The sequence below is a fragment of the Aquarana catesbeiana genome, linkage group LG11 (assembly GCF_042186555.1).
Source record: "Aquarana catesbeiana isolate 2022-GZ linkage group LG11, ASM4218655v1, whole genome shotgun sequence".
NCBI classification, from domain to species: domain Eukaryota; kingdom Metazoa; phylum Chordata; class Amphibia; order Anura; family Ranidae; genus Aquarana; species Aquarana catesbeiana.
Genome location: NC_133334.1, coordinates 135785785 through 135857873, shown reverse-complemented (window position 1 = coordinate 135857873; position 72089 = coordinate 135785785).

Sequence of the window (72089 nt, the reverse complement as noted above, 5' to 3'; positions counted from 1 at the left end):
TGACCAGCGTTTCCTCAATTGATCCTTGGATCGTTGTACCCCAAAATTCCTGTGCAGACTTTTCACAACTTTAGCCATGATCTTGGCCTTTCTGACATTTGGGTTTGGGTAAGGCCCTGCTTCCCATCATAGTCGGCCCTCTTCAAGATGTCCACCATTTCCACCATCTCTATAAAGAACATATTTGAGGCCTTAAATCTCCTCTGGGATCGGGACGTTAGTGGCTCTGGGCTTTCGTTGTTGCTGCTGATGCTGTCTGCATGCACTTGCTCTCTCTCCGCCATGTGCTCTTCCACTGCACCGAAAGACAAGAGGCAGGGAATAGACTAGAAAGAACATCAGGGGCGGGTGGAGTTTCACGCATGTGCAGCGTATATAAAGCGTAACACGCGTGCTTCGTACGTATGATCTGTGAGAGGAGGAAGGAGTATCGGAAGTGCCGATCGTTAGAACGAAGGTACAATTTTAACTTGGTGCATCAGTGGCCTATACTGCTTATAGATTGAGGCCTATATTGGGACAAGATTAGGAGAGTTTAGCCTGACATTAGGGTTTGTTTTGTGTTGTGTCTTGCAGAGAAAATGGATATATTCAATGATGAGGAGTTTATCCCCATATTCATTGATATGTATAGGGAGCTGCCCTGTCTGTGGCAGGTAAATCACCCCTTTTATAACAATAAAACAAAGAGAAAGGCAGTGTTGGATCAATTGCTGGAATTTGTGAAGCCGGTGATCCCCACAGAAGACATCCCCTATTTGAAGGCCCTAATTGGTGGCATGAGGAGCACTTATAATAGGGAGTGCAAGAAGGTCCAGGATTCCCAGAGATCAGGAGCTGCAGCAGATGACATTTATGTTCCCAGGCTGTGGTACTATGACAGACTGCATTTTCTGACAGGCCAGACTGAACCCAGGCCAGCACTCTCCAGTCTTCCTTCAAGGCTTCCTTCCACCTCAGCTGAGGTTTCCGACGTCCAACCTGGGCCTTCCAGCCAGGAAGAAGTGGAAGAGCCCAGCTTGAGCCAGGTATAGCATTCTTCAACAAATTTCTAGTCAAATAATTAATGATGTTAACTAGATGTTATTATTGATCAGTAATTTCTGATTTTACAAAGTGTTTTACATATCAATAGACAGTAGTGGCCACAAATGATTGGGCCAAGAATGTAAAAAGCTGGGGTCAGAATGATAGTTTTTTCTATTTATTAACATTCAATTTGCAACAGTCATGAGCTGAAAATTGTGTGTGATTGATGAACCAAAAACTAAAACTATGTCCCTTTTTCATACCCAGGAAAGTCTCAGCCAGGAGGAGGCTGTGGAAAGTGGCAGCCAGGAGGTGGCCGGGCCCAGTAGCCTGCCCGAATCCCAGATCCCTCCCCATCGCCTTCCAAAAAAAAGTCCCAGGAAGAGGAGTAACCTGGAGGAGGCAGCACTTGGCCTATTTTGGAAGGCTACTGCGGCCCCCAGAACCCCCCAATAATCAAGACGACTATGCCTACATGGCAGCCTGCAAAATGCAGGAAATGGAGGAAGGCCAATGCCTCTTATGTGAGGAAGTTATCTTACAAGCCCTAAATGAGGTGTTGAGGGGCAAACTCACAAGCCAAAGCCACGTTTGTGAGTTCAACCATGGTCCTCCTCCTCCACCTCCTGCCACAACTACAACACCAGAGCCACAGCTTGGAAGCAAGCTTGGAAGGAAGCATGGAAGGAAGACAAGAAAGTGATGGCCTGGGTTCAATCTGGTCTGACAAAAGACGCAGGCTGTTGTGAGACCACAGCCTGGGGACAGATATGTCATCTGCTGCTGTTCCTGATCTCTTAGTAGTAGTAGTCCTGGACGGGATTGTGCTCCCTATTATAAGGACTCCTCAGGACACCAATTTTGACTGTAAAATAATTGATGTCTGCCCTGGGCTACAAAGGCTTTGCAAATTTCTCCAGTTTCTCCAGCGTTGCCTTCCTCTTTATTTTGTTATGACCCATAATAAATGGCTATTTATTTTTCACAAATACTTGCCTATGTGTTTTACTTCAAAAAGGACAGTTTGTTTGTGAGTAGGCAGGTACATTTCAAAAATACAATGTCAAATTAACAAGGGACACCAACACCAACCTCCTTGAGGTTAAAAAATACAAGATAATAATGGTGTTGTGGTAACTTGACACAAAACGAAAGAAAACATTATGGAGATCACTATAAAAAAAAAAATAAAATATGGGCTCTGGATAAAAAAAACTAAAATACTATAAACAAAAATTCTAAACATTATTATGGAGATCTGACGAAAAAAAAAAATTGATTCATGAGATCACGAGAAATAATAGAAATCAGGTTGTCAGAACTCTGTGTGAATATCAGCAGCAAAACAACTTCATTATTGTAGTATTATAAAGAAGAAGAGAATGCGCTCCATTACAAATGCTAGTTTTACCAGAATGAGCGCTTACGTCTCGTAATTGATTCAGAGCATGTGTGGAACTTTGTGCGTCGGAATTGTGTACAGACTATTGGAATTTACGAGAACGGATTTTGTTGTCGGAAAATTTGAGACCCAGATCTCAAATTTTGTTTGTCGGAAGTTCTGACGGAAAATGTCCGATGAGCCTACACATGGTCGGAATTTCCGACAACAACCTCCAATCGAACATTTGTTGTCGGAAAATCCAATCGTGTGTACGCGGCAATACAGTTTAGCACCACAGCCATTAACCCTTTTCACTACCTTCCCGCTAGGACATTTTATAGATTTTCACGCTGTCACGCTTTGAATGACAATTACTCAGCCATGCAACACTGTACCCAAATGCATTTTTTGAGACAGATAACAGAGACAGAAAACACTGTTGCAGATTTACACCGGTGTGGTGACACTGCGACTGGTGTGGCAGTGATAAGGAACACTGTTGCTGGCATATATGGGTCTGGGGACACCGGGACTGATGTGGCAGTGGTCAGGTAAACTGTTGCTGCACTGGTCTAGTGTGAGGGCAATCTGGAACACCAATTCTAGCTACACTGGTCCAGCAACACTGTGGCTAGTGTGGTTATCAAAGAACTGTGACTAGCTGCAATATTAGGGCTTGTTCACATTTGTGGTGGGAGAGCAGTAAAAAGTCTTTGTTGGGCCATGGTTTTACTGCCCCTCAATTGCTACCCCATTTGGCTGCAGAGGCAGTGGTGGCATACATATGCCATGGCTGTGATGCTTTGCTTTGCAGTTGTAGCAGGAATTTTACCCCCTGGATGCCCCCCATTCAAGTAAATGGGGTGCTTATGTGGGGTTCAAGAGATTAAAGCAGGTAGTGAAGAGGCAATATAATGCCTCCTCATTGCCTGTCAAATGCTCTCTGAAGAGTGATCTGAACATGGATCGATATTCAGAAAGCATCACACATGTGATCAAGTCCTTATGGTGACACCGTGACTGGTTTGGCAGAGATCAGGGACTCAGGGACTGGTGTGGCAATGATCAGAGAAAATGGGACTGGTGTGGAGGTGATCAGTCATGCAACACTGTACCCAAATTAAGTTTTTGTTTATTTTTTGAGACAGATTCATGAAAAAATACTGAAAATGTTGAAAAAAAAAACATGTTTTTCTTAGTTTTTGTTATACAATTTTGCAAATATTCTTTAATTTCGAATTTAGGCCAAAATGTAAAATGTATTCTGCTACACCATATCAGCTCAGTAGGTTGTTTTAACAAAGGCCTGGATTCTTTCCCAAATGCACATAACGGGATACTTAAAAAGGAGTTCTGTCCCCCCATGAAAAAAATGAAAAGTCCACAGCTACAAATACTGTAGTTGCTGACTTTTAATATTAGGACACTTACCTGTCCAGGATTCCTGCGATATGGGCACCCGAAGCCGATTTTCAGGTCAGCTCTCGGTTGCTGCCGGCCCCATTCAAAGTAAGGGAAACCAGCAGTGAAGCCTTTCAGGTTCACAGCCAATTGCATACTGTGCATGCGTGAAGTGCGCTGTGCTTTCTAACTGGCCCGGTGGCGGAGGAAGGAGGAGGGGGGGCCAAACTTCCGAGGGACGGAACCGCAGCACTGTCTTCCGGAAGTGGAGATGGGTACCTGTCAAAAACAGGTACCCGTTCCCCTCTCCCCCCGAAAAGGTGACAAATGTGGCACTGGATGGGGGGGGGAGGCAGCATATAAGGAAGCATACAAGCGGAGGTTCCACTTTGTGTGGAACTTCGCTTTAAATATATATATTGTGCCTTGTGAGCTGCTGTGATCAAATTCCTTAATATTAAGCTGCCAACACCTATCGCACTCCCATATAAGCGTTCTGACATGAGTAAATACAGCTTAATAAAACAAAAATTGTATATGTCTTCATTTCAGTCTGCAAAGCAACAAAATGTTAATATTTTAAAAGGGGTGATTGTTTTCTATACCCACTGTGTTTTGTAAAACTAACCAAAATCAGTGTATATTATTTAGTCTATGTGAAGAGCCCACAAACTGTATATGTATTTGAAAATTGATAATTCCTGATGTAATGACTGCCTATCTCATTTCTTTAGGCCCTAAAAAGCCAGGACAGTACAAATGTACCCAAGATATTTAGTATGAGGCATGGTGATTTTTTTAAGTTGTCAATTTTTGTCACAATTTTTTGGAAAATGAAGAAATTTAATAAAATGATAACTTTGTGGAAAAACACATTTTAACAAGTTATTTTTCACAAACAATATAAGCACAATACACCCCTAAACACAATCTGCTACACCTCCTAACTATGATGCCACATGTGTGTGACTTTTTTACAGCCTAGATGCATAGAGGGGTCCAAAATCCAAGGCACACCTTTGGGCTTTCAAGGAGCATAAATTAAGCATCTAAATTCCCGACTACCTTTTATTATATCTTGGGTACCAGGATAAATGCCCAGAAAATGACCCCTTTTTGGAAAAAAAAACAGTATTTTCTAAAAGGCATAGTGAGTCTTTTTAAAATGTAAATTTTTACCACAAGTTTTTGGAAAATGCACACAGTTGTCATTCAATAAGATATTTCTAACACAGATTATAGACATACTTATGCCGCCTACAGACGATCGGAATTTCTGACAACCAAACCGTGGATTTTTTTCTGACGGATGTTGGCTGAAACTTGTCTTGCATACCCACGGTTGCACAAATGTTGTCAGAAATTCCGATCGGCAAGAACGCGCTGATGTACAACACTTACCACAGCACTAGAAAAAGGAAGTTCAATAGCCAGTGTGCCACCCTTTGGGCTCTTTCTGCTAATCTCGTGTTAGTAGAAGTTTGGTGAAAGACGCTTCGCGCTTTTCAGCCTCATGCTTTTCAGTTCATTACTGCTCTTCAGTTTGTGCTTGTGGGTTTGTATCTGTTTTTCAGTGTGTGTAGTCAATTTGTATCTGTTTTTTCAGTGCGTTCTTGTCCACTCATTTCTGATTTTCAGCTCGCTCTTCTCAGGCCTTTTTGATTTTCAGTGCGTTCTGTTCGTTCTGACCAGCCGACCATTTTGAAGCCATGTTGCGTTTACGTGCTCGTCATAGAGTTCGTGCTATGCAGGGGCTTGGTGTTGGGGTTCTTACTTTGACCCAAGCCCAGTCCATAAACAGGGGGAGGAGGAGTTCATGGACCAAGAATTGGTTGCTCCAGCGTGACCAATTCTCGCACATGCCTTTGTTGCAGGAAGAAGAATAATCCTGATGATTTCAGGAATTATCTCCGAATGACGGACCCCGTTTTTCACCATCTGTTGGCTTTGCTGTCCCCCTATATTACCAAGCAGGATACCTGCATGCGGCAAGCCATCACTCCGGAGCAAAGGCTAGTCGCCACCTTGCGATACTTGGTGACGGGGAGAAGTCTGCAGGTCATCAAGTTCTCAACAGGCATTTCCCCCCAGGCTCTGGGAATCATTATTCCAGAGACCTGTTCTGCCATCATACAGGTCCTACAGAAGGACTGTATTAAGGTAAGTTTTATCCTTTAACATCACGTTATATGTATTTAATGTTTGCTAATGTATTGGATTTATTTAATCATTCCCTAAATACCATGATTGTAATATGCTGTGAATGTCCTCTTTGTCCTCATGCATGCTGGAAGCTTTTAATGCTCCTTTTTTGTCCTTCATGCATATTTGACTTCACTAACCTCCCCAGCATGCTATCCTGGGCCCACACACACCTAGCCTAGTCACTTAACAATGTATTTTGTCAGCTCCATTGTAGTGCTTTACCCTAAACACCCCTTAAAATGTGTACAAATTTTATTTGTTTCCTTAAATTCATGCATAGTGCAAGAGGTTTTTTTGGGGGGGCCCAAACTCATTTGGAACCCTCCGTCCCCCCCAACCGCTAAGTCAACTGATACCAATCCTCTATCTGCTGACTTTGCCAAACCCATACACACTATACCTACCTCTTTTGTGGTCAGATTTATAGATTAATTCACCAAAGCATGTAGTGCAAGGGCCTGCCTGAATACTTTCAAATGGTACTGTTTAAAGTTCTGTTATCCTATTATCTTGATATGTAATTGCAGAATGTAAATTGTACTTCAATTTGGACAGTGTGTATTCATATTTTTGTATTATGACACTTCTTACCTGTCCAGTTGGCTGCCAATAGTGTAAGTAAGGAGGGGCTGGCCAAAGTAACACACATTATTTATGCATTCAGCTCTCAATGAAGTGGAGAGGGTTACCTGTCCAAAACATCTCCCCCCCCCCATAAAATTTTTACACTGGCCTATTAGAGGGGAGGAGGAATCTGATAAGTGGACCTTATACTTTTGTCTTTAAATACTCCTTAAAATAAATGTTATACTTATGTTGGCCAAGAATGTTTGTGTCTTATCTGCTTGCAATGTTTATGAGAAAAGGACTATTTTTTTTCTTCTTTGACTCCACAATTTCCTTTAACCCCACAGGAATGGCAGACTGTGGCATCCCACTTTGCCCAGCGGTGGGACTTTCCCAACTGCGTAGGGGAAATCGATGGGAAACACGTCCACATCATCCCACCCCCAACTCGGGGTCATACTATTATAATTACAAGGGGTTTAATAGTATAGTGATGTTGGCGGTAGTGTCGGCGACATACGAGTTCCTGTATGTGGACGTGGGGAAGAATGGCCGGATGTCGGATGGTGGAGTCATCGCCCAGATGGAGTTTTACAGACTGCTCCAGAATGCTGGCTTGGACTTGCCACCTGCGGAAGACAACGTGGCTGGTCTTCTGTTTGTGTTTGTCTCTGATGAAGCATTTGGGCTAGGTGATCATCTCATGAGGCCATTTCCGAGGAGGACCCTCACCCCGGACCAGAGGGTTTTTAACTAGCAGCTGGCTAGAGCCAGAAGAGTGGTGGAGAATGCTTTCGGCATAATGGCCAGCTGGTTCCGCCTATTTCTAACACCCATACACATGGCGGAATATAAACTCAACCATATAGTGCTTGCCTGCTGCATTTTGCACAATTTCCTAAGGAAAAATGCTATGAACTATGTGGCCTCTTCTTCAGCTAACTATTATGTTGTGGGTCTGCTACACACACACATTGTTTTTGTTGTTAATGTATGTGATGCATTAATGATAAAAATAATCATCCTTTTCAGCACCATGAATTAATTGTTTGGAGTCCCTAAAATGGCCTGATTGGGGCCAATTTTAGAGCACTGTGTGGGTTATATACTAAAGGAAAATCCACTTTGCACTACAAGTGCACTGTAAGTGTACAGTGCACTTGTAGTACAAAGTGGATTTGCCTTTAGTAAATAACCCCTATTGTCACTATAAACACAAACTTACTCAAAAAACTGGTATTGAGAATTGAAAGAAGAAGCCACGCATTATTGAGTATAAAACATTTTACTCTGTGCACATTCACATGTGCGTTAGAAAATGGTTTTTGAACAAACCAACATCTTTGGGGTATAACATTTTTATGGTTGACATTATACATATCCTTTTTTGGTTAAGCAGGCATGTTTAAAACCATTACATACAAAACTCAAGAACTTACAAAGTTCAACTTTGAAAAAGTGAAGGCAATATCAGACATTAATATGTTAAAACTGTGCTGATCTTGCCTTCATCAGATGGGGTGATGTCACCCCTGGAAAAGCCAAATTTTGAAGATGCACACAAATTGGGTGTGAAAATGTGGATTTCCCTCCTGATCCCATGCCTAATGTCAACATGTGCTAGCTCCCATCATGGGGGATCAATGGACGTGTTTTGGGGGTGTAACCCCTTCCTCTCACCTACTTGAGTTGCGAAGAAGGGGTTGCACCCCCAAAATGCATACCTTGATATCCCGTGATGGCATATAGCACATGTTGACACACTGTGTGCATCTTCAAAATTTGGCTCTTAAAATTCTTTAAAACTTGAATTAAAATAAAAAAGTCCTTGACAAAAGGTACAATTTTTGTGTGTTTTAGATTCTGCCTAAAACATCAATGATGTTCTTCATTTTTTGTTGAACATCACTGATATTTTCCTTTATCTTTTCTAAATCACGATTGCACACCATGATCTCCCAGATGAGGACGTGTGTACTTGCACTTGTGAAATGAATTTCTTCTTCCACAACATCCACAAAACCTAAAAAGAATAAAACACACCATGTATTATAAATATGCAGGCATACATCTATTACTTGAGGCTGTGGTCTCAGGCACTCACCTGTTGTGGTCACGATTTCAATCACGTCATGAACCTCTCCTCCCTCCACATCCTCAGGTTGTGGTGTGGTGACTTCCCCTTCTTTAGGAGGTTGAGGATCCCTGGTGTCCTCTGATGTCCCGAGTCTTTTCTCCCCTATGTGAATAAAAAAAGTTATACTTAGCACACAGATATTTGAGGCAAGAAATATGAATATGAAACATTGCTTGAAGTGTCTTACAATTGTCTGTTTTGGCAGAGTTCCAAGCTGAAGACATGATTTTTCCCTTTCTTCAAGCTGGAATACTTACCTTTTTTGGTAAAGTTTCCCACGTGGAGACACCCCTAGTATCCACTGGAGCACCTGTGTGGGACACCCTAAAAAGGGTGTTCTGGTGTCCCACACTAGTGCTCCTGCGTCGAGATGTGTAAACAGCTGCTGAGTGTCCTCTCCTTACACTGAATCAAGTTTGCATTTCATTCTAGTTACAAACCCATCTAGACAACAAACTTCTTTTAATATAAATAGGCCTGAACAAATGTAGTTAACCTGCACCTGCCAAAAACATTGTATTAGTGAGCGAACAAACGATGTTTACTATGAACGATTACTGTGCCCACGAACCTGAAACTTGCCATTTTAAACACCATTTTAAACTGTACAACAGTAAAGAAGAGCACATGAAGCAGCATTAAAGTAATAATTATAATAGGAACACACGACAAAATACTTACTTTTTTGCAGCACTCTCTTGATTCTTCTGTACTAATCCTGCTCCCTCAATTTGAGGTCTGACCATCGTTTCCTCAGTTGATCCTTGGATGGCCTTACCCCAAAATTCTTCTGCAGACTTTTCATAATTCTACTCATGATTTTGGCCTTTCTCACATTTGGGTTTCTGTACGGTCCATATTTCCCGTCATAGTCGGCCCTCTTCAAGATGTCCACCATCTCTACCATCTCACCAAAGGACATATTTGAGGCCTTAAATCTCCTGGATCGTGACATTTGTGGCTCCGGGCTTTCCTCGTCGTTGCTGCTCTCCTCTGCATGCACCTGCTCTGTCTCAGCCATGTGCTTTTCCCACTGCGCTGAAAGAGAATATACAAGAAAGAAGGTCAGGGGCGGGCGGAGTTTCACGCATGCGCAGTGTATATAAAGCGCAACATGCATGCATCGTACGTACGATCTGAGAGTGGAGGATGGAGTAGCATAAGCGTCGATCATGCTAATGAAGGTACAATTTTAACTTGGGGCATCGGTGGCCTATACTGCTTATATTGGGACAAGATTAGGAGAGTTTAGCCTGACATTAGGGTTGGTCTTGTTTTGTGTCTTGCAGATAAAATGGATAGATTCAACGATCATGACTTCCTCCCCAACATCATTGATAAATACAGGAAGCTGCCCTGTCTGTGGCAGGTGAAACACCCTTTTTATAATAATAAAATAAAGAGGAAGGCAGCACTGGATCAATTGCTGGAATTGGTGAAGCCGGTGATTCCCACAGCAACCATCCCCTATTTGAAGTGCAAAATTGGTGGCCTGAGGAGCACATATAATAGGGAGCGCAAAAAGGTCCAGGATTCCATGAAATCAGGAGCAGCAGCAGATGACGTTTATGTCCCCAGGCTGTGGTACTATGACAGACTGCGGTTTTTGTCAGACCAGACAGAAATCAGGCCATCACTCTCAACCCTTCCTTCCACTCTTCCTTTCACCTCAGATGAGGCTTCAGAAGTCCAGGAAGATGTGGAGGAGCCCAGCTTGAGCCAGGTGTAGCATTGTTCAACATATTTCTTGTCAAAAATGAATGATGTTAACTAGATGTTATTACTGATCACTAATTTCTGATTTAGCAAAGTGGTGTACATATCAATAGACAGTAGTAGCCAAAAATTATTGGGACAAGAATGACAAATGCTGGGATCAGAAGGATAGTCTTTTCTATTTGTTAACATTCAATTTGCAACAGTCATGAGCTTAATATTGTGTGTGATTGATGACTAAAAAACTAAAACTATGTCCCATTTTCATACACAGGAAAGTCTCAGCCAGGAGGAGGGCGTGGACAGTCTCAGCCAGGAGGAGGCCGTGGAAAGTGGCAGCCAGGAGGTGGCCATGGAAAGTGGCAGCCAGGAGGTGGCCTTGCCCAGTAGCCTGACTGAATCGCAGGTTCCTCAGCTTCGCCTTACAACAAAAAGGCCCAGGAAGGGGAGTAACGTGGAGGAGTCAGCACTTTCTTTGATTCGGCAGGCTACTGCGACCCTCAGAACCACCTCCAATCTTCAAGAGGCCTATGCCTGCATGGCAGCCAGCAAAATGCAGGAAATGTAGGTGGGCCAATGCCTCATTTGTGAGGAATTCATGTATCAGGCCCTAAATAAGGGGGCGATGGGCAAACTCACAAAAAAAAATCACGTATGTGAGTTGGACCATACTCCTCCTCCACCTCCTGCCACAACTCCAACACCACAGCCACAGCCTGGAAGGAAGCATGGAAGGAAGACAAGAGTGTGATGGCCTGGGTTCGGTCTGGTCTGGCAAAAGAGTGTGATGGCCTGGGTTCGGTCTTGTCTGGCAAAAGACGCAGGCTGTAGTAAGACCACAGCCTCAGGACATACATGTCATCTGCTGCTGCTCCTGATCTCTCAGAGTCCTGGACCAGATTATTAATTTTTAAATGGACTCCTCAGGCTACCAATTTGGCCTGTCAAATAATTGATGTCTGCCCTGGGGTACAAAGGCTTCGCCAATTTCAACAGTTTATCCAGCGTTGCCTTCCTCTTTATTTTGTTATGACCTCTAATAAATGTCTATTTTTTTCACAAATACTTGGCTATGTGTTTTAGTTCAAAAAGGACAGTTTGTTTGTGAGTAGGCAGGTACATTTCAAAAATACAATGTCAAATTAACAAGGGACACCAACACCAACCAATCTCCTTGAGGTTAAAAAATATAGGATAATAATGGTTTTGTGGTAACTTGACACACAAAAGAAAAAAAAATATTATGGAGATCACTATAAAAAAAATTTTAAAAAAATCAGGAGATCTTGATAAAAAAAAAAGGAGATCACTATAAAAAAATTAGAAACATTATTCTTGAGATATAGCATTATAAAGAAGAAGAGAATGCGCTGCATTAAAAGATTAAAAAATTTGCAGCGTGACAAACGCTAGTTTTACCAGATCGAGTGCTTCCATCTCGTACTTGATTCAGAGCATGCGTGGAATTTTATGTGTCAGAATTGTCTACACACGCTCGGAAGTTACGACAATGGATTTTGTTGTCGGAAAATTTGAGATCCAGCTCTCAAACATCTGTTGTCGGAAATTCCGACACAAAATGTCCGATGGAGCCTACAAACGATCGGAACTTCCGACAAGCTCACATCAAACATTTGTGGTCCGAAATTCTGATCGTGTGTACGCGGCATTACAATTACATCCCAAAACACATTTGGCTATTCCTCCTGGGTATGGCGATACCACATGTGTGAGATTTGTATCCCTAGCCACATAGAGAGGCACCACTACCTATCACATTTTTGTAGGCCTTGCAGAACCAGAACAGTAGTAACACCCACAAAATTCCCACATTTTGGAGAGTAAACATCTCAAAGTTATTTTTAAGAGGCACAGGGAGTCTTTTGAAGACTTCATTTTTTTGCTACAAGTTTTTGGAAAATGCAGAAAGAAAATGATTTTTTTTTTTAACCAGTTGTCAATTTAATAAACTATTTATTTAGAAATACTTTGAATTATAACCCAAAATACATTCTGCTACTCCTCCTGAATATGGCTATACCATATGTGTAAAACTTTTTTACTTTTTGGACTGATAATATACTGGACATTGTATCTTGGCTATCACACAAATCAACCAATTATATTAAAACCAATGTACTGCAATGGTCACCTCTATATATAATTGCATAGTCAGGTTGAAAAAAGACACAAGTCTATCTAGTTCAACCAATAAAAAAATTCATATAATCCCATATACACAATTCTTCACCCACAGTTGATCCAGAGGAAGGCGAAAAACCCCAGCATAGAATGATCCAATTTTCTACAGCAGGGGAAAAAATTCCTTCCTGATCCCTGAGAGGCAATCGGATTTTCCCTGGATCAACTTTACCTATAAATGTCAGTATCCAATTATATGCACATTAAAGAAATAAATCCAGGCTTTTTTTTAAAGGCAATCTACTGAGCTGACCAGAACCACCTCTGGAGGGAGTCTATTCCACATTTTCCCAGCTCTTACTTTGAAGAAACCTTTCCGTATTTGGAGATTAAATATTTTTTGTCTAGACATAAAGAGTGCCCCCTTATCCTCTGTGATAAGCTTAAAGTGAATAACTTAACACCAAGTTCACTATATGGACCCCTGATATATTTGTACATGTTGATCATATCCCCCCTTTATCTGCTCTTCTCAAGAGAAAAAAAATTCAGTTCCTCTAATCTTTCCTCGTAGCTGAGTTCCTCCATGCCTTTTATCAGTTTGGTTGCCCTTCTCTGCACTTTCTTGAGTTCCCCAATATCCTTTTAGAGAAACCGCAGCTTGGCATTGCATGCTATTATTAAACTTATGATCTATCAGAACCCCCATATCCTTCTTCACTATGGATGCCCCTAGTTGTACACCCACTAGTATGTATGATGCATGCATATTCTTAGCCCCTGAGTGCATAATGTTACATTTATCAACATTAAACCTCATTTGCCACACAGTTGCCCAATTAAACAGTGCATTGAGGTTGGCTTGTAAGTTGGAGACATCCTGTAAGGACATTATTCCACTCCATAGCTTGATGTCTTCTACAAACACTGAAATGGTACTTTTAATCCCGACCCAATATCATTTATAAAGATATTAACAAGTAAGGGTCCCAACACTGAACCTTGGGGTATACCAATGATAACCTTAGACCATTCAGAGTAAGAATCATTAACCACTACTCTCTGAATTCGGTTTGTTAGCCAGTTTTCTATCCATTTAGAAATCGATCTTTCCAAGCCTGTATACTTTACCTTACACATTAGCCGTGTGTGGGGAACTGTGTCAAACGGTTTTGCAAAAGCTAGGTATACCACGCCCACAGCCACCCCTCTGTCCAAGGTTTTACTTACCTCCTCATAAAAAGAAATGTTTTTTTTTACAACTGTCTTTCATGAATTCATGCTGTATGATGCTTAAAATATTTTTTTCCAGCAAGAACTCATCAATGTGGTCTTTTTATGAAACTCTACAGTATCTTTCCAACTAGGGATGAGCTTCATGTTCGGGTCGAACATGAGTTTGACTCGAACATTGGCTGTTCACCCGTTCGTTAAAAACCGAACATTGTGGGACGTTTGCGCCAAATTGGAGCGCTGCGTAATGCCCCATAATGCACTGTGGGAGCGCAGTGCATTGATGTATGATGATTGGCCAAAGCATGCACCATGACCTGCATGCTTTGGGCAGTCCCAGCGCCCTCAGCTAAGAGAGCCATAATTGGCCAAAGGCAGGGTGCCTTTGGCCAATCATGGCTCAGGGGGACTAAGTCCACCCCCCACACTATATAAGGCTGCCTGCACGTTGGCCCCGTGTAGTGTGTTGTTGGCATGGATGGAGAGAGAGTGTCATTTAGATTGACAGGTTATTCAGTTAGCTGCAGTGTGTTTAATATATATATATATATATATATATATATAGTGACAGCAGGCAGGCAAAATCACCTGGTTGTATCCAGGATGGAAAATATGTATGCCCTAGGTTCAGGCTTTATGCTGACTTATACCACTAGGGGGGAGTGCTGGGAGTCCTGCAGGGGAAGCGTTAATGAGCCCAGCTGAAGTAAGTGGGCTCATTAAGACCTATAGAATACACCCCAGCATGCTTAGGGAGATGCTCCATCCTGGAACCAGTTCTGTGTTTGTGTAGACTGGGGAGTGTGGTATCTATCCTGTGCGGTGAGTCAATGCCTGTGTGGCAGAGTTCTGAAATAGGGACTGGAGCAGCATAAGGCTGCACCTGGTTGTTAGATAGGGAATCTACGTGTGTAGTAAGTGGTCAAGCTGACCAGGATTTCTTTTCATGTTTCTGTTTGTTTTGCTGTTATTTTTCAATGCATATAGCCTAAATAAACCGCACCTTTGTTTTTTTTTTTCACCTATAACGCTGTCTTCTGTGCCTGATTTTGTGTGGTGAACCCATCCAGGGGGTCACACACACCCTCTGCCGAGCTAACCCCCTCACAGTTGGTGGAGAATGCGGGCAGTTTTTTTTTAAGGCCAGCATGGAGGAGATACTGATACAGCTGGCTCTAGCAAATGCAAATCAGCAGCAGATAAATGCGGGTTTGCAAAAGAGCCTTGCAGCTCAACAGCAGACAAATGCAACTTTGCAACAGAGCCTCGCAGCTCAGCAGCAAGCTCACCAGCAGAGTCTGGAAGCTCAGCAGCAAGCTCACCAGAAGTGTCTGGAAGCTCAGCAACAAGCCCAGCAGCAATCTGAGTCCCACTTCATAGACCTGTTGCAGAAGCAAGAGCAGAGACTCCAACAACAAATAGAGACATTAATGCAGCAACGTCCGCAGACCAGTGAGGCAAGTGGTTCCACTAATACCGCATCCTTTGGTGTGAGCCGTTTACTGACAAAAATGACTGGAGAGGATGATCCGGAGGTGTTTTTGACCACATTTGAAATGACTGCTGAAAGGAAAAAATGGCCTAAGGAGCAGTGAGCTGGACTGCTGGCCCCTCTGTTAACGGGGGAATCGCAGAAAGCCTATTATGACCTAGAGCCTGACCAAGCAAAAGACTATGTGGTGCTAAAAACTGAAATATTGGCATGGCTGGGTGTCACCCTGGCCGTCCGGGCTCAGCGTGTACATAACTGGACTTTCTGGCTTGGAAAACCCCCCAGGTCTCAAATGTATGATCTTATTCACCTAAGCAGGAAGTGCCTGCAGCCAGAGACTTTGACCGCACCAAACATTGTGGAACGTGTTGTCATGGATCGTTTCCTGAGAGCTCTTCTTACTGCTATAAAAAAAGTGGCTAAGCCATGGAGACCCAGAAACTGCAGATAAGCTTGTGGATCTGGTTGAGAGGTACTTGGCTACAGAGAACCTGACTGACTCTTCCAGGGACTCACAGACTTTCCACCCTAAGACCAGACCATCCCCAGTGGCGGGTAAGATGACTCCAAGGGGTGAGGGTGCAGAGAGTGAGAGGGTGGGAGTTCTACCTAATGTCTGGCGGGAGCAGCCAGGGAAGCCAAGGCCGCAAGAGGCAGCGAAAAAGATTATTTGCTACCGCTGCAGGCAAGAGGGACATATTGCAGCCAATTGCCCAGTTGTGGATGAACCTATGCAATGTGACTTTATAAGGGACAGACGTCAGTCGCTGTTTGTGACAGTTGCATGCACTGCCATTCGGGGACCTGAGAAACATTTATGTAAATGTGTATTAATGGTAGAAATGTGTTGTGTTGCTGGATTCAGGTAGCCTGGTGACATTGATAAAAGCTGAATTAGTTACTACAAAGGTCTCTGGGAATAACAAGGTGGCTGTTATTTGTGTGCATGGGGACACCCGAGAGTATCCTGTGACTACAGTGGTTTTTGAGACCCCCAAAGATAACCTCTCTCATCAGGTGGGATTAGTGTCTCACTTACCACATGATGCCATTGTGGGAAGGGATTTTCCAAAGTTCTGAGAACTCTGGGATTGTCCTGAGCCCCCCACTGTTGCCCCCATAGACCAAGAAGATGATGACCAGAATTCCTCTGAGAATGGTGAGGACTCTCCAGAATTTCCCTTGTCAGTACTGGCGGGAGAAACTGGGGAGGAGCCAACATCCTCCGATGAAAACATGCCATCTGTGGAGTTTTCAGATCTCGAGGTTCACAGGGAAAATTTTGCCACAGAACAGTTAAAAGACCCCACCCTAATAAAGGCTCGGGAAAATGTGGTGAAAATAGATGGTGAGTTAGTGAACCCAGATAAGACTTGCACTTACCCGTACTTCACTGTGGAAAGGGATCTGTTGTATCGAGTGGCTCAAAGGGCAGAAGAAACCATTGACCAACTTGTGGTGTCCAAACCTTACAGGAAGTTGGTGTTAGAATTGGCCCATGGGCATATTCTTGGAGGTCATCTGGGGACAGAGAAAACCAGAGAGAGAGTATTGCAGAGATTCTATTGGCCTGGGGTCATGAAGGAAACAAAAAATTACTGTTCCTCCTGCCCTGTGTGTCAGAAGTCGGCACCTATGCCACATTTCCGTAACCACTGGTACCTCTTCCTATCATTGATGTCCCCTTTGAGAGGATCTCAATGGATTTGGTAGGTCCGATAATGAAGTCCGCTAGGGGGCATCAGTACATTTTAGTTATATTGGACTATGCCACCCGTTATCTGGAAGTGATTCCTCTTCGAAATACCTCGGCCAAAACCATAGCCAAAGAGCTATCTCTTGTTTTTAGCCGTGTGGGTATTTGTAAGGAACTGCTTAGAGACCAAGGTACAACCTTTATGTCCTGGGTTATGAAAGAACTATGCAAGTTGTTCAAAGTGACACAATTACGTACATCTGTTTATCATCCCCAAACAGATGGGTTGGTTGAAAGATTCAACAAAACCCTTAAACAAATGTTAAAGACATGCTGGTAGGTTAATTGGATCCTGTCTAAATTGTCCCTAGTATGTATGAATGTGAGTTAGGGACCTTAGATTGTAAGCTCCTTGAGGGTAGGGACTGATGTGAATGTACAATGAATATGTAAAGCGCTGCGTAAATTGACAGTGCTATATAAGTACAATAAATAATAACAATAATAATAAAGAAGGTGGTGGATAAAGATGGAAAGAATTGGGACTGTCTAATACCATATTTGATGTTTGCCATTAGAGAGATACTTCAATCCTCTAAGGTTTCTCACCCTTTGAGTTACTCTATGGGAGACACCCAAGAGGGCTGTTGGATATCGCCAAGGAAACTTGGGAAAATGAGAGTTCTCCCCACATGAGTGTGATTGAGCATGTCGCCCTGATGCAAGATAGAATTGCACAGGTAATGCCAATCGTAAAGGAACATTTGGCCCAAGTGCAGTTAGCACAGCAGAGAGTGTACAACCTTGGGGCCAAGACCCGTACTTTTTCCCCAGGGGATAGGGTATTGGTGCTAGTGCCTACAGTTGAAAGCAAATTCCTGGCCAAATGGCAAGGTCCATACGAAATAATTGAAAAAGTGGGTGAGGTAAACTACAGGGTCAGACAGCCAGGAAGGCGAAAGCCAGAACAGATGTATCACGTCAATCTGCTGAAAGCCTGGAGAGATAGGGAATCCCTAGTTGCAGAGACTTTGTCACCGGTCCAGTCTGATTGCTTAGTTCCTGAGGTTGGAATCGCAGTCACCTTATCAAAACCCCAACAACAGGAGGTTAAAGAGTTTGTACTTCACAACAAAGAGATTTTCTCTGAGCTGCCGGGACATACATCTGGCGTAGAGCATGATATTATCACCCCGCCAGGAGAAAGGGTAAAACTAAAACCTTATAGAATACCAGAGGCCCGACGGGAAGCAATACGTGGGGAGGTTGAAAGGATGCTGGAATTGGGTGTGATAGAGGAGTCCCAGAGTGACTGGTCCAGTCCTATCGTACTAGTGCCCAAACCTGATGGGAGCTGGCAGTTTTGTAACGATTTTCGACAATTGAATAAAGTTACAAAATTTGACACCTACCCCATGCCTCGTATAGATGAGTTGATCGACCGGCTGGGAACAGCCCGATACATGACAACTCTTGATCTCACCAAAGTGTATTGGCAAATTCCCCTGGCCAAGTCGGCCAAGGAGAAAACTGCATTTGTAACCCCAGATGGACCGTTCCAATATAAGAGAATGCCATTTGGGTTACAGAATGCACCGGCAACATTTCAGCGGAAAATGGACAAGATTCTGAGGCCCCATCTGAAGTATGCTGCAGCTTACCTGGATGATGTGATTATCCATAGCACAGATTGGGTCTCACATCTGCCAAAAGTGCAAGCAGTCTTAGACTCTATCCGGGAACCTGGGTTTATGGCCAATCCAAAGAAGTGTACCATTGGACAAGAGGAGGCCAAATATCTTGGGTACACTATTGGGAGGGGAGTGATAAAACCCTAAGTCAATAAAGTCGAGGCCATACAGAGCTGGCCACGTCCCAACAGCAAGAAGCAGGTATGAGCCTTTCTGGGAATCGCTGGCTATTATCGGCGACTCATTCCCCATTTTGCTTCTCAGGCTGCGCCCCTCACCAACCTGACAAAAGGGAAAGAGTCTGTCATGATTAAATGGTCCCCAGAGGCTGAAGCAGCATTCCAGTCCTTAAAAACAGCCTTATGTAGCCAACCAGTGTTGTACTCACCAGACTTTTCTAAGGACTTTGTTGTACAAACTGATGCATCGGATGTTGGGTTAGGAGCAGTGTTGTCCCAGGTCTGGAACGGGGAAGAGCACCCGGTCATTTACCTCAGCAGGAAATTGAAGTCCCATGAGGTAAATTACGCCACGTTTGAGAAGGAGTGTTTAGCGGTGAAGTGGGCTCTAGATTCCCTTCGGTACTATCTGCTAGGTAGGCACTTTGACCTGGTTACTGATCACGCTCCTTTAAAGTGGATGGCTCAAAACAAGGAGACCAATAGAAGGGTAAATAGGTGGTTCCTGGCCCAACAGGAATTCAATTTTACAGTAAAGCATCACCCTGGCATTAAAATGGGGAATGTGGATGCTTTGTCTCGGGTACATGCGTGCCTGACTGCATGTGTTCCAACCCCGAGGTTGAAACAAGAGGGGGGGTATGTGACAGCAGGCAGGTAAAATCACCTGGTTATATCCAGGATGGAAAATATGTATGCCCTAGGTTCAGGCTTTATGCTGACTTATACCACTAGGGGGGGAGTACTGGGAGTCCTGCAGGGGAAGCGTTAATGAGCCCAGCTGAAGTAAGTGGGCTCATTAAGACCGATATAAAACACCCCAGCATGCTTAGGGAGATGCTCCATCCTGGAACCAGTTCTGTGTTTGTGTAGACTGGGGAGTGTGGTATCTGTCCTGTGCTGTGAGTCAATGCCTGTGTGGCAAACTTCTGAAATAGGGACTGGGGCAGCATAAGGCTGCACCTGGTTGTTAGATAGGGAATCTACATGTGTAGTAAGTGGTCAAGCTGACCAGGATTTCTTTTCATGTTTCTTTTTGTTTTTCTGTTATTTTTCAATGCATATAGTCTAAATAAACCGCACCTTTGTTTTTTTTCACCTATAACGCTGTCTGCAGTGCCTGATTTTATGTGGTGAACCCATCCAGGGGGTCACACACACCCGCTGCCGAGCTAACCCCCTCACAGTATATATATATCCACTGCATCCAGTTTAGCTATATCTGGCTGCAGGCCATTCCTGGTGTACTTTTTCTAATATACTTCAGGCAGGTTATTCAGTTAGGTGCAGTGTATTTAATATGTATATTTAGACAGTCTCATATATATATATATCCACTGCATCCAGTTTAGCTATATCTGACTGCAGGCCATTCCTGGTGTACTTTTCCTAATATACCTCAGGCAGGCAGGTTATTCAGTTAGCTGCAGTGGATATTAACCTTTAATTTTAATGGTTAATATGCAAGTTATTATCATAAAAATTATTTGGGGACCTGGGTCCTGCCCCAGGGGATGCAACGGAAATTCTGCATTGCATCAGAGGGGGGCGGGGTCACCCATACACATCGCTGAGAAACCCGGCGTTTCCCCTTGTCAGAGGGGGACAGGGTCACGTGATGAGTGGCCCCGCCCTCAGCTACATAAGAGCTGCCAAGCTAGCGCCGCCTCATTGGCTGGGTGCCTCGGGTGGAGGCAGGATCCTGTGCGTGTTCCTCGCTGGAGTCGCTGGAGATCATCCATCGCTGGAGATCAAGAATTGGATTAAATCACTGGAGTAGGAGCATGGATTTATTGGATTACATCGCTGGAATCTCTTTTTTATTTTTAATTTTTTTATTTTGAATAAAGGACTTGTCCCAAGCCGTCTCCTGTGGTTTTTTAACATTTTGACACTTTCTTTTTGTGAAATGGTAGGGGTAAAATGTACCCCTTACCAATTCACATGGGGGGGCGGGATCTGGGTGTCCCCTTTGTTAATTGAATTGTTTGATTCTGATAAGCCCCCCACCCGCAGACCCCCACAACCACCGGGCAAGGGTTGTGGGGATGAGGCCCTTGTTCCCATCAACATGGGAACATCCTCCCCATGTTGAGGGCATGTGGCCTGGTCTGGTTCAGGAGGGGGGCGCTCTCTCGCCCCCCTCTTTTCCTGCGGCCTGCCAGTTTGCGTGCTCAGATAAGGGTCTGGTGTGGATTTTTGGGGGAACCCCACACCATTTTTTTTTAAATGTTGGCATGGAGTTCCCCTTAAAATCCATACCAGACCTGAAGGGTCTGGTGTGGATTTTTGGGGGGAACCCCACGCCATTTTTTTATAAATTTTGGTGCGGAGTTCCCCTTAATATCCATACCAGACCTGAAGGGCCTGGTAATGGAATTTTAGGGGACCCCCACACATTTTTAAAAATTATTTTTCAATGACTTTCAATGACTTTTATGTGTATTGTCGGGACCGAAAATTCATTAATAGCCGCCACTAGAGTTAGTACTTTTAAATGACTTTTTTTTCCTTTAGAAATGTAATTTTGCTCTCGGACTGTTATAAACACAGGAAACATGCGCTACTTTACAGACATACTATAGACACCCCCCAGGTATGAAATTTAAAGGAATATTTCACTTTATTGTTTCACTTTAAGCATTATTAAAATCACTGCTCCCGAAAAAACAGCCGTTTTTAAAACTTTTTTTTGCATTGATATATGTCCTCTGGGGCAGGACTCAGGTCCCCAAACACTTTTTATGACAATTGCATATTGCATATTAACCTTTAAAATTAGCACTTTAGATTTCTCCCATAGACTTTTAAAGGGTGTTCCGCGGCTTTTCAAATTTGCCGCGAACACCCCAAATTGTTCGCTGTTCGGCTCGAACAGATAGCCCATCCCTAGTGGTGTACACAGTACACAATACATACAGTACACCCATAGTTGTTATTACACTTCTGTTGGTGTACAGAGTACCGTGCACCCATAGTGCAGTTGCTACTATTTTTCTGGTGGTGTACACAGTACACAATACATACAGTACACCCATAGTTGTTATTACACTTCTGATGGTGTACACAGTACCCTGCACCCATAGTGCAGTTGCTACTACTTTTCTGGTAGTGTACACAGTACACAATACATACAGTACACCCATAGTTGTTATTACACTTCTGATGGTGTACACAGTACCTGCACTCATAGTGCAGTTGCTACTACTTTTCTGGTCGTGTACACAGTACACAATACATACAGTGCATCCAAAGGTTGCTATTAGACTTCTGGTGGTGTACACAATACCCCTCGCCCCTAGTGCAGTTGCTACTGCTTTTCTGGTGGTGTACGCAATACATACAGTGCACCCATAGTTGTTATTACACTTCTGTTGGTGCACACAGTACCGTGCACCCATAGTGCAGGTGCTACTGCTTTTTTGGTGGTGTACACAGTACAAAATACATACAGTACACCCATAGTTGTTCTTACACTTCTGTTGGTGTACACAGTACCGTGCAGTTGCTATTACTTTTCTGGTGGTGTACACCGTACACAATACAGTGTAGTGTGGTTTTGCTAAACACAATTTATAGGATGTCCGGAAGGCCACCAAGGAGAGGCAGATGCTCACAGGCCACTAAAAGAGGGCAAGCAGGCTCTGTGTCTACAGTCGACAGTGCTTGTTATGGACACGGTGCATCCTCAGCACATGGCCGTGTGGAACGCTTGTCCTTTTTTCTTCAGGTGGCTGTGTTATTGAGCCACAACATGCAGAAGAGTTGGTGGAATGGATAACAAAGCTGTCCTCATCATCCTCATCCGCTGTTACCCAGTCCTGCAAGTGCACCTGCCAAAGCGGCCTATTCTATCAGCTCCATGTCAACAGTCACTCCTTCTCTAACCCCACCGTCATGCACAGAGGAGTCCCCCGAACTATTTGACCACAGTGTCGGGTACATGCTGCAGGAGGATGCGCAGCGATTTGAAGGCCCTGATGATGGTACCCAGGTTGAGGAAGGGAGTAACGTGAGCCTAGAGAGAGGGGGTGCCCAAGAAGGTCAAGAAACTGGCAGTCATGTTCCCCCAGCTGCAGCATACTGCCAAGTTTGCTCCAGTGACGAGGAGGGAGGGGATGATGAGATCACTGACTCTACTTGGTGCCTGATAGAAGAGAGTTGGAGGAGGCACATCTCCAATGAGGTAGGATGCCCTCCAGGGGGAAGCTTAAGGGCAGCCACCCTATTGCATCACACCGCAGAGGTAAGCAGGTGCAGGGCGCTGCTGACTCCCTGCATATTTTGAAAAGTTCTTTGGTGTGGGCCTTTTTTGATACATGTGCAGCAGATCGCACCGTTGCCGTTTGCAACATATGTCTGAAGCGTACCAAGCGTGGCCAAAACAGCAGCCACTTGGACACCACATGCTTGACCAGACATATGACGACCTCCCATGCAGTCCGTTGGCAACAGCACTTAAAAGACCCACATCAAAAAACAAGGCGGACCTCTCCTTGCTCCTCATCAGCTGGGATCTCCAACCCCACTATACCTCCAGTCCTCTCAGAAACTTGCACTGAAAGGAATGAAGGTATAGAAATAAGTGTCCCAAGTACTTGCTAGCTGTACACCAACATCTGATTTTAGCAGGCAAATTTCCCTACCCCAGTTACTAAACCGTCAAAAGAAATTCGGTCCCAGACCATCCACATGCTGAGCGTCTGAATGCTAGCTTGGCCTAATTGCTAGCACTGCAACTGCTGCCTTTTCAGCTGGTAGACTCTGCCCCCTTTCGTGAATTTGTGGAATGTGCGGTACCTCAGTGGCAGGTTCCCAAATGCCATTTCTTTTCATGGAAGGCCATTCTGGCTCTCTACCAGCATGTGGAAGGCAATGTCTTATCCTTGTTGGACAGGGCGGTCAGCAGTAAGGTGCATATTACTGCTGACTCATGGTCTAGCAGGCATGGACAGGGAAGTTACCTTTCTTTCATGGCACACTGGGTAACTCTGCTGGGAAGGATGCAGGACAGGGTTCAGCATTGTTGGAGCTTGTTCCGTCACCACGCCTCCAAAATGCTAGTAGTGGTGATTCTGCCACAGCTCTCTCCTCCACCCCTCCTCTTCTTCTTCCTCTATGGCCTCTTCCTCTGCATGAATGAATTAATTAATGAATAATTTGTACAGCACTGCAAATGCGAACTGAATCGCTTCAAGGCGCTAGATCCATCCTGTGTTGTCCAGCTTCTTAGAAGAGGTAGGTCTTGAGTTTTTTCTGAAGGCCTGATGGTTTTCTTCCATGTGGATGTAAGTCGGTAGAGCGTTCCATAGCCGTGGTCCTTGGACTGCGAATCTTCGTTCTCCCTTTGATTTGTAGCAGGATCTGGGAATGAGGAGGAGGTTTTGGTTAGGTGATCGAAGATTGCGATTCCGTGTGGAGTGTTTTATTTTCTCGTGTTGGTATTGAGGAGCATTCCCTTGTATGCATTTGTGGGTGAGGCAGAGGGTCTTGAATGTGATTCGATTCTTTACGGTTAGCCAATGTAGGCTCCTCAGGGAAGGGGAGATGGTTTCCCTGGGTTTTTTCTCTGTTAGCAGCATTGCCGCCGTGTTTTGGATGAGTTTTAAGCGTGCAAGCTGATATTGGATTAGTCCTATGTAGAGGGAGTTTGCGTAGTCAAGTTGGGAATTAATGATTGTTCCAACTACTGCTGCTTTGTCCTCTTCTGGAATGAAGGGGATGAGTCTATGTAGCAGGCAGAGGAGGTGGTGAGATCCGCTGACTACTGATCCTATTTGTGCATCCATTGACATTTCTGAGTCAAAAATGACTCTGAGACTCTTGGCTTGGGTGCTTGGAGAGATGGTCTGTCCAAAGATGGTGGAAGGTGTCCATAGGGTCTTAGTTTTGGAATTTTGGTTTGCGTGTAGGAACAGAAGCTCTGTTTTTGACCTGTTGAGTTTGAGGGAGCTAGTGGTCATCCAGTCATCTATCAAAGTGAGGCATTTTTCTAGTTGCTGATGATGGTCTTTTTGTCCAGTGATGCGAAAGTAGAGTTGAGTGTCATCAGCGTATGAGTGGAAGCAGAGGTCCGATTTCTGATGATTTTGAGGAGTGGGCGGATGTAGATGTTGAAGATAAATGGTGACAAGGGTGAACCCTGAGGGACTCCACAAGAGATTGCAAGGGGTTCAGAGGTGAATGCTCCTAGTTTCACTGTCTGAGAACGATTTTCTAAGAAGGATGCGAACCATTGTAGATCTAAATCTGTGACTCCTGCTACTTCTGTGAGGCAGATGAGTAAAGTATTGTGGTCCACTGTATCGAACGCTGCTCTGAGGTCCAACAGTACCAGGAGACATGATTCTCCGTCATCAGCTGCTTCGAGGGCGTCGTCCCAAATTTTGAGAATTGCTGTTTCTGTGCCATGTCCTGGGCGGAAGCCTAATTGCAGAGGGTCTAAGAGTTTGTGTGTGTCCAGGTGGCGTTGTAGCTGTTGTACTACTGCTTTCTCCATAATCTTGGAGATGGTGTTAAGGCTTGTTATCGGTCTGCGGTAGTTAGGGTCCTTAGGGTCGAGGTTGGGTCTCTTTAGCAGGGGTTTGATGATGCCTTGCTTGAGGGCGATTGGAACAGTCCCTTCTTTGAACAACTGATTTATGAGGCGTGTTATAGTAGGAGCCAAGACGTTGCAACATTCTTTCAGGAGTTTTATGGGAATGATGTTGTTTGGTGATGTGCCGTCTCTGAGGCTTCTGATGATGTTTTGGTGATGTCAGTGGTGATTGGAATCAGCAAAAAATTTGGTGATTGTGTGGCGTTCGTATCGATTTTTTCTTTTTGTTTTAGTTGAATGAGAAAAAAGGCATAGGTCTGGTTTACGGTACAACACCTAGTAAAAAAAGGCACCTCATCCCTAAGTAATAGTAGGACAGAGAATGAAAATTGAGGGGACTTTTGCGGTGGCAACAAAGAATATGTAATGACTTAGAATTAAAAAATGGATTTTATTAATACAAATTTTTTTTTTTAAAGAAATTTTGTACAGAATACATACATTACATTAGGTGCTGGGAATGGTGCAGTATCGTAGGGTCTGGCCGAAGGATTAGACTCCATCGAGCGGTGTCTACGATACTGCACCATTCCCAGCACCTAACATCACGCAGGTTGTTTAAAGCTGCTTCAAAACTGCCCATATTCCATGTACTTTAACAAAACAAAAATGATATTACTCAGTTCTGACCCTTCTGTCCTCTATGACCACAAATTTGACCATCTCCCTTGTATTGGGGGGTTTGGGAGGGAATGTTTGAATCCGGCTGTCGTTTGCTTTGGTGGTGATTTTTGTAGGTCTTCTATGCCAACCTTTCTCTGAATTGCACATCCCCTGAAGAAGCAATCAGCGAAACATGTTGGGTTAGTGTGCAATCTTCATTTAGTTGAATGAGGTTTGTTTTTTTTTCTGTTAAATTTTTTTCCGGATGTTGTCGATTTTGTCGATGAAAAAATCCGATAACTCATTGCAGAATTCTTGAGTTTCGTTTCCTGGGGGCTCTAGGCAGGTAGGGTTTATAGTCTTGGCGACTATTTTGAAAAGTTCCCGAGGGCGGTTTAAGGCTGTTGAGATGGTGTTTGAGAAATGCTCCTTTTTTGCTTTGAAGATCGCTTTGTGATATTTCTCCGTGAGTGCTTTGTAGTTTGTGTGGTTTTCCTTTGTAAAATTTCTTCTCCAGGCTCTTTCAGCTCTTCTGCGTTCCTGCTTTAGTAAAGTAAGAGTGCCATTAAACCATCCAAATTTTATTCTGCGGATGAGTGTTCTACGTTTTGGAGCCACTGAGACTGCTGTTTGTAGTAATGCCTTGTTTAAGGAGTTGAGTGTTTGTTGCGTTGAGTGGTTTAAATTTAGCATTGCTATTTTGCTTGATAATGTGGTTTTGAAGAGTTTGGAGTGTAGTTTCTTCTGAGATCTTGTCCAGTAAGTTGTTATTGCGTGTTTTCATTTTTGGAGGGTGGTGTTGGTAGCGATTTTAAATTTGATAACGTGGTGATCTGTCCATGGTAGCGGTAGGTTGTTGAATATGTTGATGTCCATATTTTGTTTGAAGATGAGGTCCAGAATGTGTCCTGAACCATGTGTAGGAGCATTTATCAGTTGCTGAAGACCTAATTCTTCCAGTTGGTTAATGCAGGCGGTGGCGATGGGGTCTTGGGTGGAGTTTGCCCAGAGGTTGAAATCTCCAAGTACCAGAAAGTTTTTGGTTTTCAGGGTGTGAATTAACATGAATTCCGTGAAGGGTGTAAGGAGATTGGTCTTCGGTCCTGGTGGTCTGTAACATAGTAGTATGTGAATGGTGTCTTGGGGTGTTGTTTGAAGATGTAGGGTGAGTGTCTCCATGAAAGGCACTGTACTGAGTTCTGTACAGTTGGTTTGATGAGTGCGAGGTGAGATTTGAAGATCTCTGCTAGGCCTCCTCCTTTTTTTCCTATTCTGTGCTCAGTTAGGATCCTGTAGTTCTCAGGCACTAAATCGGTTAGGATGGCCTTGCAATTGGGTGTTAGCCAGCTTGAAGAGGCAATAAAGAGGCAATCTATGTTGTTTTGGGTGATGAAGTCCTGGACTTCCAGTCTGTGATTGACTGCAGATCTGGTGTTGATCAGAGCGCATGCTAATTGTTGTGGTTGAATTGTTGTCTTCCTGTATTCGATGGTTGATTGTAGGTTGGTCCTTAGTAATTGTTCTTTCTGTAGTATTTTTTGAATGGAGGTTGGTAATGTTGAGGTGGTAGTTCTTAGCCTGTGGAGAGCGTCCGCTGAGTATTTGAAGCTGCACATGACGAGAAAAAAATTGCTGAATGTAGGATGATATGGTGATGATACTGATGTGGAGACGGTGAGGTTGCTGAGAAGATGGTGGTTCTGAAGGATGCCGCTGCTTCTGTTGCTGAGAAGATGATGGTCCTGAAGGATGCCGCTGCTTCTGGGGTGGCGTTGCTAAATGGTGCGAATGGACTGTAGGTGGTGGTGGAGGGGGGCCACACAGGCCTAACCGCCCTCCTGTTGATCCAGAGGAAGGCGAAAAACCCCTAGCTGAGCTAGCCAATTGCTGCAGCAGGGGAAAAAATTCCTTCCTGACCCCCGGAGGCGATCGGACCCAAGGACCCTGGATCAACTGCTGTGGGTGGAGCCCCGAGTACTTACCTGACCCGGGATGGTCGGTGATGAAGAGAGAGAAGGGAGAGGAGTGGTGGGGGAGTGCAGGGGGGTGGACTGCTGTCAGACGGGAAGGAGGGGGCGCCAGGGTAGATCTAGGCCACTACTTACTGGTACTGCAGCTGCGTCTGGAAGGATCGAGATGGATGCCGGGGCAAGGCCTGAGCCGAGGATTTGTCTTGCTCTCGGTATCACCCCGTGCCCTTGTCCCCCGAGTCTAGCAGCTAGGGACGAGGTGACCAGACGGCGGCTGTGGAAGGTGCACTGGTGAGCAAGGGCTGAGCAGGGGGTGGGTGGGACGGGGGTCCCGGTGGAATACTGCTGTGGAGTCTGGGGATGAGCTTCGGGCGGCCGGCGGAGTGCAGATTTCTTCTCTGAACCAGCGGTGCTCCGTAGGCGTTCAAGGGGCTATGCAAGCACTCAGGCAAAAAAATGCCATGCGGTGCTTGAGTTGGTCTGCTTATGGGACAGGAGCCACACTGGGGCAGAGATTCTGGCAGCTCTGCAGGGGCAGGCTCAGAGGTTGACGCCACACCAGCTTCTGCCAGGAATGGTTGTATGCGACAATGGCACCAACCTCCTCTCCACCCTCTGACAGGGACACTTGACCCATGTTCCCTGTTTGGCTCACGTCCTGAATTTGGTGGTACAGCGGTTCTTGAGCAGATACCCGGGCTTACAGGATCTCCTGAAGCAGGCCAGGAAAGTCTGTGGTCATTTCCGCTGGTCATATAATGCCAGTGCTCGGTTGGCTGACATTCAAAGAGAATGCAACCTGCCCATGAACCGTCTCATTTGTGACATGCCCACCAGGTGGAACTCAACGTTGGCAATGCTGCAGCAGCTGCACATGCAGCAGAGGGCCATCAATGAGTACCTGTGTGAGTATGGCACCAGGACAGGGTCAGGGGAGCTTGGCTTTTTTTTTCGCCATGCCAGTGGCTACTTATAAAGGATGCATGCACTGTCCTGTCACCATTTGAGGAGGCCATGAGGATGGTGAGCAGTGACAGTGCATGCATCAGTGATACTGTCCCTCTTGTCTTCCTGTTAGAGCACATGCTTTGTGGAATAATAGACAGGGCACTTGAGGCAGAACAGCGGGAGGAAGAGGAGGACTTCCTTACATCTCAAGGCCCCCTTTATCTAGATAGTATTCCTGTGGGCCCGCCGATCACACAGGAAGAAGAAGAGGAGGAGGACTGTGTCAGTATGGAGGTGGAGGATAACACTCAGCATCAGCTCTGGCTGATGGTGTAGTTGTGGCAGGAGGAGGAGGAGGAGGATGTTCCAACTCACTCAGGTGGGTATTGGGTGTGATTTCGCCCCTCACCCCCTTAGTTAAGACTTTATAAAGAAGGTCCTCACACAGCTGGCGTTGACCCTCCTGCATGCCCTGCAGTTTAGTGGTAGTCATGCAGGCAAAGGCCTCTTCAGGAGTTGGGGTGGCTCTGAGGGACGCAGAAGCCTCCTGAATCAGCCTGAGTGCTGAATCCTGCACGTGACTCCCCTTCCTGGGTCTTTTGGTTGGAAGGCGGAGGGGAGGAACCTGCAATTCTGTCAGCCTCCTACTGGGCCCAGGCTTCTCCTGGCTGCCACTTAGCCCCGCCCCCTCCTGGCTGCCACTAACCCCCACCTCCTTCTGGCTGCCACATTCCACAGCCTCGTCCTGGCTGAGGTCTTCCTGTGTATGAAAAAGGGACATAGTTTTAATTTTTTAGTCATCAATCACACACAATTTTCATCTCATGACTGTTGCAAATTGAATGTTAACAAATATAACAGATTATCATTCTGAGCCCAGCATTTTTCATTCTTGTCCCAAATATTTTTGCCCACTACTGTCTATTGATATGTAAAACACTTTATTAAATCAGCAATTAGTGATCAATAATAACATCTAGTAAACATCATTTATTTATTGACCAGAAATCTGTAGAAGAATGCTATACCTCACTCCATCTGGGCTCCTCCACTTCTTCCTGGCTGGAAGTCCCAGGTTGGACATCGGAAACCTCAGCTGGGGTGGAAGATAGGGTGGAAGGAAGAGTGGAAAGAAGGGTTGAGAGGGATTCCCTGACTTCAGTCTGGTCTGACAGAAATCGCAGTCTCTCATAGTACCAAAGCCTGGGGACATAAACGTCATCTGCTGCAGCTCCGGACCTCTGGGAATCCGTGACCTTCTTGCGCTCCCTAAGATAAGTGCTCCTCAGGCCACCAATTTTGGTTTTTAAATAAGGGATGGTTGCTGTGGGGACCACCGGCTTCACCAACTCCAGCAGTTTCTCCAGCGCTGCCTGCCTCTTTTGTTTATTATTGTAATGGGGGTGTTTCACCTGCCACAGACAGGGCAGCTCCCTGTATTTGTCTATGAACAGGGGGAGGAAGTTGTGGTCATTGAAGCCATCCATTTTATCTGCAATACACAACAGAAGACAAACCCTTATGTCAGGCAAAATCTTTTACAATATAGGCCTCGATCTAGAAGCAGTATAGGCCCAAGTTTTGCTCTACCTTCGTTATCACGATCGGCGCCTCTGATACTCCTTCCTCCGCTCACAGATCGTACGTACTACGCATGCGTGTTATGCTTTATAGACGCTGCGCATGTGTGTAACTCCGCCCGCCCCTGACGTTCTTTCTAGTCTATTCCCCGCCCCTTCTCGTTCGGCGCAGTGGGGTAAGAGCACATGGCAGAGATACAGCAGGTGCGTGCTAATTACAGCAACGAGGAGGAGGGGGAGGAAAGCCTGAAACATCCCGATCCAGAAGGAGAAGATTTAAGGCCTCAAATAAGTCCTTTGGGGAGATGTTGAAGATGGTGGACATCCTGAAGAGGGCCGATTATGACGGGAAGTATGGACCTTACCCCAACCCCAATGTCAGAAAGGCCAAGATCATGGCGAAAGTGGTCAAGAGTCTGCACCGGAATTTTTGGGTACGACAATCGAAAGATCAGCTCAGGAAGCAATGGTCAGACCTGAAATTAAGAGAGCATGAGCAGTACAGAAAGATCCGGAGAGTGCTGCAAAAAAGTAAGTAGTTGTCCTGTGTTCCTATTCTTTATGTTTATTACGTTCGTGCTGCTCCATGTGCTTTTTCTTAACTGTTATCCAGTTTCAAAAGGCAACTTTCATGTTCATGGGCACATTATTCGTTCATATAAAACATTGTTCCTTCAGCCTAGAAAACACGGTTATTTTGGCCATATGCATTTGCCAACATTTTTTATGGCCTACTTGTCTGAAAATAATTTGGTTGTGTAGATGGGTTTGTAACTAGAATGAAATGCAAACTAGATTCTGTGTAAGGAGAGGACACTCAGCAGCTGTTTACACATCTGGACACTGGAGAACTAGTGTGGGACACAAGAACATCCTTTTTATTAGGGGGTCCCACACAGGTGCTCCAGTGGATACTATAGGGGTGTCTCCATCTGTGAAGCTTGTACAAAACAGGTAAAGTATTGTAGCTTGACAAAGGACAATAAAAATGCAACATCTTGGAACTCTGCCAAAATAGACAATTGTACCCCACTTCCAAAAAATGTTTCATATTCCTATTTCTGCCATCAAATATCTGTGTGCTAAGTATACATATTTTTTTTATCATAGGGGATCAAAGGCTCGGAGGACACCCCTCATCCGAGGAGACCACAGACCCCCCACCTCTGGAAGAAGGGGAAATCCACCCAAGCCAAGCAGAGCAGGAGGAGGAAGGCGTGGTGGAAATTGTCACCACATCAGGTGAGTGTCTGCGACCACAGGCTCAGGTAAGAGATGGATGCTGGCATATTTATAATACATGGTGTGTTTTTGTTTCTATCTTTTTAGGTGATCGTGATGTTGTGGATTGAGGGCATTTCACCTTGGAAAGTGCACAGATCCTGATCGGGGAGATCATGGGGTGTAATAGGGACTTGGAAAACATCCAGAAAAACATCAATGATGTTCAACAAAAAATGAAGAACATCATTGATGTTTTAGGGAGAGTTTAAAACCCCTCCAAATCCCTTTGGTTTTTTGTGTGCTACAAATTTTAGACATTTTTGGACAAATTGCAGAAAAGCCAAATTTTGAAGATGCACACAGTGTGTCAACATGTGCTATCTGCCATCACGAGAGATCAATGGACGCGTTTTGGGGGTGCAACCCCTCCCTCAATAATAAAGTAGCTGTGAGGAAGGGGTTGCACCCCCAAAACACGTCCCTTGATCCCCCGTGATGGCAGGTAGCACATGTTGACATTCGGAAATTTGTGTGCATCTTCAAAATTTGGCTTTTCCTGGGGTGAATTCACCCCATCTGAACGCAATATCAAACACAGTTTGTAAATACTCATGTCTGATATTGCCTTCAAGTTCTACCAAATGTGAACTTTGTAAGTTCAAGATTTGTGTCTTTCTTGTTTGTTTTAAACATGCCTGTTTTATCTTAAATGGACATTTATACTTTTTCTAATGTGACACCAAAAATTGTTATACAACAAACATGTTGGTTTGTTTTAAAAACCTTTTCTAAATGGACATGTGATTGTGCTGGTATTAAAAAGATTGCTAATCAAGAATGTGTGGATTATTGTTTCAACGCTCCAACACTTTTGTTGTGCTCTAATTGGTGTTTTCTGTGACAATCTGTGTTATTTCCTAAGGGCAAATCCACTTTGCACTACAAGTGCAGTTTCAAGTGCACTTGTAGTGCAAAGTGTCTTTGCTTTTAGTAAATAACACCCAACAGTGCTTTGTAAGGTTACACAATCACGCCATTTTCAGGACTCATCACATTTCTGTCAGGGTCAGCTAAAAGAAACACAAGCAGTAAATGTCACCAAAGATTTGAGTAGTTTTTTGAAAAAGGTTTCAGACATCGTCTGCCATATTAATAGCCCCCCTACCCGCAAAGTATTCAAGGTATCTTAGCCGGACATCACGGGCACTCAGGGGGGGCAAGCCAGGACGGCCACTTTCAAGCACTGTTAGGGTTGGTTCATTTTGAATTCCAGCCTCAGGCCCAACTGAGGCGGCATAGTTGGCAGAATGTTGCCGTAAAAAATTGTGTAGAACACAGCACGCCAGGATAATATGATTCAGTTTATACTCCGCCATATGTATGGGTGTAACAAATAGGCGGAACTGGCTGGCCATGATTCCAAACATGTTCTCCGCCACTCTTCTGGCTCTGGCCAGCCGGTAATTAAAAACCCTCTGGTCCGGGGTGAGGGTCCCCATCGGGAATGGCCACATAAGATGGTCCCCCAGCACAAACGCTTCATCCGCAACGAAGACGAATGGGAGTCCTTCCACATTGTCTTCTGGAGGTGGCAAGTCCAAGCTGCCATTCTGGAGATGCCTGTAGAACTCCGTCTGGGCGATGACTCCACCATCGGACATCCGGCCATTCTTCCCCACGTACACATACAGGAACTCGTAAGTAGCCGACACCACCGCCAACATCACAATACTATTGAACCCCTTGTAATTATAATAGTATGACCCCGAGTTGGGTGGTGGGATGATGTGGACGTGTTTCCCATCAATTGCCCCTCCGCAGTTAGGAAAGTCCCACCGCTGGGCAAAGTGGGAGGCCACAGTCTGCCATTCCAGTGGGTTGGAAGGAAACTGTGGAGTCAAACAAAAAAAAATGTAGTCATTTTGCACATAAACAGGGAAAGATGATTAGACACAAACATTCTTGGCCAACATCAAGATAACATTTATTTGAGGGAGTTTTTAAAGACCAAAGTATATGGTACAACTATCAGATTCCCCCTCCCCCCCTCTCATGGGCCATTTCTAACATTATAGGGGGGGGGAACTCTTGGACAGGTAACCCTCTCCACTTCATTGAGAGATGAATGCCTAAATAATGGGTATTACTTTGGCCAGCCCCTCCTTAGTTACACTATTGGCAGCCCACTGGACAAGTAAGAAGTGTCATAATACAAAGATATAAATACACACTGTACACATTTGAGCACATTTGGACATTCTGCTATTACCTATCAAGATAGTAATAGTATACAGAAACTTGAAACAGTACCATTTGAAAGTATACAGGCAGGCCCTTGCACTACATGCTTTGGGGAATTCATCCATAAACCTGACCACAAAAGAGGTGGGTATAGTGTGTATGGGTTTGGCAAAGTCAGCAGATAGATGATTGAGGATAGATAGAGAATTGGTATCAGCTGACTTACCAGTTGGGGGGAGGTAGGGTTCAAAATGATTTGGGGACCCCCCCAAAAAAAGCCTCTGGCACTCTGCCTGAATTTGAAGCACAAATCACATTTAAAAACATTTTAGGGGGTGTTTGGGTAAAGCACTACTATGGAGCTGATAAAATACATTGTTAAATGACTACATGAGGTGAATATAGGCCAGGAGACCATGCTGGGGAGGTAAGTGAAGGCAAAAAAGTATGAAGGACAACAAAAATAATTACATAAAAATCCAGCATGCATGAGGACAAAGGGGACATTCACAGCATATTACAATCATGGTAATTAGGGAATGAGGAAAGAAATACAATACATTAGCAAACATTATATACAATAAAATGTGATGTTAAAGGATAAAAATCTTACCTTAATATACTCCTTCTGCAGGACCTGAATGATGGCAGAACAGGTCTCTGGGATAATGATCCCCAGAGCCTGGGGGGAGATGCCTGTCGAGAACTTCAAGTCCTGCAGACTTCTCCCCATCGCCAAGTACCGCAGGGTGACGACTAGCCTCTGCTCCGGAGTGATGGCTTGCCTCATGCAGGTATCCTGCCTGCTGATATAGGGGGTCATCAAAGCCAAGAAACAGTGAAATATGGGGTCCATCATCTGGAGAAAGTTCCTGAAATCATCAGGATTATTCTCACGGATCTCACGGAGCAAAGGCATATGACAGAACTGGTCATGCTGAAGCAACCAATTCTTGGTCCATGAACTCCTCCCCACCCTGTTCATGGACTGGACTTGTGTCAAGGTAAGGACCCCAACACCAAGCCCCCGCAGAGCACGAATTCTAGGAGGAGTATGTATAAGCAACATGGCTAGAAAACGGTCGGCTGCTCAGAACGAAGTAACAGAACGCACTGAAGAACAGCAAGGCCTGTGAAGAGCGACCTGTAAAACAGTAACAAACGAACAAGAACACAATGATAAATCAATGGTACTTACTGCACGCACTGAAGAGTAGGGATGAGCCGAACACCCCCCGGTTCGGTTCGCACCAGAACCTGCGAACGGACCGAAAATTCGCACGAACGTTAGAACCCCATTGACGTTTATGGGACTCGAACATTCGAAATCAAAAGTGCTCATTTTAAAGGCTAATTTGCCCCAGGGGACATGTATCAATGCAAAAAAAACGTTTAAAAATGGACGTTTTTTCGGGAGCAGTGATTTTAATGATGCTTAAAGTAAAAAAAAAAAAAAAGTGAAATATTCCTTTAAATATCGTACCTGGGGGGTGTCTATAGTATTATGGAAAAAATCTTGCGAGCCACAATCATCCAGTGCCTTAATGGAAATTCAACCAAACAGCTACCCGGCTGCAGACGCGGATCACGTATTCATGACCGTGCGATAAATTGAGTATGAAAAAATGCGCCGCGCCTAGGGGTGTACCTGAATAACTGTAAAACTGAGTACAAATTACAAATAATATAACGTGCAAATCAAATAGAGCTTAAAAACTGTGATCACTTGCTAAGATCACCTGCTGTGTAAATCCTATAACCATGCACATTAAAAATGTCTAGTGCATTAAATCACAAAGTGCAATGTGCATAGAAAACCATAATGTGGTAAATATAAAATCATCAGTGATCAAAATAAAATCATTCCTCGTGAGGTGTACATACTAAAAAATGTTACACATATATAGATCCACTGTGATTAAAATAAAAGAGAAAAAAAAAAAAAATAAAACAATGTATATAATCGTAAAAAATGGTGAGAAACACAAACAGAATAAATCAGTCACATGCGTGGGAAAATTGAAAATATAATCGCCCTAATTAAGGTGTTCAAATCACAATCGTGAAAAAATCTTCCAATCCAGTAACATAAAGTGACCAAGTTCAAATAAAAGTCAGCATAATGGTGATGGTTCAAAGAAAAAGTTCCAGTTTTGAATCAAACGTGCCAAAAGAAAACATGCTGTGAAGTGCCTTGGTGACCCCCAATGTGATTGCGCTCACCTTGGAGCATGTGACACAGGTTTTAATTGTGTCAATACACGCTTTTGGAGCCACCCCTGGGCTCAGTTATAGGTACAGCTGATTCCCACACTAGGTTCTTTATGGCTCCACTCATATCAGACCATATAAAAGAGAAAGGCTAATATAGTGTAATACCGTAGGATACTTTTATTAAAATCAAAACCAATCCCCACATGGGGTACTCACATTTATAAGGTGCTCATGTGTACCAAACATAACATTGGAAAAAACGGCTGTGCGGCGTGCTGCGGGGTGTGAGAGCTCCACAACCCAGCTCTGTGCTGATCGCTCCGTCCTGGCCCCTCCCCTACGCGTCTTCGACACAGGGAGTCACGTGTCTTCATCAGGGGGATATGATTGGACGGGCGCTCTACAGTTTAAATACACTTACGGCGGCCATTTTGCGTAAGACCGCGGACATTAATATGCTGGGCTCCGCTCCTCCTAGTGAATTTAAAGCCATTAACAGCGGCCATTTTGCGTTGGACCACAGACATATATACAATGGGCTCCGCTCTAAATAATCACAGCACAGAGATAATGTGTCTATACGACCTCCAAATATAACTATATCCTGTAATAAAAATACCCAGGACGGAGCTAGGAAGGGACTAGAAACTCACACCGCTCAGCATACCCTCAAACCAAGTGAATATTAGTAAACATGGGAAGGACTGTAATGATGGTTAATAAAATAAATATTATTTTAATGCAGACATGGTGATTAAATGTATTACCTAACCTTCAGACAAACTCCATAAGAATATATGCTAAAAAACAACTATCTGTATCATCATAGTAAAAATCAATAATCTTTAATAAAATTGGGTTATAGGGCAAGCTGATAAATGCCCATCAATCGCACGACATGCGAGTCAAGCATCATAATCGCATGGTATATGAATATAGATCAACATTGAGAACTAATTTTAAAGCCTTGGTCAGGCTCATACATGCCCAACAATCGCGTAACATGCGACTAAATATATTTAATCGCATGGTGTAAAATATAGTAAAAAACATTAATAATAAATTAAAAACATACGATATCAAACTCCTTGTTCGATCCAACAGATGACAAGGAGCCGAATTGATTAAGTCTAAGGTCAAGCTCGTGTATGACCATCGATCGCACAACTTGCAACTAGGTATATTAAAACGCATGGTATATAAATACAGTAAAAAACATCAAAAATTGCTTAGAAAACATGCGAGATCAAATTCCTTGTTCAACCCACCAGGCGACAAAGAGCCAAGTTGGTATATCCACCATGACTCGCGTGGTGTCTATAGTATGCCTGTAAAGTGGCGCGTGTTTCCTGTGCTTAGAACAGTCCCTGCACAAAATGTCATTTTTAAAGGAAAAAAGTCATTAAAAACTGCTTGCGGCTTTAATGTTACATATATAGTTACATAGTAGGTGAGGTTGAAAAAAGACACAAGTCCATCAAGTCCAACCTATGTGTGTGATTATGTGTCAGTATTACATTGTATATCCCTGTATGTTGCGATCATTCAGGTGATTATCTAATAGTTTCTTGAAGCTATCAATGCTCCCCGCTGAGACCACCGCCTGTGGAAGGGAATTCCGCATCCTTGCCGCTCTTACAGTAAAGAACCCTCTGCGTAGTTTAAGGTTAAACCTCTTTTCTTCTAATTGTAATGAGTGGCCACGAGTCTTATTAAACGCTCTTCTGCGAAAAAGTTTTATCCCTATTGTGGGGTCCCCAGTACAGTATTTGTAAATTGAAATTATATCCCCTCTCAAGCGTCTCTTCTCCAGAGAGAATAAGTTCAGTGCTCGCAACCTTTCCTCATAACTAAGATCCTCCAGACCCTTTATTAGCTTTGTTGCCCTTCTTTGTACTCGCTCCATTTCCAGTACATCCTTCCTGAGGACTGGTGCCCAGAACTGGACAGCATACTCCAGGTGTGGCCAGACCAGAGCCTTGTAGAGTGGGAGAATTATTGTTTCATCTCTGGAGTTGATCCCCCTTTTAACCACTTGAGCCCCGGACCATTATGCTGCCTAAGGACCAGAGGTCTTTTTCCAATTTGGCACTGCATCGCTTTAACTGCTAATTGCGCGGTCATGCAATGCTGTACCCAAACGAAATTTGCGTCCTTTTCTTCCCACAAATAGAGCTTTCTTTTGATGGTATTTGATCACCTCTGCAGTTTTTATTTTTTGCGCTATAAACGGAAAAAGACCGAAAATTTTGAAAAAAAATGATATTTTCTACTTTTTGTTATAAAAAAAATCCAATAAACTCAATTTTAGTCATACATTTAGGCCAAAATGTATTCGGCCACATGTCTTTGGTAAAAAAAATGTCAATAAGCGTATATTTATTGGTTTGCGCAAAAGTTATAGCGTCTACAAACTAGGGTACATTTTCTGGAATTTACACAGCTTTTAGTTTATGACTGCCTATGTCATTTCTTGAGGTGCTAAAATGGCAGGGCAGTACAAAACCCCCCCAAATGACCCCATTTTGGAAAGTAGACACCCCAAGGAAATTGCTGATAGGCATGTTGAACCCATTGAATATTTATTTTTTTTGTCCCAAGTGATTGAATAATGACAAAAAAAAAAAAAAAAAAAATATTTACAAAAAGTTGTCACTAAATGATATATTGCTCACACAGGCCATGGGCCTATGTGGAATTGCACCCCAAAATATATTCAGCTACTTCTCCTGAGTACGGGGATACCACATGTGTGGGACTTTTTGGGAGCCTAGCCGCGTATGGGACCCCGAAAACCAATCACCGCCTTCAGGATTTCTAAGGGTGTAACTTTTTGATTTCACTCTTCACTGCCTATCACAGTTTCGGAGGCCATGGAATGCCCAGGTGGCACAACCCCCCCCCAAATGACCCCATTTTGGAAAGTAGACACCCCAAGCTATTTGCTGAGAGGCATATTGAGTCCATGGAATATTTTATATTTTGACACAAGTTGCGGGAAAGTGACACTTTTTTTTTTTTTTTTTTTTTTTTTTTGCACAAAGTTGTCACTAAATGATATATTGCTCACACAGGCCATGGGCCTATGTGGAATTGCACCCCAAAATACATTTAGCTGCTTCTCCTGAGTACGGGGATACCACATGTGTGAGACTTTTTGGGAGCCTAGCCGCGTACGGGACCCCGAAAACCAATCACCGCCTTCAGCGTTTTTAAGGGCGTGAATTTTTGATTTTACTCTTCACTGCCTAACACCGTTTCGGAGGCCATGGAATGCCCAGGTGGCACAAAACCCCCCCAAATGACCCCATTTTGGAAAGTAGACACCCCAAGCTATTTGCTGAGAGGCATGGTGAGTATTTTGCAGCTCTCATTTGTTTTTGAAAATGAAGAAAGACAAGAAAAAACTTTTTTTTTTTTTCTTTTTTCAAATTTCAAAACTTTGTGACAAAAAGTGAGGTCTGCAAAATACTCACTATACCTCTCAGCAAATAGCTTGGGGTGTCTACTTTCCAAAATGGGGTCATTTGGGGGGGTTTTGTGCCACCTGGGCATTCCATGGCCTCCGAAACTGTGATAGGCAGTGAAGAGTGAAATCAAAAATTCACGCCCTTAGAAAGCCTGAAGGCGGTGCTTGGTTTTCGGGGTCCCGTACACGGCTAGGCTCCCAAAAAGTCTCACACATGTGGTATCCCCGTACTCAGGAGAAGCAGCAGAATGTATTTTGGGGTGTAATTTCACATATTCCCATGGCATGTTTGAGCAATATATCATTTAGTGACAACTTTGTGCAAAAAAAAAAAAAAAAATTTGTCTCTTTCCCGCAACTTGTGTCGCAATATAAAATATTCCATGGACTCGACATGCCTCTCAGCAAATAGCTTGGGGTGTCTACTTTCCAAAATGGGGTCATTTGGGGGGGGTTTTGAACTGTCCTGGCATTTTATGCACAACATTTAGAAGCTTATGTCACACATCACCCACTCTTCTAACCACTTGAAGACAAAGCCCTTTCTGACACTTATTTTTTACATGAAAAAGTTTTTTTTTTTTGCAAGAAAATTACTTTGAACCCCCAAACATTATATATTTTTTTAAAGCAAATGCCCTACAGATTAAAATGGTGGGTGTTTCATTTTTTTTTTTCACACAGTATTTGCGCAGCGATTTTTCAAACGCATTTTTTGGGGAAAAAACACACTTTTTTAAATTTTAATGCACTAAAACACACTATATTGCCCAAATGTTTGATGAAATAAAAAAGATGATCTTAGACCGAGTACATGGATACCAAACATGACATGCTTTACAATTGCGCACAAACGTGCAGTGGCAACAAAATAAATACATTTTTAAAAGCCTTTAAAAGCCTTTACAGGTTACCACTTTAGATTTGCAGAGGAGGTCTACTGCAAAAATTACTGCCCTCGATCTGACCTTCGCGGCGATACCTCACATGCATGGTGCAATTGCTGTTTACGTTTGACGACAGACCGCCGCTTGCGTTCGCCTTAGCGCAAGAGCAGGGGGCGACAGGGGTGCTTTTTTTTTTTTTTTTTTTTTCTTTATTATTTTTTTGCTTTTTTATCTTATTTTTAAACTGTTCCTTTCATTTTTTTTTTTTTTAAATCATTTTTATTGTTATCTCGGGGAATGTAAATATCCCCTATGATAGCAATAGGTAGTGACAGGTACTCTTTTTTGAAAAAATTGGGGTCTATTAGACCCTAGATCTCTCCTCTGCCTTCAAAGCATCTGACCACACCAAGATCGGTGTGATAAAATGCTTCCCCAATTTCCCAATGGCGCTATTTACATCCGGCGAAATCTAAGTCATAAAATGCTCGTAGCTTCCGGTTTCTTAGGCCATAGAGATGTTTGGAGCCACTCTTGTCTCTGATCAGCTCTATGGTCAGCTGGCTGAATCACCGGCTGCATTCTCAGGTTCCCTGTTGAGACAGGAGAGCCAGAGAAAAACACGGAAGACGGTGGGGGGGGGGGCATTCCCTCCCACGGCTTGTAAAGGCAGTCTAGAGGCTAATTAGCCGCTAGGATTGCTTTTACATGAAAGCCGACCGCTGGCTGAAAAGAATGATACCAAGATGATACCTAAACCTGCAGGCATCATTCTGGTATAACCATTCAAAGTTGTGAATGGCGTACCTGAAGACAAAAAAATGGTTAACAATAAAGCACAGTAAACAGTAAAGTATAAATAATTACATACCTGAAAAACAAACATGATAAAACATAATAACAATAACAATAACAATAAAACACTGCAGAATAGAATACAGTAAAAAAAGAGCAGAACAATAGAGAGAGAGAATAGAGAGAGAGAACAATAAAACGACAACTATTTTTTTTTATTTTATATATATATATTTTTTTTTTACACTTTTTTTGTAACTAACTTTTATAACGGTAACCGGTTCCAGGGGTTCGGGTCTCTCAAAATGCGATGGCATCTTGGGAGACCCTGTGAAAGTGTGTCCTAGTCTGTGCAATGCTGTACCCTACGCTAATACTCAACTAGTGTATGGTAGCGTTCAAAACATTCACCAATGCAAAGACCAGGATTGTCAGGACAGGAGGGACAATAATAGAGGGTGTCACACCTATATCCGCGTTTGCTGCAGACACGACATCTTTTTTGGGGGGGTTCGTTGGGTAGGGGTACTCGGGAGGACATAAAGAAAATGCCTCTCATGCAGCCGACTGCATTTGGTTGGGGATGTGAATGGGGGAAGTACGGGCGCTGCAGAAGTGGTGGGTTCCCAATTAGGATTGGCGAATGCAGCAGGAAGGGCACTATGGGCACGACGGGCCTGTGTTTGTCTTTTTGGTGGCAGCGGGACACTACTTGTGCTTGCCACCTCACCAGCTTGAACTGCACTTATGGGACTCGCCACGTCACCAAGTGTTACTGCAGCGCTGGTTTGACTACGACCTGTGTGTACTAGGCCGCTGGTGCTTGCCAGTTCAATAAAAAGCTTCCAAAAAAACTGTTAGCGATCGCAGGGATCAGGTCTGACTCTGCGAACGCTGCAGTTATGCGTTTAGTGTTTTGTAAGTGTCAGTGATCGATCGATACTGCACTTGGGTGGGCTGGACTGGGCCGGGCGGAGGGGCAAAACGCAGGTGCTAGCAGGCTAACACTGCGTTTTTGGGAACCCTAAACTGCTGGGGACGCTAGTATAGATCTGATCGGATCAGATATTGATCCGTTCAGATACTATACCACTAAAGGAGGCGTATGCTGCGTGCGTGGGTGTTAGTGGTACTGGCGCTAACCTGACGCTGCCTGGGGCCGGTGCTTGCTAGTTCACCAAAATGCTACCAAAAAAACTGTTAGCGATCGCAGGGATCAGGCCTGACTCTGCGAACGCTGCAGTTATGCGTTTAGTGCCTTGTAAGTGACAGTGATCGATCGATACTGCACTTGGGTGGGCTGGGCTGGGCCGGGCGGAGGGGCACAACGCAGGTGCTAGCAGGTATCTGGGCTGATCCCGCTAACACTGCGTTTTTGGGAACCCTAAACTGCTGGGGACGCTAGTATAGATCTGATCGGATCAGATATTGATCCGTACAGATACTATACCACTAAGGGAGGTGTACGGTGCGTGCGTGGGTGTTAGCGCTACTGGCGCTAACCTGACGCTGCCTGGTGCTTGCTTGCCAGTTCACCAAAATGCTACCAAAAAAACTGTTAGCGATCGTAGGGATCAGGCCTGACTCTGCGAACGCTGCAGTTATGCGTTTAGTGTTTTGTAAGTGACAGTGATCGATCGATACTGCACTTGGGTGGGCTGGGCGGAGGGGCAAAACGCAGGTGCTAGCGGGTATCTGGGCTGATCCCGCTAACACTGTGTTTTTGGGAACCCTAAACTGCTGGGGACGCCAGTATAGATCTGATCGGATCAGATATTGATCCGATCAGATACTATACCACTAAGGGAGGCGCATGCTGCGTGCGTGGGTGTTAGCGGTACTGGCGCTAATCTGACGCTGCCTGGGGCGACGCATATCACCGCCGGGCGATCAGGGGGCTAAACCTTTATTCGGTAATAAACGGCGGGTGCCCTGACACTATAAAAAATAAACAAACTAACCAGCGTCACCCGTAACGGTTATACAGTGATCAGTGGTGAAAGGGTTAACTAGGGGGCAATCAAGGGGTTAAAACATTTATTAGGTAGTATATGGGGGTCCCTGTCACTATAAAACGCTGACGGCGAACCTAAATATTTACCTCACTAACTAGCGTCACCAGTGACACTAATACAGCGATCAGAAAAATGATCGCTTAGCGACACTGGCGATGGGGGGTGATCAAGGGGTTAAAACTTTATTAGGGGGGGTTAGGGGGGTATCCTAGACCTAAAGGGGGGTAATACTCACTGTCCCAACACTGTAACTGTCACAAACTGACACTATGCAGTAATCAGAAAAAAAAAAAAAAAAAACCTGCTGGTGTCAGTTTGTGACAGGGGGGGGGGTGATTGGGGGGGGATCGGGGGGCGATCGGGGGGGGGATCGGGGTGTTTTGTATGCCTGGCATGTTCTACTGTGTGTGTAGTGTGTTGTGCACTCACATTGATGTCTTCTCCCCTCGGCGCTGGAACGGAATACCGAGCCGAGGGGAGATGACATCATTTCCTTTGCTGCTGTTTAGCATACAGCAGCAAAGGAGTGTTCCCATTGGCCGGCGGCGATCGCGAGGGGGGGGCCACGAATGGATGGCCTCCCCCTCATCTCGGATCGCCGGGGAACAGAACGGGACCGCTTCGGGCACCGGGGGGGGGTCCGATCGGACCCCCCACCCGCGAGAGGCAAATCACGTACATGTACGTGATTTTGCCTGCCCGTGCCGCCTTGCCGACGTAAATCGGCGTTAGGCGGTCCTTAAGTGGTTAATGCATGCCAATATTCTGTTTGCTTTGTTAGCAGCAGCTTGGCATTGCATGCCATTGCTGAGCCTATCATCTACTAGGACCCCCAGATCCTTTTCCATCCTAGATTCCCCCAGAGGTTCTCCCCCCAGTGTATAGATTGCATTCATATTTTTGCCACCCAAATGCATTATTTTCCAGTTCTCTACATTGAACCTCATTTGCCATGTAGTCGCCCACCCCATTGATTTGTTCAGGTCTTTTTGCAAGGTTTCCACATCCTGCGGAGAAGTTATTGCCCTGCTTAGCTTAGTATCATCTGCAAATACAGAGATTGAACTGTTTATCCAATCCTCCAGGTCGTTTATGAACAAATTAAATAGGATTGGTCCCAGCACAGAACCCTGGGGAACCCCACTACCCACCCCTGACCATTCTGAGTACTCCCCATTTATCACCACCCTCTGAACTCGCCCTTGTAGCCAGTTTTCAATCCATGTACTCACCCTATGGTCCATGCCAACGGACCTTATTTTGTACAGTAAACGTTTATGGGGAACTGTGTCAAATGCTTTTGCAAATGCTTTTGCAAAATCCAGATACACCACGTCTACGAGCCGTCCTTTATCTAGATGGCAACTCACCTCCTCATAGAAGGTTAATAGATTGGTTTGGCAAGAATGATTCTTCATGAATCCATGCTGATTACTGCTAATGATAATGTCGGGTCCAGGCAATATGGATGAAAATCAGTGAGACAAATGGCATGGGTACCCCCCAGTCCATTACCAGGCCCTTTGGGTCTTGTATGGATATTAAGGGGAACCCCGCACCCAAATTAAAAAAGGAAACAGCAGTAAACAGGCTCTGTACTCTGAACAGCAGTATACAGGCAAACAAGACAGGGACTGTAGGTTTGTTGTTAAGTAGAATATTTTTTTAATTTTGAACTGCTACATTTTTAACGTGTTTAGCTCCAGCCAAAAAATCTATTTTAAGCTTTTTGGAAAACATAGTGAAGGGTTATCACCCCTGTGACATTTGTTTTGCTGTCTATGCTCCTCTTCAGAAGATTTCACCTCACTTTTTGTCCCAATGACAAATGCTTTTTGAAAATTTGGGTTTTTTTGTGAAACAAGGATTGGTGATAAAGCATCAGTGGAAAGGAGAAATGTTTTTCCCATATTAACTCTTACAGTAGAGAATTTCCCTTCCTAGGGGTAGATTTCATCTCACTTCCTGTTGTCTACTTCAGTTTGCAAGTAAGAGTTGTTTGTAAGTCGGATGTTTGAAAGTAGGGGCCTGCCCTATACACTCAGCAGAAATTTGGGCCTTAGGTGTTGTTGTGGCCACAACACTGTAAGCCCTCACAGGGCCCTGCTGTGAAATATTAGATCAAGAATTGTAATTACATGCCCCTGTTGAACAGGGGCAGAAAATTGGGCCTTTGGTGGTGGGGCTGGTGCCACAACACTGTAAGTCCTCACTCGTTCTTGGTGGGCGCAGAAACGGGCCCTGCTGTGAAATATTAGATCAAGTATTGTAATTACATGCACCTGTTAGACAGGAGCTGAAAAATTGGGCCTTAGGCACTGGTGCTGGTGCCACAACACTGCAACCCCTCACAGATACTCTAGTTGGAACGCAGGAACAATCCCTGCTGCAAAGTATTGCATCAAAAATTGTAATTACACGCCCCTGTTAAACAGGGGCTGAAAAATTGGGCCTTAGGCACTGGTGCTGGTGCCACAACACTGCAGCCCCACACAGATACTCGAGTTGAAACACAGGAACAAGCCCTGCTGCAAAGTATTGCATCAAACATTGTAATTACACGCCCCTATTAAACAGGGGCTGAAAAATTGGTCCTTAGGCACTGGTGGCGGCGCCCAGAACCAAAAATGTTCTTACAAGCTATCAGCGTGATCATTGAGGAGGAAGAGGATAATTACTCAGGAAGTCACTCAGCATCAGCATAGGCAGTCTTTGAAGGGATCTGAGATTTTAAAAAAAATTATTCGGTTACATCAGCATCAGGTGCTTGGTAGCTGGTGGTGATCCAAGACTGATTCATTTTTATGAAGGTCAGTCGATCGACCGAGTCGGTGTACAGACGCACCCTGTGATCGGTTACAAAGCCTCCAGCAGCACTGAATGTGCATTCCGAAAGAACGCTGGATGCAGGACAGGCCAGTAGCTCAATTGCATACTGTGCAAGCTCTGGCCAGTGATCCATCCTCAAGACTAGGGATGAGCCGAACACCCCCCGGTTCGGTTCGCACCAGAACCCGCGAACGGACCGAAAGTTCGCACGAACGTTAGAACCCCATTGACGTCTATGGGACTCGAACGTTCGAAATCAAAAGTGCTCATTTTAAAGGCTAATTTGCATGGTATTGTCCTAAAAAGGGTTTGGGGACCCGGGTCCTACCCCAGGGGACATGTATCAATGCAAAAAAAACTTTTAAAAACGGCCGTTTTTTCGGGAGCAGTGATTTTAATGATGCTTAAAGTAAAAAAAAAAAAGTGAAATATTCCTTTAAATATCGTACCTGGGGGGTGTCTATAGTATGCCTGTAAAGTGACGCGTGTTTCCCATGTTTAGAACAGTCCCTGCACCAAATGTCATTTTTAAAGGAAAAAATCTCATTTAAAACTGCTTGCGGGTTTAATGTCATGTCGGGTCATGGCAATATGGATGAAAATCAGTGAGACAAACGGCATGGGTACCCCCCAGTCCATTACCAGGCCCTTTGGGTCTTGTATGGATATTAAGGGGAACCCCGCACCCAAATTAAAATAAGGAAAGGTGTGGGGCCACCAGGCCCTATATACTCTGAACAGCAGTATACAGGCGGTGCAAACAAGACAGGGACTGTAGGTTTGTTGTTAAGTAGAATCTGTTTGTAATTTTGAACATTTTTAACGTGTTTAGCTCCAGCCAAAAAATCTTTTCTAAGCTTTTTGGAAAACATAGGGAAGGGTTATCACCCCTGTGACATTTGTTTTGCTGTCTTTCCTCCTCTTCAGAAGATTTCACCTCACTTTTTTGTCCCAATGAAAAATGTTTTTTGAAAATTTGGGTTTTTTTGTGGAACAAGGATTGGAAAGCATCAGTGGAAAGGAGAAATTGTTTTCCCATATTAACTCTTACAGGAGAGAATTTCCCTTCCTAGGGGTAGATTTCATCTCACTTCCTGTTGTCTCCTTCCGTTTGCAAGTAGGAGTCGTTTGTAAGTTAGATGTTTGAAAGTAGGGTCCTGCCCTATATACTCAGCAGAAATTTGGGCCTTAGGTGTTGCTGTGGCCACAACACTGTAAGCCCTCACAGGGCCCTGCTGTGAAATATTAGATCAAGAATTGTAATTACATGCCCCTGTTGAACAGGAGCTGAAAAATTAGGCCTTAGGCACTGGTGCTGGTGCCACAACACTGCAACCCCTCACAGACACTCTAGTTGGAACGCAGGAACGAGCCCTGCTGCAAATTATTGCTTCAAAAATTGTAATTACACGCCCCTGTTAGACAGGGGCAGAAAAATTGGGCCTTAGGCACTGGTGCTGGTGCCACAACACTGCAACCCCTCACAGACACTCTAGTTGGAACGCAGGAACGAGCCCTGCTGCAAAGTATTGCATCAAAAATTGTAATTACACGCCCCTGTTAGACAGGGGCAGAAAAATTGGGCCTTAGGCACTGGTGCTGGTGCCACAACACTGCAACCCCTCACAGACACTCTAGTTGGAACGCAGGAACGAGCCCTGCTGCAAAGTATTGCATCAAAAATTGTAATTACACGCCCCTGTTAGACAGGGGCAGAAAAATTGGGCCCTAGGCACTGGTGCTGGTGCCACAACACTGCAACCCCTCACAGACACTCTAGTTGGAATGCAGGAACGAGCCCTGCTGCAAAGTATTACATCAAAAATTGTAATTACACGCCCCTGTTAAACAGGGGCTGAAAAATTGTGCCTTAGGCACTGGTGGTGGCGCCCAGAACCAAAAATGTTCTTACAAGCTATCAGCGTGATGATTGAGGAGGAAGAGGATAATTACTCAGGGATAGTCACTCAGCATCAGCATAGGCAGTCTTTGAAGGGATCTGAGATTTCAAAAAAAATTATTCGGTTACATCAGCATCAGGTGCTTGGTAGCTGGTGGTGATCCAAGACTCATTCATTTTTATGAAGGTCAGCCGATCGACCGAGTCGGTGGACAGACGCACCCTGTGATCGGTTACCACGCCTCCAGCAGCACTGAATGTGCGTTCCGAAAGAACGCTGGATGCAGGACAGGCCAGTAGCTCAATTGCATACTGTGCAAGCTCTGGCCAGTGATCCATCCTCAAGACCCAGTAACCCAGAGGATTTTCGGTGGGAAAGGTGTCCAAGTCTGATCTTGCCCCTAGGTATTCCTGCACCATGTAAAACAGACGCTGGCGATGGTTGCTGGAACCGATCATACCTTGGGGCTGCGGACCAAAAAATTGTCTGAACGCATCGGTCAGACGGCCACCTTCTCCACCGCTCCTTCTTTGACTGACCGAAGCCTCAGCAACACGTTGTCCAGAAACAGGAGTTTGTAACCTCCCAGTCTCTGGGAACGCGTTGCACAGACCTTTCTGCAAGGCCTCCCGAAGATGTTTCATCCTCTGCTCCCTCTGCGATGGCAAGATAAGGTCCGCAACCTTACCCTTGTAACGTGGATCAAGGAGGGTTGCCAGCCAGTATTGGTCCTTCTCCTTGATACCACGAATACGAGGATCCTTACGCAGGCTTTGCAGGATCAGGGAGGCCATGCAGCGTAGGTTTGCTGAGGCATTCGGTCCGGAGTCCTCTGGGTCACTAAGAACGACATGGTCCGCAGCCACCTCCTCCCAGCCACGTACAAGTCCATGTGTTTCTTGGGACTGATCCCTTAAAGACTGCTGCTGATGCTGAGTGCCAGGCTCCACCTCCATACTGACACAATCTTCCTCCTCCTCCTCTTCCTCCTCGTCCTCTTCCTGTGTGATCGGCGGGCACGCAGGAACACTGTCTGGATAAAGGGGGCCTTGAGAGCTAAGGAAGTCCTCCTCTTCCTGCCTCTGTTCTGCCTCAAGTGCCCTGTCCATTATTCCACGCAGCGTGTGCTCCAACAGGTGGACAAGGGGGACAGTGTCACTGATGCATGCACTGTCACTGCTCACCATCCTCGTGGCCTCCTCGAATGGTGACAGGACAGTGCATGCATCCCTGATCATGGCCCACTGGCGTGGGGAAAAAAAACCAAGCTCCCCTGACCCTGTCCTGGTGCCATAGTCGCACAGGTACTCATTGATGGCCCTCTGCTGCGTGTGCAGCCGCTGCAGCATGGCCAACGTTGAGTTCCACCTGGTGGGCATGTCACAGATTAGGCGGTTCTTGGGCAGGTTAAACTCCTTTTGGAGGTCCGTCAGCCGAGCACTGGCATTATATGACCGGCGGAAATGCACACAGACTTTCCTGGCCTGCCTCAGGACATCCTGTAAGCCCGGGTACCTGCCCAAGAACCGCTGCACCACCAAGTTAAGGACGTGAGCCAAACAGGGCACATGGGTCATTTGTCCCTGTCGGAGGGCAGAGAGGAGGTTGGTGCCATTGTCGCAAACCACCATTCCTGCCTTAAGTTGGCGTGGCGTCAACCACCTCTGAACCTGCCCCTGCAGAGCTGACAGAACCTCTGCCCCAGTGTGGCTCCTGTCCCCCAAGCACACCAGCTCAAGCACCGCATGGCATCTTTTGGCCTGCGTACTTGCGTAGCCCCTTGAACGCCTACGGAGCACCGCTGGTTCCGAGGAAGAGGCCATGGAGGAAGAAGAAGAGGAGGGGGTGGAGGAGAGAGGTGTGTCACAATCAGCATTTTGGAGGCGTGGTGGCAGAACAACCTCCAACACTACTGCACCTTGTCCTGCATCCTTCCCAGCTGCCAGCAGAGTCACCCAATGCGCCGTGAAACTTAGGTAACGTCCCTGTCCATGCCTGCTGGACCATGAGTCAGCGGTAATATGCACCTTACCGCTGACCGCCCTGTCCAGCGAGGCATGGACATTGCCTTCCACATGCCGGTAGAGAGCCGGAATCGCCTTCCGTGAGAAAAAGTGGCGTTTGGGTACCTGCCACTGAGGAACCGCACATTCCACAAACTCACGGAAGGGGGCAGAGTCTACCAACTGAAAAGGCAGCAGTTGAAGTGCTAGCAATTTTGCCAAGCTAGCATTCAACCGCTGGGCATGTGGATGGCTGGGAGCAAACTTCTTTCGGCGGTGCAGCAGCTGGGGCAGGGAAATTTGCCTGGTACAATCTGACGTCGGTGTACCAAAAGCAGATTGCCCACAAGTACTTGGCTGTGACACACCTAATTCTACACCTTCATTCCTCTCACTGCAGGTCTCAGAGAGGACTGAAGGTCTAGTGGGGTTGGAAATCTCAGCTGATGAGGAGCAAGGAGAGATCCTCTTTGTTCTTTGGTGTGGGTCTTTTAGATACGCTTGCCAACGAACTGCATGGCAGGTCAACATATGTCTGGTCAAGCATGTGGTACCCAAGCGGGAGATATTTTGGCCACGCGAGATACGCTTGAGACATATGTTGCAAATAGCAGCGGTGCGATCTGATGCACTCGTCTCAAAAAAGGCCCACACCAAAGAACTTTTTGAATAACGCGCAGAGACTGCAGCGCCCTGCACATGTGGAGCTTTGGGGTGTGATGCAGTCAATGTGTTGCCCTTAGGCTGGCCCCTGGAGGGCATCCTGCCTCGTTGGTGATGTGCTGCCGCCTCCTCCTCCTCCTCCTCCTCCTCCTCCTCCTCCTCCTCCTCTCTCCTATCAGGCACCCACGTTGAGTCAGTGACCTCATCATCCCCTCCCTCCTCATCACTGGAGCAAACCTGGCAGTATGCTGCAGCAGGGGGAGCATGACTGCCAGATTGCTGTCCTTCTTGGGCACCCCCTCTGTCCGCGCTCATGTTACTGCCTTCATCGAGCTCAGTATCGTCATCAGAGCCTTCCAAACGCTGGGCATCCTCCTGGAGCATGTACCCAACACTGTGGTCAAACAGTTCGAGGGAATCCTCATGAGGACATGGTGGAGCTAGGGAAGGAGTCACTGATGACATTGAGCTGAGGGAAGAGGCCGCTGCTTTGCCAGACAAAGCACCCTGGGCATGGGTGAGAGAGGATGAGGAGGATGAGGACGGCTTGGTCATCCACTCGACCAAGTCTTCCGCATGTTGCGGCTCAACATGGCCAGCTGCCGAAAAAAAGGCCAAGCGTGTCCCATGGCCACGTGCTGATGAGGATGCACCGTCTCCACGACCAGCACTAGACACAGAGCCTGCTTGCCCTCTCTTATTGGCTTGTGACTGTCTGCCTCTCCTTCTTGGCCTTCCAGACATACTAATGGCCTGTAGCTGCACTAAGCTGGGATAGAACACCTGTAATTTTCTTCAAGTAGCTTTATATACTGTAACCAGACAAGCCTGCCTGTCAGTAGGAAGATAACAGGAACGGATCTAGCTGAACACTGTGAGCAGGACGCACTGTACTAAATGTAAATAGTCTAGCTGCCTGACCGTGGTACTAATAGGATCAAATAGAACACCTGTAATTTTCTTCAGGTAGCTTTATATACTGTAACCAGACAAGCCTGCCTGTCAGTAGGAAGATAACAGGAACGGATCTAGCTGTACACTGTGAGCAGGACGCACTGTACTAAATGTAAATAGTCTAGCTGCCTGACCGTGGTACTAATAGGATCAAATAGAACACCTGTAATTTTCTTCAGGTAGCTTTATATACTGTAACCAGACAAGCCTGCCTGTCAGTAGGAAGATAACAGGAACGGATCTAGCTGTACACTGTGAGCAGGACGCACTGTACTAAATGTAAATAGTCTAGCTGCCTGACCGTGGTACTAATAGGATCAAATAGAACACCTGTAATTTTCTTCAGGTAGCTTTATATACTGTAACCAGACAAGCCTGCCTGTCAGTAGGAAGATAACAGGAACGGATCTAGCTGAACACTGTGAGCAGGACGCACTGTACTAAATGTAAATAGTCTAGCTGCCTGACCGTGGTACTAATAGGATCAAATAGAACACCTGTAATTTTCTTCAGGTAGCTTTATATACTGTAACCAGACAAGCCTGCCTGTCAGTAGGAAGATAACAGGAACGGATCTAGCTGTACACTGTGAGCAGGACGCACTGTACTAAATGTAAATAGTCTAGCTGCCTGACCGTGGTACTAATAGGATCAAATAGAACACCTGTAATTTTCTTCAGGTAGCTTTATATACTGTAACCAGACAAGCCTGCCTGTCAGTAGGAAGATAACAGGAACGGATCTAGCTGTACACTGTGAGCAGGACGCACTGTACTAAATGTAAATAGTCTAGCTGCCTGACCGTGGTACTAATAGGATCAAATAGAACACCTGTAATTTTCTTCAGGTAGCTTTATATACTGTAACCAGACAAGCCTGCCTGTCAGTAGGAAGATAACAGGAACGGATCTAGCTGAACACTGTGAGCAGGACGCACTGTACTAAATGTAAATAGTCTAGCTGCCTGACCGTGGTACTAATAGGATCAAATAGAACACCTGTAATTTTCTTCAGGTAGCTTTATATACTGTAACCAGACAAGCCTGCCGGTCAGTAGGAATTTAACAGGAACGGATCTAGCTGAACACTGTGAGCAGGACGCACTGCACTAAATGTAAATAGCAGGAACGGATCTAGCTGAACACTGTGAGCAGGACGCACTGCACTAAATGTAAATAGTCTAGAAGATAACAGGAACGGATCTAGCTGAACACTGTGAGCAGGACGCACTGCATTAAATGTAAATAGTCTAGATAGAAGATAACAGGAACGGATCTAGCTAAACTGAATACAGTGTATATATATATATGCAACACCTGGGATGCATATATATACACAATACACTGTAAGTGCAGCTAACTGACTGACTGTTCTGCCTAATCTATCTAACTCAAATCAAATGACACTGTCTCTCTCTCTCTCTATCTCTCAGCACACCGGAACACACACTACACAGGGCCGCCGTGCAGGCGGCCTTATATAGTGTGGGGTGTGTACTAAATGCCCTGAGCCGTAATTGGCCAAAGCCACCCTGGCTTTGGCCAATTACAGCTCTCTCTACTGACAGCGCTGTGATTGGCCAAGCATGCGGGTCATAGTGCATGCTTGGCCAATCATCAGCCAGCAATGCACTGCGATGCCGCAGTGAATTATGGGCCGTGACGCGCCACACGAATTTAGCGCGAACGGCCCATAACGTTCGCAATTCGGCGAACGATCGAACAGCCGATGTTCGAGTCGAACATGGGTTCGACTCGAACACGAAGCTCATCCCTACTCAAGACCCAGTAACCCAGAGGATTTTCGGTGGGAAAGGTGTCCAAGTCAGATCTTGCCCCTAGGTATTCCTGCACCATGTAAAACAGACGCTGGCGATGGTTGCTGGAACCGATCATACCTTGGGGCTGAGGACTATAAAAATTGTCTGAATGCATCGGTCAGATGGCCACCTTCTCCACCGCTCCTTCTTTGACTGACCGAAGCCTCAGCAACACGTTGTCCGGAAACAGGAGTTTGTAACCTCCCAGTCTTTGGGAATGCGTTGCACAGACCTTTCTGCAAGGCCTCCCGAAGATGTTTCATCCTCTGCTCCCTCTGCGATGGCAAGATAAGGTCCGCAACCTTACCCTTGTAACATGGATCAAGGAGGGTTACCAGCCAGTATTGGTCCTCCTCCTTGATACCACGAATACAAGGATCCTTATGCAGGCTTTGCAGGATCAGGGAGGCCATGCAGCGTAGGTTTGCTGAGGCATTCGGTCCGGAGTCCTCTGGGTCACTAAAGACGACATGGTCCGCAGCCACCTCCTCCCAGCCACGTACAAGTCCATGTGTTTCTTGGGACTGATCCCTTAAAGACTGCTGCTGATGCAGAGTGCCAGGCTCCACCTCCATACTGACACAATCCTCCTCCTCCTCCTTGTCCTCTTCCTGTGTGATCGGTGGGCATGCAGGAAAACTGTCTGGATAAAGGGGGCCTTGAGAGCTAAGGAAGTCCTCCTCTTCCTCCCGCTGTTCTGCCTCAAGTGCCCTGTCCATTATTTCACAAAGCATGTGCTCTAACAGGAAGACAAGAGGGACAGTATCACTGATGCATGCACTGTCACTGCTCACCATCCTCGTGGCCTCCTCAAATGGTGACAGGACAGTGCATGCATCCCTGATCATGGGCCACTGGCGTGGGGAAAAAAAAACAAGCTCCCCTGACCCTGTCCTGGTGCCATACTCACACAGGTACTCATTGATGGCCCTCTGCTGCGTGTGCAGCCGCTGCAGCATGGCCAATGTTGAGTTCCACCTGGTGGGCATGTCACAGATTAGGCGGTTTTTGGGCAGGTTAAACTCCTTTTGGAGGTTTGCCAGCTGAGCACTGGCATTATATAACCGGCGGAAATGCACACAGACTTTCCTGGCCTGCCTCAGGACATCCTGTAAGCCCGGGTACCTGCCCAAGAACCGCTGCACCACCAAGTTAAAGACGTGAGCCAAACAGGGCACATGGGTCATTTGTCCCTGTCGGAGGGCAGAGAGGAGGTTGGTGCCATTGTCGCAAACCACCATTCCCGCCTTAAGTTGGCGTGGTGTCAACCACCTCTGAACCTGCCCCTGCAGAGCTGACAGAACCTCTGCCCCAGTGTGGCTCCTGTCCCCCAAGCACACCAGCTCAAGCACTGCATGGCATCTTTTGGCCTGCATACTTGCGTAGCCCCTTGAACGGCTACGGAGCACCGCTGGTTCTTAGCACCAAGCACAGGAAGAGGCCATGGAGGAAGAAGAAGAGGAGGGGTGGAGGAGAGAGGTGTGTCACAATCATTAGTAGTGGCATTTTGGAGGCATGGTGGCGGAACAACCTCCAACACTAAAGCACCTTGTCCTGCATCCTTCCCAGCTGCCAGCAGAGTCACCCAATGCGGGGTGAAACTTAGGTAACGTCCCTGTCCATGCCTGCTGGACCATGAGTCAGCGGTAATATGCACCTTACCGCTGACCACCCTGTCCAGCGAGGCATGGACATTGCCTTCCACATGCTGGTAGAGAGCCGGAATCACCTTCTGTGAGAAAAAGTGGCGTTTGGGTACCTGCCACTGAGGAACCGCACATTCCACAAACTCACGGAAGGGGGCAGAGTCTACCAACTGAAAAGGCAGCAGTTGAAGTGCTAGCAATTTTGCCAAGCTAGCATTCAACCGCTGGGCATGTGGATGGCTGGGAGCCAACTTCTTTCGGCGGTGCAGCAGCTGGGGCAGGGAAATTTGCCTGGTACAATCTAACGTCGGTGTACCGAAAGCAGATTGCCCACAAGTACTTGGCTGTGACACACCTAATTCTACACCTTCATTCCTCTCAGTGCAGGTCTCAGAGAGGACTGAAGGTATAGTGGGGTTGGAGATCTCAGCTGATGAGGAGCAAGGAGAGGTCCTCTTTGTGCTTTGGTGTGGGTCTTTTAGATACGCTTGCCAACGAACTGCATGGCAGGTCAAAATATGTCTGGTCAAGCATGTGGTGCCCAAGCGGGAGATGTTTTGGCCACGCGAGATACGCTTGAGACATATGTTGCAAATAGCAGCGGTGCGATCTGATGCACTCGTCCCAAAAAAGGCCCACACCAAAGAACTTTTGGAATAACGCGCAGAGACAGCAGCGTCCTGCACATGCGGAGCTTTGGGGTGTAATGCAGTCAGTGTGCTGCCCTTAGGCTGGCCCCTGGAGGGCATCCTGCCTTGTTGGTGATGTGCCTCCTCCTCCTCTTTCTTATCATGCACCCACGTTGAGTCAGTGACCTCATCATCCCCTCCCTCCTCATCACTGGAGCAAACCTGGCAGTATGCTGCAGCAGGGGGAGCATGACTGTCAGATTGCTGTCCTTCTTGGGCACCCCCTCTGTCACCCTCATGTTACTGCCTTCATCTAGCTCAGTATCATCATCAGAGCCTTCTAAACGCTGGGCATCCTCCTGGACCATGTACCAAACACTGTGGTCAAACAGTTCGAGGGACTCCACCAACCTTCTACAGGTAGCTTTAGCTGAACACTGTGCAGAGCTCGCAAAAAACTAACTTGTAGCTTATTTAGCTGCCTGTGGTAGTGATAGGATCAGGAAAACACCACCAACCTTCCACAGGTAGCTTTAGGTGAACACTGTGCAGAGCTCGCAAAAAACTAACTTGTAGCTTATTTAGCTGCCTGCGGTAGTGATAGGATCAGGAAAACACCACCAACCTTCTACAGGTAGCTTTAGCTGAACGCTGTGCAGAGCTCGCACTACACTAACTTGTAGTTTTAGCTGAACACTGTGCAGAGCTTGCAAAAAAACTAACTTGTAGCTTATTTAGCTGCCTGCGGTAGTGATAGGATCAGGAAAACACCACCAACCTTCTACAGGTAGCTTTAGGTGAACACTGTGCAGAGCTCGCAAAAAAATAACTTGTAGCTTATTTAGCTGCCTGCGGTAGTGATAGGATCAGGAAAACACTACCAACCTTCTACAAGTAGCTTTAGGTGAACACTGTGCAGAGCTCGCAAAAAACTAACTTGTAGCTTATTTAGCTGCCTGCGGTAGTGATAGGATCAGGGAAACACCACCAACCTTCTACAGGTAGCTTTAGGTGAACACTGTGCAGAGTTCGCAAAAAACTAACTTGTAGCTTTATTTAGCTGCCTGTGGTAGTGATAGGATCTGGAAAACACCACCAGCCTTCTACAGGTATCTTTAGCTGAACACTGTGCAGAGCTCGCACTACACTAACTTGTCGTTTTAGCTGAACACTGTGCAGAGCTCGCAAAAAACTAACTTGCAGCTTATTTAGCTGCCTGCGGTAGTGATAGGATCAGGAAAACACCACCAACCTTCTACAGGTAGCTTTAGGTGAACACTGTGCAGAGCTCGCAAAAAACTAACATGTACTGTAGCTTATTTAGCTGCCTGCGGTAGTGATAGGATCAGGAAAACACCACCAACCTTCTACAGGTAGCTTTAGCTGAACACTGTGCAGAGCTCTCACTACACTAACTTGTAGTTTTAGCTGAACACTGTGCAGAGCTCGCAAAAAATGAACTTGTAGCTTATTTAGCTGCCTGCGGTAGTGATAGGATCAGGAAAACAGCACCAACCTTCTACAGGTAGCTTTAGCTGAACACTGTGCAGAGCTCGCAAAAAAACTAACTTGTAGTTTTAGCTGAACACTGTGAGGAGGATGCAATACACTAACTTGTAGCTTTAGCTGAACACTGTTCAGAGGACGCACTACACTAACTTGTAGCTTTAGCTGAACACTGTGCAGAGGTCACACTACACTAACTTGTAGTTTTAGCTGAACACTGTTCAGAGGACGCACTACACTAACTTGTAGCTTTAGCTGAACACTGTGCAAAGGTCGCACTACACTAACTTGTAGTTTTAGCTGAACACTGTTCAGGGGACACACTACACTAACTTGTAGCTTTAGCTGAACACTGTGCACGGGTCGCACTACACTAACTTGTAGCTTTAGCTGAACACTGTTCAGAGGATGCACTACACTAACTTGTAGCTTTAGCTGAACACCGTGCAGAGGTCATACTACACTGACTTGTAGTTTTAGCTGAACACTGTTCAGAGGACGCACTACACTAACTTGTAGCTTTAGCTGAACACTGTGCAGAGGTCGCACTACACTAACTTGTAGTTTTAGCTGAACACTGTTCAGAGGACGCACTACACTAACTTGTAGCTTTAGCTGAACACTGTGCATGGGTCGCACTACACTAACTTGTAGTTTTAGCTGAACACTGTTCAGAGGACGCACTACACTAACTTGTAGCTTTAGCTGAACACTGTGCACGGGTCGCACTACACTAACTTATAGTTTTAGCTGATCACTGTGAGGAGGACACACTACACTAACTTGTAGCTTTAGCTGAACACTATGAGGAGGACGCACTACCCTAACTTGTAGCTTTAGCTGAACACTGTGCAGAGGTCACACTAAACTAACTTGTAGCTTTAGCTGTACACTATGAGGAGGACGCACTACACTAACTTGTAGCTTTAGCTGAACAGTGTGAGGAGGACGCACTACACTAACTTGTGTAGCTTTAGCTGAACACTGTGAGGAGGACGCACTACCCTAACTTGTAGCTTTAGCTGAACACTGTGCAGAGGTCACACTAAACTAACTTGTAGTTTTAGCTGAACACTGTGAGGAGGACACACTACACTAACTTGTAGCTTTAGCTGAACACTGTGAGGACGCACTACCCTAACTTGTAGCTTTAGCTGAACACTGTGCAGAGGTCACACTAAACTAATTTGTAGTTTTAGCTGAACACTGTGAGGAGGACACACTACACTAACTTGTAGCTTTAGCTGAACACTGTGCAGAGCTCGCACTACACTAACTTTTAGTTTTAGCTGAACACTGTTCAGAGGACGCACTACACTAACTTGTAGCTTTAGCTGAACACTGTGCAGAGGTCGCACTACACTAACTTGTAGTTTTAGCTGAACACTGTTCAGAGGACGCACTACACTAACTTGTAGCTTTAGCTGAACACTGTGCAGAGGTCGCACTACACTAACTTGTAGTTTTAGCTGAACACTGTTCAGAGGACGCACTACACTAAGTTGTAGCTTTAGCTGAACACTGTGCAGAGGTCGCACTACACTAACTTGTAGTTTTAGCTGAACAGTGTGAGGAGGACGCACTACACTAACTTGTAGCTTTAGCTGAACACTGTGCAGAGGTCACACTAAACTAACTTGTAGCTTTAGCTGAACACTGTCAGGAGGACGCACTACACTAACTTGTAGTTTTAGCTGAACACTGTGCAGAGGTCACACTAAACTAACTTGTAGCTTTAACTGAACACTGTGAGGAGAATGCACTACACTAACTGTAAATAGTCTAGCTGCCTGACTGTGGTACTAATAGGATCAAAAGAACACCAGCAATTTTCTTCAGGTAGCTGTAAATACTGTAACAAGACAAGCCTGCCTGTCAGTAGGAAGATAACAGGAACGGATCTAGCTAAACTGAATACAGTGGATATATATATATATATATATATATATATATATATATAAAACACCTGGGATGCATATATATATATATATATACACACAATACACTGTAAGTGCAGCTAACTCACTGACTGCCCTGCCTAATCTAGCTAACTCAAATGAAATGACACTGTCTATCTCTCTCTAACACACTACACAGGGACGCCGTGCAGGCGGCCTTATATAGTGTGGGACGTGTTCTAAACCCCTTGAGCCGTAATTGGTCAAAGCCAACATGGCTTTGGCCAATTACAGCTCTCTCTACTGACGGCGGGTCATAGTGCATGCTTGGCCAATCATCAGCCAGCAATGCACTGCGATGCAGCAGTGAATTATGGGCCATGACGCGCCACACGAATTTGTCGCGAACGGCCCATATCGTTCGCAATTGGGTGAACAGACGAAGCTCATCCTTACTGAAGAGCAGATACAAACCCACAAGCACAAACTGAACAGCAGAAAACGATCTGAAAACCACAAGTCTGAAAAAGCGCGAATCGTCTCTCACCAAACTTTTATTAACACGAGATTAGCAAAAGGAGCCCAAAGGGTGCCGCGCTTGGTTCTGAACTGGCCTTTGCTAGTCTCGTCGTATGTGGTGTACGTCACCGCGTTCTTGGCAAGCGCAAATTCCGACAACTTTGTGCGACCGTGTGTATGCAAGACAAGTTTGAGCCAACATCCGTCGGATAAAATCCATGGATTTTCTTGTCGGAAAGTCCAATCAATGCCCGACCATGTGTATGGGGCATAACTGTGAGGGCTTACAGTGTTCTGGTACCACCAACACCTAAGGCCCAATTTCCCACAAAGTGTATAGGGCAGGCCGTATAGTATATAGAGGCGGTCCCCTATTTTCAAACATCCGACTTACAAACGACTCCTACTTACAAACGGAGGGAGACAACAGGAAGTGAGAGGTAATCTATCCCTAGGAAGGGAAAATTTTCTCCTGTAAGAGTTATTATGGGAAAAAAGGTGTCTCCACTGATGCTTTATCACCAATCCTAGTTTCCATAATAACCCTAAATTTTCAAAATCCAATTGTCATTGGGACAGAAAGTGAGGTGAAATCTTCTGAACAGGGGCACAGACAGCAAAACAAATGTTACAGCGGTGATAACATCCCTATGTTATCCAAAAAGCTTTAAAATAGATTTTTTGGCTGGAGCTACACTTTAAAAATGTACCTGTTCCAAATTACAAACAGATTCAACTTAAGAACAAACCTACAGTCCCTATCTTGTTTGTAACCCGGGGACCGCCTGTATACTGCTGTTCAAAGTATATAGGGCCTGGGGGCCCCACGCCTTTTTTTTTTGTAATTTGGCTGCGGGGTTCCCCTTAATATCCATACCAGACCCAAAGGGCCTGGTAATGGGCTGGGGGGGGGGACCCATGCCGTTTTTCTCAATGATTTTCATCCATATTGCCGGGACCCGACATTCTGCGCAGGGACTGTTCTAAACACGGGAAAAATGCGCCACTTTACAGGCATACTATAGTTGACCCCCAGGCACGATATTTAAAGAAATATTTTACTTTTAATTGTTTCACTTAAAGCATTATTAAAATCACTGCTCCTGAAAAAACGGACGTTTTTAAAACCTTTTTTTGCATTGATACATGTCCCCTGGGGCAGGACCCGGGCCCCCAAACAGTTTTAATGACAATAACTTGCATATTAGCCTTTAAAATTAGCACTTTTGATTTTTCACATTCGAGTCCCATAGACTTTAACGGTGTTTGCGTGTTGGCATAAATTTTTTGCCTGTTCACATGTTCTGCTGTGATCCGAACCGGGGGGTGTTCGGCTCATCCCTAATCCCGACTATAGAAGTTAAACTAACAGGTCGATAGTTACCTGGTAAAGACTTTTATCCCTTTATAAATATGGGCACCATATTGGCCCTATGGCAATCCATTTGTACCATTCCATTCATTAGCGAGTCCTTAAAAATGAGAAACAATTGCTTTGAAATTACAGAGCTCAATTCTTTTAGGATCCGTGGGCGGATACCATCTGGTCCAGGTGCTTTATCCACCTTTATTCTGTCTACATATTTCTGGACCACGTCCCTTTTCAAGCCATTTTGGATCATTTGGGGCTGTGTAAATACCATCCCCATTATGGACATGAGCACCCCCATGCTCCTTTGTATACACTGAGCTGAAGAAAGTATTTAATACATTTGCCTTCTCTTTGTACCCAGTCATCCACTCTAGATTATTTTGTAAAGAGCCTACATGCTCAGACCCGACCTTTTTACTATTAATATATTTGAAGAATTTTTTGGGGTTTGTCCTACTATCTTTTGCAATCTGTCGGTCGTTTTGAATTTTTGCATCCTTGATTTATTTTTTACTGTTATATTCTTTGTAACATTTAAACGATAATAGTTTTCCTTAATTTTTATCTTTTTTAAAAACTCCTTTCCTATTATTTATAGCTCTTTTTACTTTGGCGTGAGCCATATAGGTTTTCTTTTTACCCTTTTAAACTTATTGCCCATGGGAATATACTTGGCAGTAAGTTTGCATACAGTCTTTTTGAATAATTCCCATTCCTGTCCTGTGTTCATTGATGCCAATATCCCCCGCCAGTCTAAGTCTTGGAGAGCAGCACTCATCCTTGGAAAATTTGCTCTCTTAAGGTTAAGTGTTTTTATATTTCCCGTATGTGTTTGTTGCTTACAGTTAACATTAAATGAAATCATGTTATGGTCAGTGCTACCCAAATGTTCTTTTATATGATTATTGGTAATAAGCTCTGCATGGTTTGAGATTTCAAGGTCCAGCAGAGCATCATTCCTAGTTGGAGCCTCAATAAACTGGACCATAAAATTGTCTTTTAATAGGTTTATAAATGTTTGCCCTTTAACTGTCCCAGCAGTGCCATTACTCCAGTTAATTCCTGGGTAGTTAAAATCCCCCATTATTATCACCGTCCCAGCCTTTGCAGCCTTTTCTATCTGTGCAAGGAGCTCAGTCTCCACCTCCTCATTAACACTGGGAGGTCTAAAACAAATTTCAATGATAGTGAGATAAAACAGTGCCAAAAGTGTAAATAAGCAGTGAAAAAATATAAATATGAATACTGTGTTGCTTAATGCTATAAATGATACCCTAACTATAAACGTGCACAGCTGTTAAACATTCTAAGTGATACACCACACTGGTTACAAATAGTTATAATAAATTAATGTAGCGCTATATATATGAAATTAATTACATAAAATTACAAAATATCTAATTTTAATAAATCCTACAAATCTGTGATAAATAGTCCACAAAAGTCTAAACAAAAACTCTTCTTATGAGCGGAGTTGGGAGGTGATTTGTTTCCATGGATGCGGGTGTGCTGAGTTGCCATTAGAAAGGAACAATCTGGATTACCCACCATTTTTTGTGAAGAGGAGGAGATCGTGAAGGATTCATTTAAACATGAGTTTTAACTCATCTGAGAGGTGAGCGCGCATTTGTACTGGTGGTGGTGTGCACTCCTTTTGAGGACAAATAATCTCTGTGGTGGAAGTGTGTGGAAACACTGATCATAAGAAGAGTTTTTGTTTCAACTTTTGCTTCAACTTTTGTGGACTATTTATCACAGATTTGTAGGATTTATTAAGATTAGATATTTTGTAATTTTATGTAATTAATTTCATATATACAGTGCTACATTCATTTATTATAAACTCCAATGATAACCTTTGTAGGACGCACACTCATGTACAGTTCCACCCATAATGCTTCAGACTCATCAGACTCTCCATCAACTAGGTTCTCTTTCACACTCGCTTTGAGATCACTTCTCACATAGAGACAGATACCACCACTACCACCAGGAATGCCATGTTCACTGACCAGGAAGTACAGGAGGCTGAAGAAAGGAAGAATAAAAAAGTACCGTATTTATCAGCGTATAACACGCACCGGCGTATAACACGCACCCCAATTTAGGAGGGAATTTTAAGGAAAAAAACTTTTAGGAGGGAACTTGAAGGGAAAAAAACTTACATTTAAATGTCCATCATTGCAGCCTTCTCAGTAAAGCCTTGCCCCAGTGCAGCCATGTCAGTGCAGCCATGTCAGTGCAGCCATGTCAGTGCAGCCTTGCCAGTGCAGCCATGTCAGTGCAGCCATGTCAGTGCAGCCTTCCCCAGTGTCCATTGCAGCCTTGCCCCAGTCCAGCCTTGCCCCAGTCCAGCCTTGCCCCAGTGCAGTCTTGCTGAAGCCTCTGAGCTTCAAAATCGCCGACCGCGATTTGAAAATGGCGCCGCCGGTGCCGAAATACACAGAGCCGGTCCTCGGCTCTTCTCGGCGGCTCTCGTTCACTTTCGGCTCCACTCGGACGGTGAGCGGAGCTATCCGAAACTAGCCGAGTATACTCGGCTAGGTTCGGGCGGCGCTCGAGTGAAACCCGAAAGTGGCCGAGAGGAGCCGAGGACCGGCACTGTGTATTTCGGCACCGGCGGCGCCATTTTCAAATCGCGGTCAGCGATTTTTTCGTTCTGACAGGTCAGGATCGCAGGGGATCGGCGTATAACACGTACCCGCGATTTTCCCCTGATTTTAAGGGGAAAAAAGTGCGTGTTATACGCCGATAAATACGGTACCTGTGGTTCCTGGAGTGGAATTGTCTGCAAGGAATGAATAGCAGAATTCCCAGAGGAAGTCACGAGAGTGACAAAACTGGTAGGAGGAGCTTGACCAGCTGACGAGAGAGGTACCAGGAAGTGCAGGAGAGCTGACATAGGATAGGGGGAACGCTGTGAAAACCGAGGCTGCAGAGCCGGACCACAGGTGACTCTATCACCCCCTCAGCACTATAGCATTTTGAAAGGCATTTTTATTTATTTGAAATGTGAGTTATATATATATATATATATATATATATATATATATATATATATATATATATATATATATGTGTGTGTAGTTTTATGTGCAATTAAAAATGTTTTAAACTGTATCACGCTATTGCATGCCTCTGTCATTGTCATGTGATGTATGAGGGGATTTTCTGAACATACCAGGAGAAAATAGAGACCTCTGAGCTGGTTTATTATTGAAAGGAGCAGGTGTCCTGTGTTCCACAAACCTGCATAGCATAAAGGAAGCAAAGGAGGATCTCTGCAGGCTACTGCTATCTATTACAGGCTTATTATTTAAGCCACTAAGGTGAGGGAACACCCAGTGGGGGTTGTGTGTGCACCACGCATGAAGACACCATTATCACATAATTGATGTTACTATGGACTTTTGCTGTTTGGTTTAAATACTTCATCAAGGATTAATTGATATTTACGGAGCATGAGCACTTTATTTTATGGACTATTGTCGTTTAGTTTTATATTAACTTCATTGAGGACTGAGTGCAATATCACGGAGCACGAGCACTTTTGATTTATATATTTATATTTATATATTCCTTTTAATGCATGGTGTTATCTTATAGATATCTTTGCTATATATAGTTTATTGGATTTATATTTACATTAGTATTGGTTTTTATACATATTAGCGCTGCACAGTGTGTGTTTAGATATATATGTCTGCAAGGAATGGCTTAAATTGGTGTCTTGCAGGAACAGTCAGTCAGACTTGCAGATGGGTCAGTTCAGGTGGCAGGCAGAGACATGGTCAGCAAACAGGCAAAAGGATCAGTCCAGGCAGCAGCCAGGGTTAGTACAGGCAGCAGACAGAGGCAACACTGTACTGGTGTGGCGGTAATCAGGAACACAGTTGCTGACTGCACTGGTCCAGTGACAGTGGGACTTGTTTTTTAGCAATCAGGAACATGGTTGCTGACATACATTGGTCTGAAGACACTGGGGACTTGTGTGGCAGCAATCAGACTTGCAGATGGGTCATCAATTATGTGATCTGCTGATTTACACTGGTCTGGTGACTCTGGGACTGGTGTGACAGTGATAAGGAACACTGCTGCTGGCATACACTGGTCTGGCGGCACTGTGGCTGGCCTGGTGGTGATCAGAGAGCTGTGACTGACTGCACTATTGGGGCTTGTTCGCATGTGAAGTTGGGAAGTAGTAAACCATTGCAGTTGAGCCATGGTTTTATCGCCCCTCAAATGCTACCCCCTTTGGCTGCAGGGGCAATAGTGGGATTGTACACATGCCATGGTTGTGATGCTTTGCTTCGCAGTTGTGGCAGGAATTTTACCCCCTATATGCCCCTCCCCATATAAATGAATGAGGGTCCTTGTATAGGGTCCAAGGGGTTAAAGCAGGTAGTGAGAAAGTGATACAATGCCTCCTCACTGGCTGTCAAATGCTCTCTGAAGAGTGATGTGAACATGCTCTTCAGTGAACAAGTTCTTATGGTCACACTATTACTGGTTTGGCGGTGACCAAGGACACCGTGACTGGCGTGGCTGTGATCACAGACACTGGGACTGGTGTGGCGATTATCAGGGACACTGGGACTGGTGTGGCAGTGATCAGGGACACTTTGACTGGTGTGGCAGTGATCAGGGACACTGGGACATATGTGGTGAGGATCAGGGACACTGTTACTGGTGTGACAGTGATCACGGATACTAGGGATGAGCCGAACACCCCCCAGTTCGGTTCGCAGCAGAACATGCGAACAGGCAAAAAATTTGTTCGAACACACGAACACTGTTAAAGTCTATGGGACACGAACATGAAAAATCAAAAGTGCTAATTTTAAAGGCTTATATGCAAGTTATTGTCATAAAAAGTGTTTGGGGACCTGGGTCCTGCCCCAGGGGACATAAATCAATGCAAAAAAAGTTTTAAAAACGGCCGTTTTTTCGGGAGCAGTGATTTTAATAATGCTTAAAGTGAAACAATAAAAGTGAAATATTTCTTTAAACTTCATACCCGGGGGGTGTCTATAGTATGCCTGTAAAGTGGCGCATGTTTCCCGTGTTTAAATCAGTCTGAGAGCAAAATGACATTTCTAAAGGAAAAAAAGTAATTTAAAACTACTCGCAGCTATAATGAATTGTTGGGTCCTGGCAATACAGATAAAAGTCATTGAAAAAAACGGCATGGAATTCCCCCACAGTCCATTACCAGACCCCTCGGGTCTGGTATGAATATTAAGGGGAACCCCGAGCCAAAATTAACCACTTGACAACTGGGCACTTAAACCCCCTTCCTAACCAGACCAATTTTCAGCTTTCGGGGCTCTTTCATTTTGAATGACAATAACTCAGTCATGCAACACTGTACCCATATGAAATTTCTGTCCTTTTTTTCATACATATAGAACTTTCTTTTGGTGGTATTTAATCACCGCTGGGTTTTTTATTTTTTGCGCTATAAATCAAAAAAGACTGAAAATTCGGTAAAAAAAAATAAAAATCTTTGTTTCTGTTAAAAATCTTTCTTTCTGTGTCAAATGGTAACGGGGTACAAATGTACCCCTACCATTTCACAAAAAATGTGTGAAAATGGTAAAAAAACACAAGACACGGCTTGGGACAAGTCCTTTATTAAAAAATAAAAAAATAAAAGTGTCCCACGAAGTCCATTCATCTTCTTCTTCTCTTGCTCCGACGGACCGAAAAAGAAAAAAAAAGCTGCACGCCGCCACCGATCTGCCTCCATGGGAGGCACCCGCCATAATGACCGGCCACCCAAGAGGTGACAGCTCTTTTATAACTGTGGGGGGGCCACACGATGATGTTGCTGGGTGACCTCGCCCAGTTACGTAACTGAGGGACCCCGCCCGCCTCTGATGCACGGGGACATCCCTATGGCTTTCCTGTAGCGTCAGAGGGGGCGTGGCCACCCGGTTACATAACCGGGTGACCCCGCCCCCTCGGATGCTGGACTTGTCTCAATCCGTGTCTTGTGTTTTTTTACCATTTTCACACATTTTTTGTGAAATGGTAGGGGTACATTTGTACCCATTACCATTTCACACAGGGGGGCTGGGATCTGGGGGTCCCCTTGTTAAAGAGGGCTTCCAGATTCCGATAAGCCCCCTGCCCGCAGATCCCCACAACCACCGGGCAAGGGTTGTGGGGATGAGGCCCTTGTCCCCATCAACATGGAGACAAGGTGCTTTGGGGGGGCCACTACCCCAAAGAACCCTCCCCATGTCTAGGGCATGTGGCCTGGTACAGTTCAGGAGGGGGGCACTCTCTCGTCCCCCCCTCTTTTCCTGCGGCCTGCCAGGTTGCGTGCTCGGATAAGGGTCTGGTATGGCTTTTTGGGGGGACCCCACGCCATTTTTTTTTAAATTTTGGCGCGGGGTTCCCCTTAAAATCCATACCAGACCTGAAGGTCTGGTATGAAGGTCTGACCACATCATCACCCCTCCTTCCTCATTGCTGGTGCCAACCTGGCAGTAAGCTGCTGTTACAGGAACATCAGAACCCCTTAGTTCTCCTTACCTTTTTCCCCCTCCCTTCATGCTTCCATTCCATCCCCAGGTGCAGCTAATTGCTGTGCATCTTTTTTCAGCAAGTGGCTGACACTGTGCTCAAATAATTCTGCCAACTCCTCTGTGCCAGTTTGTGGGGCAAAAGCAGGAGTAACTGGGAAAGAAGAGGAAAATGGGACACTTTTGGAGCTGAGAATGACTTCACATCTCCTCTACATGCTCTGGCTTTATAGTATGTACACTGCCTGCACAGTATAGGTACATGTCCCTTGCCTTCTGATGTTGCACTCTGACCATTGCTTTGGCCTTTGGATACAGACGTTGCTCACCCTATGTTAGCTACACAGAACAACCTCTGCCTCTGCCTCTGCCTGTAGATTTCCCAGACATGATTGTAAAGAGAAGTACATCTTCGCCAGCACACCATGGATCAGCAGACAAGGTTGTCCAAAAAAGGTTTTTTAATCGAAAATGGTCACATCACAAGGGGGGTGCAACGTTTCGGGGCCGCGCAGGACCCCTTCGTCAGGCAAGTGCCTGACGAAGGGGTCCTGCGCGGCCCCGAAACGTTGCACCCCCCTTGTGATGTGACCATTTTCGATTAAAAAACCTTTTTTGGACAACCTTGTCTGCTGATCCATGGTGTGCTGGCGAAGATGTACTTCTGTTTGATGCTTCCAGAACCCAACTGGTAATCGTTACAGCACCCGTTAATGCTCTATGCCGTTTACCCGGGAACGTGTGCGACTGGAATATTGAAATGATTGTAAAGAGGTTATTCCCTAGTTTTATTAACAGCTATTGCAAGAGCTGTATGGTGGGATATGGTTCATTAGTGCACTTGACACTCTGGTGCTTTAGAGGACCAAACTGCACCATAATAGTATGTGGTGATCTGCTGCAAACAAGGGGCAGCTTTGGCAAACAAAACACCACGCAAAAAAAAAAAAAATCGAAAAAAGAGAACAGAAGCAACACTGCAATTAAACTTGCTGCTGACATACGTGTAAAAATGAAAAAAAGTCCTAAAAAAAGACTGTTGGTTCTTATCAAATCACAATAAATGTAAATCCCAATGATATCTCCATAAGAATGAATAGGATTCAATTATGGTAGGGTTGGCATGATGAGAAAAATCAAAGGGTATAATTTGAAAGTACAAACCCTCTTGGGGCGCCTAGACGTTGTAGGCCACCCAGTTTACACTGGGATTTTTTTCAGAAATGGCTGTATTGGGCCCCCTATTTTCTGTATTACAGGTCTCAAAAGACAATTGCTGATTTATGTAATTCATACAGTACTGTCTGTATTAATGACAACCACACATATAATGATTTTGTATAGTTGTGGTAAACATGCACACACTTTTAAAATTAGTCTATACATAATCTCCAACCATAATAAAACACCCACCAAACATTCTTCCAATAGTAAATATTATGAAAATGATTTCTTTGCGAGTTTTCTGGAGGCAGCAAACATGGAATACTATTTACTTGTTTCAGTATTCATTTACATTTGAAGGTACTAACATTAAAAGAGACCAAGCGTATTGATTATATCTTCAGAAAGTTTATCAAACCTTGGTGGGTGTATGATCATGTAAATGAACCCTTGATCCCCATGGACAACAGTTCAACTCAATTTGTTTGACTAAAATCTCCAACAATAACGACACCACAGTTTCACCAGCTAATGGCTCACGTCTGCTTAGTGTCCCAATATTTGACTGTGGAGAGACAGCAGGCGTTCACAGACATTGATCTATCTCTTTACATTTACCACACACCGGGGAGGCAGAGTGAAATTTCTTCCAGTTCGTGTATGATTGTATGAAAGCTGTCTGTGTAGAAAGTGTTGCTTTATTAAAATGGTACTGTAGAGAATTCCTGTTATATGTCCAAAGGTAAATCTCTTTGTAGATGATAGCACAAAGATTACTTGCGAGGTTGCCTTTTCTTTCTTCAATTATGATCCATTTACATTTATTGTTTTTTTTATTATATGTACTTTTAGATTTCTCTCCTAAATTTGGTATTAGACCAAGGGCCTTCAATGATGTACAGTAGTTTTTAAAGCAGTTGTGTTATGATGTTGTACAATGTATAGTAAATGAAAACAACCACATTCCACCTATACTCCTATAGTATGCGCATTTGCTTCCAGAATCCCTTAAATATTTGTAAGCACGTTTTTGATACAAATAATGTTGCATTACATTAGTTGTCTACTTGTTATTCCCCCACACCCTATGATGTATATAAAATTGGAAATAAAAAGTGGGGTCTTTTTAAGATCTTTTTCACTTATTTTTTTAGATATCCTGTAAGTATAAAACAGATCAGTTTTTTTATGTTTTTAAAAACTATAATTTGTAGCTATATATGTACATGGGGCTAGATATACTTACTATTACATATGCAATCTCTGCTTCCTTGTTTTCAGGGTCTCATTGTGGTTGTGCATTATTGCTTCTTCTCACAATGCATGTTTACCAGTTGGTCAACTTACTGAAAACAATACACTGCTGGAAGATATCTCAACAGTTGTTAGGCCACATTCACATGGGGCAATTACACGCATGCCCATGCAGGGCTGTGTTTTGTCAGCATGGAGATGCACGGGTGTTGCGTGCATCCCCGTGTCAACAGTCCCATTGTTATCTATTGGGATGCAGCAGCTACACAGACACAGCTTCTGTGTCCCAATGCAAGATCTGTCTGGGCACACGGGGCCATACAGCCACTGCGTCCCAATAGGCAACAATGGGGCTGATGGAATGAGGTGCTGGTAAAACATGGCCCTGTACAGGGCACACATGTGAAGGAGGCTTTAAAGCATACCTGTCATTAGAGAAGTACTGAGGCTGCCATTATTGCCCCCCTTTAAAAATATAAGTTTACTGGTATAAGAGTCTTTCTTCTCTATACTTGTTCTGGATCAGCATATCAGAAAGTGCTGAAGCTAATGCATTAGCATAACAGCCAGGGGGAAAGTGTCCTAGCACATGTCAGCATGATATTTTCCATAATTTTCATGTGACAGGTGTACTTTAAGACCTAAGAAGAAAATTATTTCAGGTTGATTGTTTGCTGCCTTAATGGGCCACTCTACAGATCACTACTTACTTTTGTTACCCACCTACTCCACTTCCACCAATCCAAATGAAATAGAATAAAAAACTTCCAAAGTTGTTTTTAACTCACCCACTGTCAAAACCTTTTCAGTTCCCTCGTCAGCACCTCTTTTGGGACATAAGACAGGTGATCCAGTTCCACAGTCTGGGCCTGCTCTTTGTCAAGATGTCATCATGCTGCTGCAGTCTGGAGCCTGAGAGGACCCCTACTGGAAAGCCAATAGGAAGTGTCTACGAAACCCAGCTATTGATGTGGGCAACTGAAGAGGGACTCTCCCACTCTGTAATCCAGAGGATGCTCAGGACCCAGTGCATCATTTGACCATGGATTAAGGATTAAGCTGGGTACACATGGGCTAAAAATCGTCTGAAAACAGTAGTTTAGGCAGGAACTGGCTGACTTTCGGCCCTCCGCTTACATCAGAAGCATGTCTCAGGAAATGGCTTCTGTCGAACGAGCATGCTGGAAGACTAGCATCCAATCAGCGCTCACAGCCAATGTTCCTAGTCATAAGAACAGAGAGAGGAGGGGGACAGAGACAAATTAGGCTGGCAGGTGCTGGAAGTTAGTTTTTTATATGTCCAACCAAATTTTCACAATGGTAGTAGATAGCAAGGCTGGTTTGGTTGCTTCCCACAGACATAAAATTGTTACCCTATCGCATGGGATGTGCACATATCTCTCTCGAATGTTACCCAACAATATATGTAAACGTATTTTACTTGTTATACTGTCTAAACTTCAATAAAAGTGTTTGTATTAAAATTGTTACCCTATCTGACAAAAATTGCTGGATCAATTGTCATTTCATCACTATGGGTTTCCTGTAGTCCATACCTTAGAAGATTGCTTGCAAATTTTGCTTTTTAGTTTGCGGCATGAACCAAAGTACATCAGAGTACTTAATTTTTTTCCCAAATTTGATTGTACATTAAAATCATCTATAACACCAAAAGAAAAATCTAAACACTGCCTATGAAGTTGACAAAATAAACTGATTTGATAGTATTACATATTATTTGTTTAAATTATGAACGTATATTCTGTCTAAAGTCCCACTAGGAGTATATTTCCTACCTCTCTGCTTTACAGCAGCCAGAAAAATGAAACTTGACCTTAGTTCTCAAGGAAAGATCTTTTTCTCTTCTCAACAGCCATTAAAGGATAACTCCGGGCAAAACATAGTATCCAGAAGTAAATATATATATTCAAAAGCTATTTACCTTTATCTGTAAAAACAAAATTCCATAAAATGTTTGCCTTGTCC